At 35.5% G+C, this 65571-nt stretch overlaps 1 protein-coding gene and 1 long non-coding RNA gene across 2 annotated transcripts in view; one reads left to right on the top strand and one right to left on the bottom strand.

Annotated features, from left to right (window-relative positions):
- Positions 1-8513, bottom strand: part of LOC108446300 — an 11416-nt gene extending 2903 nt beyond the window's left edge. The window contains exon 1 of the long non-coding RNA XR_001861447.1: positions 8419-8513. This is a non-coding gene — a long non-coding RNA (uncharacterized LOC108446300). The remainder of the gene's footprint in view (positions 1-8418) is intronic.
- A 28325-nt stretch (positions 8514-36838) lies between these two features.
- On the top strand, positions 36839-49192 carry SLITRK6 (SLIT and NTRK like family member 6). The gene is made up of 2 exons (XM_008632408.2): positions 36839-37478; positions 40729-49192. Exon 2 carries the CDS (start codon positions 40744-40746, stop codon positions 43264-43266), a length of 2523 nt encoding a protein of 840 aa, XP_008630630.1. The 5' UTR covers positions 36839-37478; positions 40729-40743; the 3' UTR covers positions 43267-49192.
- The last annotated feature ends 16379 nt before the right edge of the window (positions 49193-65571 follow it).

Genomic DNA, 65571 nt, shown 5'->3' on the forward strand with positions numbered 1-65571 from the left:
TCCCTGAAGGCCTTGTGTTAGACAAGTATAGTTTGTCCCAAATCTTTCAGAAAAATGAGTTTATTACTGTTGGAGGTTTTTAAGAGGGTGATGACTCCTGCAATGTATATTTGCTTGGGATTTTAGAATGACAAAGCTTCTGAGAGTATTTCATGTTGTTGTTTTGTCACTTCTATTAGTTGCATTAATAAAGGTTTTCCCCTTGTCATTCTCCAGCACTTTCACTAACTATTCTTCTCATTTAGAAAACTCTAGTGTATTCCACATTTGATGTCACAATCTTGTTCAAGACCATTTTATATTGCTTGAGTATAGGCAACATAGCAGTGATGTTGTAAATGTATCTGACAATCTGTAACTGTGGAAATACACCAATGCTGGTGTGATGGAAGTCACTGAGAACAACGTCCAAGTCAGAATCAAATGAAATCAGGGAAGATATATACTTGGGCCAAACAAGCTCACCACTTTATGGCTGGATGCAGAGCCATATTGAAAGAAGTGAGAAGCACATATTGTTCTTTCCATGCTATGCAGAATAAAAATTTGAAAAAAAACCCCTAAATTGTAAGGAGTTAAGGTGATTAGAGATTGTGTCTCCATTGTTCTTTTCAAAATGCTTCCTAGGGCAACACTCAGAAGAAACTCTGCAGGTACTCTGTTAAAGAGCTGGAAAAAATAGACAATGAGCCTTATAGGATAAAACAATATTAATCATAAATGCTTTGCCTGAATTACTATCAGTCCTTTGACTTCTTCTTCTTGAAATCTTACTAAAAATATTCTTGTATCTATTGAAAGCAGATACACATTTTCAAATTAATGACTTTCTAGTTTTCCTTAAAGGAAAACCTCAACCTCTCTGTTCTCCACCTAAAGCCACAAGGATCACTAATGCATTCAGAAAATTCCTATCAGTGTCTGACATAACTTTCCATACCCTTTTTTCTACTAGAGCCCACTGAATGCAACTTGATTAAAATCAGTCTGTAAGGACTTCTGTTCTTATCTGCCTGCAGGATTTTCATTAAAGATAGTGATAATTAGGCTGTCTAATGAAAAAGAAATATTTCAGAGTTATGATCTCATGTCTGTTCAGGGCATATGTGTTCTAGTCTTTACTCCAGGCATTCTGCCCATTCTTCTAGTTCATGCATGTACTGGGTAAATCCAAAGACTTGTAAGATTAGTGAAGATTTATGACATGATAGAAATTATCTAACATGCTCACAGGTTCTCATGGAAATATGATCATGTGGAAATTTTATTCCACAACACAAAGAAATTACCTAGTTTAAAATCATATGCAACAAATTAGTTAGATTAGAGCATTCAAAGTATCTTAGTAAAACATTTAGAAAATGTGAATGATTGAAGTTTTACATTTTGTGATTTAGCAAAGAATGTTTTAGTGGAAACAATGTTCTAGTACTGGCAAATCAGCAATGTGGTAAGATATTAATAACGGTCCTTGTGCTTCAAAAACTTTTCATAAATTTCCTTTGAAGACATTCACTCATTTACCTGTAAAAAACCCACATTAAATTGTACGTAAATATAAACAGACATGCACACAAAACTGAACTGTCTTAACAATAGTTTGATTCGCACATTCTAACTAGCTTTTGAAAATACTGTTTTCTTTTTTGCTCCCAGCTTGATGGTTATTTCTGCAAAAGTAGTATTTTTTAGAGCTTCTGAAATGGAAAATCAACACTGTAAGGTTGTGAAGAGTTCCCTGTTGCCCTGGTGATTTACCATTGCATGCAATTTCAACCTGGTTTTTATACAGTGGTATATTAATACTTGTATATGAGCTATAGGGGAAAAAATATTATTTGCAGTGTGATTGAACCAAGAAGTGTATAACAAAGTGCCACATGGAGTGCTGAAGATGTCATAGTTGATGTTCATTCACAAAACTTGCTAACTTTAAAGCTCATAATATTCTTTGAAACGCAAAGTGGGTGTACAGGTCAATTGAACTGTCTGCCTTCCTTCTGTTGAGGTGAAAAAAAAAAAAGGGGTAAAGAAATCCTGTTCAGTTTTCCTTTATCCTGATAATTTTCATAAATATGGTCCTCAAATAGTCTCGATCTCTATGCAAGTGTATTATCAATTCACATGACCCAGCATGCCATTACATGTGTCCAAAATGCAGTACAGCCAGTAAATTGTTATGAATGGATGATGTGGGTTTAAATCAGTCTCTGCCTTTTGCCCAGGCCTCTGGCAGCAGGCAGTCATGTTATTGAGGTGTCCAGCACCCCAAAACCCCACTCTTATTCACAAGTTCTTTAATAATGGCTGATTTGGTCTATTATAAAATGGATTATTTATTAATAGACACAAAATTAACAGACATAAGACTTAAAACAGACTATTACTACACAGGGATAAGACACAAAGGGAATACTAGTATTACAGATGGAGTTAAAGGTACCATTAAATTTACAGCTAGCCAAGAAATAGTGTAACTTAGGATTCAGTGTTTCTTACTGCCAGTCCTTGACGGGCTAGACATCGAATTCCTTTCTCTCAAAAACCCACATCTGGACTTAAGGGGAGAAATCTCCCTGCATGATCTCAAAGAGTGTGTAAGAGACTTCTGCCCCTGTGATAATTTGTGTGGGCTTTTATAGACTGTCTTTTGGTCACCAATGTTTATTTTCTTTTATCTCCTTCCACATTTTCTCTCATACCAAGATGTGTACTGGAGCTTGTGCTCAGAATTTCAGGAGCCTGGAGGTGCTGGACTCTCTTGACTCCTCACTGGGCTGTTAATCTGGCCTGAGTTATCTCTTCCAAATCCCCCAGCCATGAGAGAGAGGGGATGTCCTGCTACATAAACCCACACTAATATTTAAAGGCATAGATTTTTATAGGTCATTATGTAGCTATGTCAAGTCTCACACAGTGGACACAAAACTTGCATTTCACTGATGGGAAGCCTCCTCAGTATGGTTCCATTGCAGCTCTCTCCACATGTTCTGCAGAAGCTTTTTTACATGCAGGAAAGTCTGACATTCCTTGTACTAGAGGAGAGGGATACTGTGTGACACTTGAGAGCTTCTTTCCTTGTTGCCATGTCAGCTTGTGTACTTTTCATGAAGCAGTTGCAAGATGAAATTTACATGAAAATCCATAAGACTTGGGACCAGAACCCACATGAGTGTTTTAAGAAAAGAGTCTGTAGCTACTCCAGACCATGTTTCTTTCAATTTTATGTTTCAAAGGAATAACAAAACCACAGATTCTTCTAGTAGTCACATCTATAGCTATATCAGGGTCTTGACCTGAGCCAAACTTTGTCCCTTATGCTTTGAACTGAAGCCTCTGACTTTCACCCACTTTGCAAGTATTTCTTACTGGCTACCTGTTATCAGCTGTATTCTGCTGCTTTGGTATTTCAGCCTCTGACAAAGTGTTCCTTCTAAACATTATTATTTATAATTCTTTCCACACACCACATAGGGAACAAAGGTATATCTATTATGAATCTTTTATTTTCTAAATATAGGCTAAGAACTCCACAATAATTTTTGGGTATTAAGTAAGCAGATAATTAAAGCAATAAATATATGAATGTGCTTAAAATAAAAATACTAATATATTTTCTTGCTGATCTTGAAAAATGTGTTAAAAATCAATCCAAAATATTTTTGAATTGTTTTTATTGTTTGATCCACATTTTAGAAGCAAAAATTCATAAAATATTAATATAAAACTATAACACTGCTTCCATCTGAATTGAAGCTGTTCATTCCATATGTTCTTTGTAATTAATGGAGGGAAAGAAGAATCCTAGGTCTGGATGCAGTAAGTTACACCTCGGTGTGCCTGGTTTCCCTCTATTGACAAGAGAGTGTACAAAGAGAGACTGAAGCATATGACATATGTTCTGTATGTAGACAGGTTAATACAGCCTTCTATATCCTCTATGGGAATATACCCTATCCCCAGATGGTAATAGATACAGGATAAAACATGTGAAAAGCAAATGTTGTTTTGATCCATTGAGATTAAAACCATGCCATGGTTTTCATTTCTAGATCCTTGTTTGCCCAATAACAGTGTACAAAGAATTTCATTCTTGTAATAATAAGTAGATTATTTTTCATGATTTTGATAATGCTTAGAGTATCTGGAAGACCAGGATCTACAGCTTTATGTATATACAAGCTAAAAATGTTTGGTCAAAATCTTTCAAAATTTACCTAACAATAATTCAAATCTGTCATTAAATGCAGGTTTTTATATGAGATTTAGTAATCAAAGATCACAGAGCATCCTTCCTGTATTTGGAAAAAGAAAAGATAAAAAAGAATAATAACCAACATTTTGAATATTTTCTTCTTATTAATGCATGCATATAAATCTTCTGAGGATAGACGGGCAATTGAAAGATAGAAAGGTGGAGTGAAAAGCAAATAATTGGAATTGGAAATGTATGTATATGTTCTCATCACTAGTTCACACATTTCAGTAATATTGACACTCAAGATTTCAAGACACATTGAAGAAAGGCCAAGCTGGTTGAAACACGCAGATGACATTTCTCTCTGATGTTTTGTATTCTGTGTTAGTGAAGTTATAAAGGCAAAGGTATTAGTTAAATTATTTTGTGCCTGAACATAATATCTCCAAGGTGTATTTTTTTTGCAGAGAATGAGATTGTTATGGCATAGAGAAATACTAAAAGAAACATCTATAGTCAACCAAAAAAAAAAAGTATAGTGGTGCTTAATAAAAATCATACAGAACCAGAAAAAGAAAGCAAGCTCCAAAATAAGCAGTTTTTTATATGTTACTTTAAGAGTGATATTCGGCTAGAAATTTTGTAAAAGACTTCAAAAAATCTTTTAGTTTATTTTTCTTTAAAAAAATAGTGGAACATAACAATAGTAATTGCATAAAAACTTTTATTTAGTCTTTAGGTTTAGTCTAAGACATATAGGAAAAACCTCCAACAAGACACATTAATGATATTTATCTAGTATGATACAGGTATCATGGTATGTAAGGGTTTGTTCTTTTCTTTTCTCATTGGTTCCGTATGAGTCATTGTAGAATAGGACATTTGTTTTTATGAACTTTACTACTATTGTTTGCTTTAAAGAAAAATAGTGCCACCAGTGTCTGCAGAAGAAAGTCATAGAGTTGTATGCTTGGAGCATAAGTGCTTAGAGACTAAAAGGAAGAGGAAGAGGGCAAGGAACAGTAACTTTTTTTTTTTTAACTTTTGAGAAACTCACTGGCAAAAGGGATTAGATACCGTAGGACAAGCTAGAAATGACATATCTTCTTAGGGTGACGTGATTGAGAGGATTATACTATTTCTCAAGACACCATAATGTCTGGAGAGAGAGCACTCTGCTCCCCAAAGCAAACAGTATGGTTGTCTCCTTAAAGTAACTTGGCAGTTACAGACTCTTTTCATTAAAGCCATTGTTGCTGGCACTAAAAGTACTTCCAAAGCAGTTAACAATGGCTAGAAAATGGAGTCAGCCTGGAAAGGTAGAAGGTGGAAGCTGTCACCTGCAGTACAGAGTTACAATGTAAGGGGGAACTCTGAGGTCAGACTAAAATGCCAATCCTTTCACTGTGTAATTGGTAAGACCTGCAGTAATCACTTTGAAACAGCTTTAGCAGTTATACTAATGTAAGCAAAACATATGGCCCTGAAAAACACATTAGGTTGCAGCCATAAAGATTACAAGAGGCCTATGATTTGGAAGTATACATTTGATTTTAGCTTCTACTCCCTCCACACCAATTACTTTTCTTTCTGTTTAACCAGGGATCCTCATTCATGAAAGAAGAGATCATTCACTTATCTAAGCTCCATAGATAAGGCAAGATAAACACAAAATATTCAGACCATAAAAGACCTCTCTTGTACAGATCAATCTCTCCTGCATCTCTTTTTCTCATCAAAAAGACCTTTTGTCAGGACTGCACTTTTGGTTTAAAGCAGGAAAGCTGATGAAAAAATCAGACAATTGAAAGAATAAAGGGAATAAAGAACAGCAGAAAGTATTGAAAATCATTTTGAATGCTCACTTCGTAAACAAAGCTACAAATGCTCCTCTCTGGTCGATGACTTCAGGGGTTTCTAGCACAAAGAACAACAAATTCAGATGACTTGTTATGCTTGTAGAACAGTGCCAGAGTCACAGTATAGGTTGGTAGAAGAGGGAGATTGATTGACCTTTAGAGCAGCAAGACACAGGGAAAAACAAATGTTCTGTATTTGCTGTCCTTGACATATTCCAAATCCCCAAAGTTCTGGTTAAGTGAAATTGTGCTAAAATGAGAATGCATCAAATCCTGGCAATTCTTACTATTGCTAAAATAGTTAATATCTCAGTAAGTGACAGAAAACCAAGCTGTTATGGTTAGTGAAAAAGTTGAGGGCATGATGCGCAACTTTAAAGACATTTCCCTTTACTTCACACATATATATATATATATATATATATACACACACATACATACATTACATACATACATACTATGCTACTTGATAATGTCTTATGCCCATGTACACTGCTCCTCATTTATGACTGTCAGAAAACATTATTTCATTTTGCAAGGAGATTTAAAGGAAAAAAAAAAGAAAAGAAAGCTCTTTCCAAACTTTCTTTGAAGAAGCGGTAGTAAAAGAGAGTGCTTGGACAAAAATGGGAAAAAAAAATGCTGCAACCACTCTTACTCAGAGACTCCTGATTTTTGAGGTAAAAAAGATAAAGAATTCCTCTGTGATATTCCATGGGAATTTTCTTCTCGTACTTGGTTCTTGAGAAACAAGGTCAGTCTTTCCATATCTCTTTCTAAATGAAAGAGATCTTTTGCTCATCTACCCAACATTATAGAGCTCCTGAGACCACTGCATTATTGATGAAGAGGTTGCAGACCTGCACCACAGCTTTGCCCTGTTCTTCAGAATGATTTCAAAGCAATCTGTCCTTTGAGTCTAACTGTTCTTTCAGTTCAACTACTTCTTTCTATAAGTCCTCAGAAATCTCAAGATTGTTTTCTATTACATGGGAAAACATATTAAAAAGAAAAAAAAGAAAATCAACCAACTAAAAAAAACCCCAAACCACAAACCAAACAAAATTCTTACACAGTGAGAGATAAACTAATGTCTTCTTCAGATAGACATCTCAGAAATATGATCAAGCTTTCAAGGAGAAAGTATAAATTCCTGCATAAATCTGGATTTTGGAAAATTTGCAAGGCATTATTCTAAGCTACTGATAAAATGACATAACTTTAAGGCTCTCTGAAAAATAAAAAACCCTGAAACTTCTCATAGGTCAATTTTTTCTCTTCAGCATCAAGTTTTTTTAAGCACAATTGATTTTTTTTGTGTGTGTCCATGAACTAGTAACCACTGAAGTACCAGCCATGAGAAAAAGGATAAGGTTTACACAGAAGTTTTCTCAGATAATGACCTATGGGTTGTGAAATTGACTTTCAAAGCAATGACCACTCATCCTCACCACTTTACAAGACTGTTTTAAAGCTTTCAAGGTTTCCATTTTTTCTTAACATCAAATCGACATGCATTGCAAGTCATCTGGAAGAAAGAGAAAATTTTTAGAATCAATGTATCTATGTGCCACCATGACAAAATCCTTGTAAATATCTTTAGTAAACATATAAATGGAAAAAAAAATAAAATTAAGATATTTTTATGCAAGTGATCCCTTATTTCAGGAACAAGCCTCTCTCCAAGGAGATTTTGTACTTATTTTCGATGAAAAACAGCAGTCAATATTTTATGGCAAGGCTAAATGTCTGTCTTCAGGTGGATGTTTTAAGGGCTCCAGGCAGAAAGGATATACTCCATCTTGGGAAGCATTTTTGGCTGGTTGCATATCTGAATAAAATATGGGATTAGAAATAGCCTTGTATTTTTTTTTTTCCCCACCATTAGCATCTTCCTGCTATGACTACATGGATCTTTTTTTATTTTTTTATTTTAGACTTTATATTCCCATAGTCTTTCTCCTAATTTTTATATATTCCTGCTTCTGCTGAGATGATAGAAGAATAACATGCCAGTAAAGTAACCAACTCAATTCTTTTTTTCACAAAATAACTGAAAAATGAAGGAAATTATGACAGTACTTATGATGTGTTAGTATAATGAAAAGAATATATAAACAAACAACTCCCACACACTAGTATGAGGATGACTCAAATCATGCAGATAAGAGTTTGCATGTTAAGATAAACTATTTTAAATAAAAAGCATATAATTTATCTATTAACCTGAAATTATAAATTTACAAATATCTGTCTATACACAAAACACCTAATAGAGTTGTGTTTAAGACAGTGAGTGAAATGAGAGCTAGGAAATCAGGAAACTTATTCTTAATGCATTTGTTAACTTATTCCACTCACCTTTCATATGCGGAGATGGTTGGAATTCTTATCTGAGTGCTGGTTTTTGTGCTCTCTTGAGCGTCTTCTCAGAGAGCAACTTATTAACTGTTACGATAAACACCCTAGGAAGATTGACAGAAAATTTACAAAATACCATTGAGAAAAAATGATTTTTGTACATCTTCTAAAACTTCCTGTTCTGTACCTCCATCTACTGGAGAATTCTTTACAAATAACAGACTCTGAAGGTTTTTCTAATTCTTCCTCAATGCATCTGTTATTTTCAAGGAAAGCTAAACCCCCGTTCAGGATAAAAAAATACTTCAGGCTATCTCCCTTGAAAATAACAGTTTAAGCATAATCATTAACTCAATCATCTCTGTTTCAATATAACCCTTCTTATAAACATTTAAATTTGCAAAAAATATAGTGATCTAAACTAATTAGTAATATTTTTTTTTTTCAAAAAAGCCAAACAAAAAGCAAGACAAACAATGAAACAAAACCCCACAGCAACACCTCTTAGACAATAAAGATTCCCTAGATACCTTCATCAGAATTGGTAAAATTCCCTGCACTCCAAGACTTCTGTAAATGTGAGGGTCCATCTATATTAGTAGCAAATTCAATTCAATAAAGAGTACAGCAAAAACAAATAGTGCTGAGGACCTTGGCATACACACTGCAAGCATTTTCCAGTATTTTACCCTGACCTGGTCACAGGCTGATCCTGTGTACTGAAAACCTATCAGCAGATGAAATGACTTAGCTTTTTCTGGTAAGGTGTGATTGGAAAGATGTCCATTGTGTACATTTTGAGAATCCAACATGGAGAGCACCTTAGCACAGAGAGTACAAATGAGCAATTTACTCAAAAACAGACAAACAAGAAAAACCACCCTTCTGGTCTGAACCATAATGCAGCCATGCTGAGAGATACCACTACACAAGCAAAGCTAAGCATCTCACAACGCATCTTTTGCCTAGTGTCATTTGAAATTCAGGTTTTGTTTCCAAAGAGGTCCAATCAAGTCAGAATGTTTGCAACTCTCTCCCTTAACAAAGCCCAGCAACATCCCTTTCAGAATAAAACACAGCATTCACCACCACTTTGATTTAATACTGTTGTTGGAAAAGTTGAAACTATACCATCGTAGTATTTTGGGCAGAGTGGGACACCTGTATTACAGGTCTTCCTAAAGTTCAGACTATAAGCCTATACCCTCTGTTTTCTGAGTAAGGCCTCCTAGATGACCACGACACAAGTACTTTGGATAAAGAAGGGGTGATATGCTGATTACCCCACCCCAATTATTATTATCCCAATTATGACTATCTCCTATTGAAAGTGAATCACTTTTGCAGAAAGGAAACCCAGGCTCAGAAAATTAGAAAGAAACAGGAAAAAAGAAAGGGAAAAGAGAGAAGTTGAGAGTGTCTGTAAAAAAATGAATAAGGGTTTTGCTTTTAAGACCCATGAAATAAGTAACTTCTATAGTGAGGCACATGAAAGCAAGCAAAAAAAAATTGTCATTTTTCTTTGAAGAAAAAACAATGTCAGTAATTTAGCTGAGATTATTTCATTATAAAACATAGGAAACACATCTTTTACTGCAAAACCCTAACAAATAACCGCTAAATGATTATTGATGCTGCCTATAGTTTACATTTTTGCTTACAAAAAACATTTGAAAGGAATACAAGTCTATGAAATTAAATAGGAAATACAAGCATATTATCCAGGTCACATTCTAATTATTCAGGGGCTACTTAATTCACAGAACCTTATGGAACTGTCAGCATGTAGAAAAATTATGTTCTAATTAAAGAGCTAATGGAAGAATCTAGGAAAAATTGTCATGTAGAAGTATCAAAATAATGTGTGCATTATTTCAAAGTATTTTTTTTTCTGTTAAAGTAACTTACCAACTATAGGTTACTCCACTGCATATCCTAGAGGCCTGAACCGCCAAATTTCCAAACCAAGTACTTATTCTTAGAACTGGGAACTACTGATTGCCCTAATTTCCAAAATCCAGTTTGTAAAGGAAGGTGAGAGACCTGGTGTGCTCTGAAATTCCTCTAAGATATTGATTTAAGATATTGTCAGAATATATCCACTTGATATCCACTTGGGGCTTAGCAGTCACTCAAGCTTGCGAAGTGGAGCTATCGCTTATCACTACGTCCATTAGAAAATTTGGGTTTTGTCACTGTTGTTATGGTTAGTCACATCATAGAAGCAGTTAAAGATGTGGAGTATGTCCTAGTATTCATCACCCATTTTTTTTCCTATTCTTTGTAGAAAAGCAAGTTTTCACAAGAGCCATTTGAGTACAGGAATATCGGTCCTCCAAAGGGAGTGTCAGAGATGTCAAATGCACCTGCAACAGGCAGTAACAGCCACAATTTACTCCTATCCTTTTGTCTGCAGCTGCTGTTTCCTTATATTAGGAAATACTGCAAATCACTGTGGTCATGTATTGACTCATACTCCTCTAAACCTACAGACACTGCCATCAAGTGTACAAAGGCAGAGCGAAGAAAACATCATCAAACTATAAAAATGTGAGAACAGAGGCTATCCTGTTCTTCGCCTCTTCTTCCAAACCCTCAGTTCTGATTTTAACCTGAAAGCTATTTAGAAGAAAACATAACTTTTTTTCCTCCTTGACAGGCTAGAAGGTATTTTGTCTGATTCATGACTTTTTGGGTGACAAGACACTTTTGAAATGTTTCTGAAGAGCTGATTAATATAATTGGAGATTTCCCTCTTGGTATAAGTGGCTGAGGAAGTTTAAACTAGATTTATGTTGCTGCTTGAAGGTAGTGTGTGAGCTTACTTCCCCTCTCTTTCTTCTTTATTGTTCCACTTAAATGGAAATGCTGAGAAAACAAGACCATAATTCAGCAATTCACAAGTCATGGCATACAAATATACTGTGTTCTGTCTTACCAACTATATTGAGGACTTAGGAGTTCAATAGGAGGGATCCAATATCATCAACCGTATCATGCATTTCCATGAATCTGAAAATATTTGGTTCTTACATCAGATGTTATTGTGTTTATTCTATCAAATGAAAAAAAAATAACTAACCAAACAAAAAACTCCAACCAACTAATCCAAACAAAACAAAACAAAAAAAAAAAAATCATAGCAAAAAACAACAGTAAAACTTTAATTAATCTGCAGCAAAGGTGAAAGCTAAAAGACATTTTTATAATTATGCCAATTAAAGAATTATATGTCAATTAATTAAAATATGCTTAAATAGTCCTATATGGCTATTTAGGGATATGAGAACATTAGAGACCAGAAAGAAATATTTCTGCTAGCAGACAAGACCTGAGAATCTACACTTTAGATTTCATTTAAACAAAAAAGTTCTTCCAAGAGCCTAACTTCTACGCTGTAGTGAGGTTATTTAATTATTTGGTTTACCAGTTCAGAAGAATAGTAACATTTTTTTTCTTTCTTACTGTCCCTCATTCCCTTTTTAATTGTCACCATAATTTAACAAGATGCTATGCTGTCAGAATTTAATTAAGCCTCTCAACAATGCCATCTGGTGGCATTAAAACTAAATTATTTAGAGCTCATACCTTTTCATCTGAGCTCCCACCTTACACTGTACATGTATGGAGGCAGTATGAGGAACAAACAGGAGAAACTGGAGATACGTGTGCAGTCATAGGGCTTTGATCTCATTGTGATTATGGAGATGTGGTGGGATAGCTTGCCTGACTGGAATGTTTTAAATGTCTCTTGGTTTGAAGTGATGGTTTCAGTCTTGGCCTGTTATGGGTGGGGAAAGCCATGAAACACAAAGTTAATATATATTCAGGTTCAGGTGAGAACACCCAGGTACCTCCCCTGATGGGGGCAGCCCGACCTAACACTGTGGATCATATGCTGTCCTCTGGCAAAAGGCCCCACAAATGAGTCTGGGGCACTTTGTGGGTCTTTGATGGTTTGTGACACCTTAACACATGGCATCTGCCTCTCACATCAGTGTAGATGAGCCAGTCATGCCCCACCAGAAGGAATGAACACCGTCAGACCTATGTGTGGGTGCCCCAATACCTCCCCCAAGCGGGGAGGTGTTTTATACCTGAGCAAGTTGTGTAAGGGAGGACATTGGCATGATAAAAAGCATCATCTCACCTCACAGGATCTGCTTATGGGTCTGCACCCTGGCTGAAAACCCCTGCTTGTTGCTAAACAAAGCTCAGTTTGTCATGGTCATTCCCCAGTGGTTGGTGCTTACCCCTGTGCTGTTTTTATTGAGTTGAGAGGTTTTTCTGTCACACACCCAAATTTTTCTGCCTCCCCTTCAGTTGCAGGAGTGCAAACCTGGCCTTAGTAAAGTACCCTGCTGCTTTTTCAAATGGCTGATTGAGTCATTAACCTTCATTATTTCTTACAAGGTGATAGAGTACCTCATTCTGGAGGCCATGTTTATCCTCATGGATGACAAGAAGGAGATAAGGAGTGGTCAGCATGGATTCACTAAAGGTAAATCGTACTTGACAAACATGATTGCCTTCTCTGATGAAACAACTGCCTTAGTGAGAAGAGAGCAAGTGGATACTGTCTACCTCAACTTCAGCAAGGCTTTTAACACTGTCTCTCACAACATCCTCATAGGCAAACCTTGGAGTGTGGATTGGATGAGTGGACAGTGAGATGGATTGAGAAGTGGCTGAACAGCAGATCCCAGAGTGTTGTAATCATTGGCACAGGGTCTAATTGGAAGCCTTGTGATGTCCCCCAGGGTTCAATACTGGGCCCAGTATTGTTCAACTTATTCATTAATGACTTGGATTAAGGCATAGAGGCCCCCTCAGCACATTCACTGACAACATAAAGCTGGGAGGAGAGCCAAATACCCCAGAGGGCTGGGCAGCCCAGCAGAAAGACCTCAAAGGAGAGAGAAATGGGCAGAGAAGAATTGTCTGAAATTCAACAAAGGCAAATGCAAGGTCCTGCACCTGAGGAGGAATAAAGACCTTCACCAGTACAGGGTGAGGTCCAACCTGGAAAGCTGCTCTGCAGAGAAAGACCTGGGGCTCCTGGTGGTCAACAAGCTGTCCATGAGCCAGCACTGTGCCCTTGGGGACAAGATGGCTGATGGTATCCTGGGATGCATTAGAAAGAGCTTTTCCCGCAGGATGACAGAGGTGATCCTGCACCTCTACTCAACCCTACTGAGACTTTGTCCACTTCTGGTGTCCTCAGTGCAAGAGAGGCATGGGGCTTCTGGAGCAGGTCCAGCAGAGGGTGACAAAGATGATTAAGGTACTGGAGCATCTCTCTTATGAGGAAAGGGTGAGGGAACTGGATCCGGTCAGACTCCAGAAGAGACAACTGAGAGGGCACCTCATCAATGTCTGTAAGTATCTGAAGACAGAGTGTGTAGAGAATTGAGTCAGCCTCTTCTCAGAGGTGCTGAGCAATAGAACAAGAGGAAATGAGCAGAAACTGGAGTACAAGAAGCTCCACATGAATATGAGGATAAACTTCTTTACTGTGTGGGTGGCTGTTGCCCAGAGAGGTTGCGAAGCCTCTCTCACTGAAGATATTCAAGAGCTGTCTGGACACATTTGTGTGCAATGTGCTCTAGGATGACAGCTTGAGCAGAGAGGTTGGACCACTGTGGTCCTGGCCAACCTTGCCCATTCTGTGATTCTGAGATTCTGTGATACTCCTCTGACAACAGAGAAGAATTATTCTTGGCAACCTCTTTCAAGGAAAAGCAAAACAAATAAGGAAATTTCATTTAGTCAGCTTCACTAGTTTGGAAGTAATATTTACCAAAGTGAGATATGCTAAAATTTACAGCGCTCAGGCTATCTAAACCAGAGTTGGTTTTATGTTTGACCAGCAACAAGATGGACTATTTCGGTTATCATTACCTTCCTACAGAATGACATCATATCCTGTACTTAGAACTGAAGACACTTATATGTCCCTTCTCCATATTCATATCTACAGGATTTTTGATATTTATGTGAGGGATGTATTGGATTATTTTAAAGACCATATCAGTGCAGCAATATACCTGATTAACTTCACAGTTCTGTGGGTGTTGTGGGCTCTTGAAAACTCACACAATACCTGTTTTCATTTCTCAATGGCTCCCCTTTGAACAAATGAAGTAGCACTCTCCAAGCAATATTTCAGGAACTGCTTCCTAAGAGCTTAATCCAGAAAAGCTATCACAATCGGCTGCTCTATTCCATATAGATCTCCAGCACTGTTTTGAAGACCTTACACTTCAGACAGTCCTAGTTAGCCTTAATGTATTAATTAACCCTGTTAATGCCTCTCGCATTAACATACACCCTTAGGCTCCCACTATTTAAGCACTTTTTTTCAGGGCTGTGATGCTGCTTTCATACCATTTACACTTTTTGCACTATTGTGCCACACCAAACCAAGTGAGACTAATACATTATTGTAAATTCCACAGATATACCATGAAGGATCAAAAGAAAATATACGCCAAGTGACACAGGCAGTCCATCCCAAAAACAGTAGTTATTTAGAAGTGTAGAAGCAAACCATCTAGAATAATTGGCAGATAAAAAGAGGTTCTACGGAGGAAGAAAATTAAGTAACTTATCAAAGCACAGAATTACAGAATCAAATGCAGTTTGTCTCATTTCACAGCTACTGAGGGACATGAGGGCACCACCTTCAACTATAAAATACTTTTATATTTTTCATTTGTACTGGTCTTAGAAGAAATAGAAAAACACAATTTCATCAAGAATGTCATAAGATATGGATACAAAGAAGCCTTTAGGGACAGTTCTTCAAGCTTTGAATCTTGCAGAAGAGCAAGAGTGAATAATTAAGATGACTAAGCATGTGTTAACATCCACACTCCTCTCTGGTCCATATGCATATGAAAAGTAGTTTGAGATTAAATTTACATAAACTGAAGTCTTTTAAGAAAACAACATATTAAAACTCCATTTCTATTATCCCTTTATTGTCTCTTGCATCAAATTCCTGAGAGGAACCTTGGGTCACTTAAGACAGCTGAAAAACAGAGAGGAAGGGCATAAGTGATATGATTTAGAGTGCATACAAAAGCCAGTGCTTCACTGCATTCCTGTATTAGTAATAAAAATGTGAAGAATTAAAAATAGTTAAATATTACATATTTAAATCAACAGTAAGTAACTGCTGACAGTGTTCCAGAAGGGCTGCAGTAGTCTTTGGGTACACCACTGTTTCACTACTCTGCCTTAATTAGTTATATGAGAGGACACGGTTTCCTAGCGCTAGGTTGCAGGCAATATTGGACTCCACCCTGGGACTGGGCTGGGAGGATTGTGACCACCTTCTCTGTACTAGTGAGAGAACAAGGAATGGCGGTTACCAACTGGAAGGAGAAAACACAGTAGTAACAGTGTATGCAAGAGCTAAACATGAAAAGGTGTGTAGAGCTGCAAACCTAGGAGCCATGTATGTTCCAGGAATGCGGACCAGCCAGCCATGAGAAAAACAGTCTGAAAGTAATCTGATATTGTCTAAAAAAACCAGCATGCTGATCATGGAAATTACCAAAAAGCAGAGCAGACCATCAAAAACTCTTACTTTCAAATATGAAGGAGATGCTAAAATTTACATATAAAATGAATAGACATGCCACATGGGAATGTCCGGATTCCCTCAGGGAAGGTCTCCTAAAATGTAGACATGACAGAAACTGATTGAGGAGTACAGATAAAGCTGACTTCTGCTATTGAAACTAATATAAAATGCTAAGAGAATTATGGTACTGTTGTAACTGCTTGACTCTGCCTAGCAGGCTGCAGCTCCCTGTGAGCACAGCAGGGGTTACCTTGGACTGGGCGATCAGTCACATCCCGGAGTCCATTTTGGACAGCCCCTCGATCTGGCTCCGGCAGCCAGCAGCTTTACAATGCAGTGGTGATAAAAGAGGTAGAGAAGGGTCTCCCATGAGGGTGGTAAGATGGCTTTAGTCACATCTTGTCCCAGCACCCTCAGAGGCAGAGAGAGAAACCTCGTGGTCTGGGTGTGGGGTGGTTTTGTCAGGGGCCCAGGGGTGGTCCCTGGGCGTGGTTGTGGTACAGGAGCCAATAGGGAGAAACCGAGGGAGTGGCCAAGGCTGGGGCAGGGAACAGGGGGAACATGGCATCACAGAATCAGGGGGTTAACAGGCTACCGCATGGTACAAAACCTAACTTGAGGAGCAATTAGAAGATATCTATCAAAAATGTTTTGCCATTATTTTGGTAAGCACAGTCAAAAAAAAAAGTGTTTTTTCAATATAATTATATTTTAATATACGGTAGGACATGTAACTTTAAAAAGTAAACTCAGAGGAGATAAGAATAAAGCAAAAAGGCCTCTTGTGTCCTTGCAGACTGGTCTTTTGTTCCTAGCTTGATTTCAGCCTGGAAATTCAGTTCCTTTTTTCCTCTGTTTGGTTTTAGGTAATCCTTTGGTTCCTAGGTATTCTTTCTTTATTACACTTTGATGTTTATTTTCAACAGCATTTTTGTAGACTTTGTTTTGCTGCACACCTGGCAGATTTCTTGTCTGTCGCCTTTTTAGAGTAATATCATATACATAGTGTCATACAAATAAAACACCACAGGTTGCAAGAAGTTGAAGTGACTGTTGCAAAATAGAGTGGTTTTGTCCTTTCACTTTCCTCAGCTGCATCATACTGAGAAAGCCAAACAGGGCTAGCAAAAAGGAACTGTACAGTTTGCACAATGACTATTCAGAGAGATAGGCTTCTGCATCATCTATTTGCTTTTCCCTTATTAAGGAGGACCTACACCTTCAAGTTCTTTCTGCATGGAGAGCTATTACACAACCATGGAGTGTTTCTTTAACTTTTTCTAGGAATGACAGCAACCATGGGCAGCAGAAAGGGGATTTGACGGTCATCTTGTGAGGGCAGCAGTCCTGAAGACACTGCTTGAGACAGACTGGGATTGCCAAGTTTGGTACAACCATAGCAGTAATGCACCACAGGACACAGTCCTGGCTAGCATTGACCAGTGGACTTCAATGGCAGATTAGAAGGCTTTACTCTACTGAGTCCTGTGAGAGGACAGTTTCCCAGTGCTAGGTTGCAAGTAATGATGGACACCTTCCCAGGACTGAGATGGGCTAGTTGTGCACCCCCTTCATCATGCAGGTAAACTCTGTTTAGGCACTGAGTCACATACTGACAGGGCTGCAGTAAGGAATGGATAATCTTCAAAACATCAGAGCAGGACTCAGCAGCAAGAAGATTGACGAGTTTTTCATAGAGGCCCTGGAAGTTCAACAGCCTCAGCCCTGCTTTGTTAAGAGAGGAGAACTAAGACTGCTTGAATCAATAAAGCTCAGAGGCTACAAGGTTGGGGCAGGCTGAAAGACTGGATTTTCAGGCAACAGGAAAAAAGCTTTTCTCCTCTTGCAGACATGGTCATACAGAAAATGAACTAAGACCTGGTAACGGATGAGTAGGAACAACTTCCACAAGGAAAGACATATCAGGAAACCAAGTATGATATGACACCTTTGTGACAGGGCAGTCCGTGATGCTGTTGAGAAACTTCTTTCGGCACGGTGAGGGTGGGATAACAGTGAAGGCACCATTTGCTCACTATCTGAGCTGTCTGAGAGGTTTTGCTGTTTGTAAGGGTCTTGCAACCAGGATGTGTGGAGAAATTACTGAGGCCTTCAACAAGCATTTCTTGCTGCTCATCCATGTGAGCAGTAATAATTACCACCAAAGTAAATGCTGAGCATACCAAGGATGAGCATAGGGTTCTGAATGTAAGGAGCAGTGCCATAGTTGTTCATGTGGGGATGTCCTTGCTTCTGCCAGACAATGGAAAAGAAACAAGTAGGTGCCGGTGAAGTCTGCCAGTAAGAGAATCACACAGAATCACAGAACCATCAGGGTTAGAAGAGACCTTCAAGGTCATCCAACCATCATCCTGTCACCACCATAACCACCCCTAAACCATATAGCCAAGTGCCACTTTCAGATGCTTCTTAAACTACTGGAGATGGTAACTCCACTATCTCCCTGGGCAAATTATTCCAATGCCTAACAAACCTTTCAGTGAATTTTTTTTTCCTAATCTCTAATGTGAACCTCCCCAGGTGCAATTTGAGGCCATTTCCTCTTGTCCTTTCACCTGAAACATGGCAGAAGAGGCTGACCCCACGCACTACCATCTCCTTTTAGGTAATTGTACAGAGCAATGAGGTTCCACCTGGGCTTCCTCTTCTCCAGACAAAACAATCCCAGTTTCCTTAGTCACTCCCCATAAGACATTTTCTTTGACCCTTCATTGCTTTTGTTGCCCTTCTCTGGTCATGGTCCAGCACGTCAATGTTCTTTCTGAAGTGACTGCCCCAAAACCAAACACAGCACTCAATGTGTCGCCTCACCAGTGCTGAGTACTGTGGGACAATCACTGCTCTGGTCCTGCTGGCCACACTAACCTTGATACAGACCAGGATGCCATTGGCCTTCTTCATCAACTGAGCACACACTGCCTCATGTTCAACTGGCTGTCAACCAGCATCCCCAAGTCCCTTTCTGCTGACCAGCTCTCAAGGCATTCTTCCTCAGTGTCACAGACTGCATGATGTTGTTGTGACCCAGGTGCAGGACCCATCATTTTACGTTTTCGGACCTCATGCAGCTGTCCTTGCCTTGGCCCATCAATCCAGTCTGTCAAGATCCCTCTGCAGAGCCTTCCTACCCTAAAGAAAATCAACACTCCCATCTAACCCAGTGTCACCTGTGAACTGACCAAGGATACACTCAATCCCCTCATCCAAATCATCACTAAAGATGTTATATAGGACAGGCACCAATACTGAGCCCTGGGGAACACCACTGGTGACAAGTCATCAACTGATTGAGGAGCTGGTGTCACGTGCCAGTCTTTTTGGTCTCAGGACTCCTCCAGAGTATTAAGTGATAGGACAAGAAGAAAAAGCAAAAAGTCTTTTCAATGAGAGTGATCAAACACTGGAACAGACTGCCTAGAGAGGCTGTGAAGTCTTCATCCCTGAAGATTTTGAGAGGGTGAAAGGACAAATCCCTCATGAACAACATTCAGGTTTGAAATATATCCTGCTTTTACTGATCTAGGACTGATGTCTCTAGAGCTCCCTTTGAACTGGAGTTATAATTCTGTGCTCCTCCAAAGAGCACAGGAAAGTCAGGTGAAACTTGCCAAATGGAGGAGGCTACCCCTATGTACTGAGGGCCACTGAACTTGAAGAGAAGGCTCAAGAAGAGCAAACAGTCCGGAGCAGACAGAATTAACAGACATGAAGCAGATGAGGCTTCCACCTGCACCTCTGTTGAGATGTTGAGAAGATTAACAAACTGTCAGACAGGTCTCAGTGGTGTGGAAAAGGAAAACTTCCTAGGGCCAAAAGAGGATTTTTAGAGTTGGCTGCCAGGCAGGAAGTGGCTCTTTTCCTTGACATCAAGCCTAGAAGCAAAATTCTATCATTGTAGGTAGGGAAGAATCTCAGTAATGTTAAGCTCATGTCTTCGAATTGTTTTCTTCTAAGGAACAAATTATACTGGCTTATCTTTTAAAACAGAGATATAAGATTTATTATAATAAAAAAATCACTATAGCAAAATGTTTTGGTTTTGTGCTGATTTTTTAAAATTCCTTTTTTTTTTTTTTTTTTCCTTTCTTCTTTTTTACAATTTCTTTTAAAAAAAAAAAAAAAAAAAAAAATTTGGATTTCAAACAAATTGCCCTGAATGAGTTTGGGTATGATTTCCCACGTTGCAGTGCTTCAAAACTAAAAATTTCTTAAATGGATTCAGTGAAACTGCAGTGCAACATAATTAAAAAACTACTTTATATCATACTGGACATGGAAAAATTACCTTATTTGCTTGTTTTCAAGGTATTTGGTTTTTATTTTGAAAGCATAGAAGCATGAATCTAAAGGAATTGTACAAAGCCATTTTCTACAGAAAAGTTGACTGAATTTTGTAAACTGGGATGAAATAAGCTAAAATCAATAAGCATTTTATTTCTTAGGTGTTTTGTTCTTTTCCTCTTAAGAGATGATTGAGGAATGACATGACCACTAGAGGGCAGAGACAGATAACTTTTTAAATACATCAAGCGTAATTCCTAGAAATACTATTTTTGTGACAAGTTAGTAATTTTGGACTGCTAATGAATTCCTGAGATAGCTATTGACTAGAAAGGAATGAAAGAAAGATTCAAATTCAAACATTCATTTGAATACCATTAATTAAGGTATGTGAGTCAAAATAATTAGAAAAATTACTAGGGACATAATTTAAGATAATTGCAAAATTACTGATGAAACATGCAATCAGTAATGGAATAAGATGATCGAAAATATATGAGCATGATAAAGCAATTGTGAAAGGAAAAAGTGATGCTAGCTGGGGAAAAGAGAAAGTAGTATTTCCATATGTCCTGGGGGAGGGTAGGGAAATAAAAATTGATACAGATTGTTATGCTTACTGAAATAAAATACAGTATTGAATATTTTATATATTACTTATTTCATAGCTTTTTAGCTGAATATATTCATACTAAATGATTTTATATAACATATAATTCCAAATAACTTTTATACATATAAATATAGAATTAAATGTGTAAATGCTTAATATTGGGTCTTGTTGACTTCATAAAATTTTCTCACATGCTACATTGGAAAGAATGTAACCTTTTAATCACATTTAAACATGCACTTAATTATCTTATATTAGCTTATTGATGTCTTTATAAAATGTCTATAAAAACTAATGTGACAATGTTAAAATGCATTTTGTAATTGTAATAGGAAATAGTTATAGTAAAAGTGTGTATTTTCTGTATTGCCATAATACTCAGTCATACACAGCTAAGTGGCCTTTTTCTGGCTGAAATTTGGCTCAGGGTTTAAAACATTAAAATGTATTTTCTTGACCCATTTCCATAGTCAGTGGAGAGCTGGGATTGAATTTAGTTACCTGAACACAAACTGTTAATGTTTTATGAGACATACTAGCCTGTCAGAATAATTCAGATGGGTTTTACAGCTGTGATGGTCAAATTGTAGGAGAGTTGCAACTTTTGGAAAGCATCTGGAGCCCACGAAGGATATGCTGGTTAAACGTGCATTTATGCAAGCAACAGGACCAGCTCTGGTGTTACACTCAAAATCTGATTTATAGAGAAAGAGGAAGCACACCTTTCAGATATGGAAAATCAAGAATTTATTGTTACTGTAAATAAGATTTTAAGAGTCTAATCAGTTTTAGTCCACATCTAATTGTTTTGGAAGAATAAGAAAAAATAATGCAGTTAAACTCTTGTACACACACTTCTTTTATACCCCTCTTCCTGCTGTTATGCTCACCCTTCCTGGGCTCCTGAAAATCCTAAGGCTGGTGGCTTCATTTAGGTTGCATTTGGGAGGACATTGCCATTTTCAGCCTCTGAAGTTCTTTGTCAAGAAAAATATGGCCTTCATGTTGATGGTTCCTTGATTAGTTTCTAGCAAATATAAGAAAACATACACAACAGTCATCTAAAAAAAAGGAAAAAGGAAGGAATATTATTGTTGAATTACCCTGAATTCAGATTATTCATTATCTTGGATAATATGTGAGTATAATAGGATATTTAAAATAAAGCAGTAACATTTAAACTATAATTAACATACTGTAGTCTACGCTTGTATTTACTTGGTACTGTTATTTATTACAGTAAAGAGAAGCGCTAGCAGGTCATCAAAGGCTAATAACTCAATGAAGTTTTGAATCATTTAAAATATAATGAAATAGAAACAGTTTGAAAACCATTAAATAATGGACAACATAAGACAAGCTTGTATTTCACAATGTCTTTCTTACTGGAGGGTAAAAACAACATAATTGAAAGATTATAACTCTTGACTTTAAACAACCAAGTTGTATTTTATCATTTATTTTGTTGCAATATTACAGCATGTAATTTGCCAGATTTTCACAACATTTCAATGATTTAAGACTTCATGGTACTTAAAAGTAGATAATGATAATTCATCTTTCAAGGCCAGGTTGCATGGGGCATTAAGTAACCTGTTCAAGTGGATGGTGTCCCTACTCATGGCAGGGGATGGAACTAGATGATCCTTAAAGTCCCTTCCAACCCAAGCCATTCTATGATTCTATGAGGCTTTCCCCTAACCAGTTGTTTACCATGTTTCATAGATTATCCTTATATTGGAAGTATGAAATACGTTCATTTGTGGGATATTGTGGTTTAGGATGAAACGGTGTTTAAAGATGTAAACTTCCCACTCTTAAGGTAGGTTAACCTTGTAAATCAATAAAAACCCAATTAGTTTGTTTTTTTTCATTGAAGTATGTAGGAGTTTCACCAGAAATTTCATGGGGTCTTTGTCTACAAAAAATGACTTTATTAAAAAGTACAGAGCCAGAAAAGACACCTGTTTGTCCTTGTCTATCTTCTGTTATTTTTAATGAAAATCAAACTCACTATATAATCAGTAATTTACAGTAGCTATCCTTTTCTTCAATGCTGGAAACCTCCTTTATAGTGCAAGAACTTGAAGGTTCTTAGATGAAAGACAGGGGAAAAAGGAAAGCAAAAGATATGTTGGTGTATCACTAGGAACAAAGAACTGCAAACCCAGATGCAAGTCTTTCTTTAAAATAAGAGTGTTATTTTAAAATCAAAGTTTAAGAAAAAAAGTAATTGTGCATGGTGTCCTTAATGCTTACTAGGAGTAACATCCTCCTTTTATAACCTGATATCCTAATTCATATACATGACGTGCTTTGTGTTAAAGCAACTACCACCTTGTAGATAATCTTACTCCCTAATAAGCCAACAAGCCTAAGAGATGCAAGAAGAAAACTTTTTGATTGAGGTACACAAAACCTTCATGAATTCAAGCAATTTGGATTTTACTGTATCTGATCAGAAAAACTATAAATTGGTAGTTTAACAAAATTTAGAGGGAAGGTTTCATTCTAAGGCTACAGGGAATGCAGAAAATAAATTCATTGTCTTGTTTAAAACTTTTTTCAGATTAGTCAAATGGTCTTATTTGTAAATTATCTTATTTATATGATCATTTATGTCTTTGGGTAACCAACTTTTGAGAACACAATTAACTATTGATAATATGAGTCCATATTTCCCACTCCACTATTGATGTACAAGGCAAAACCACACTTCCATACTGTTGTTTGCTTAGTGTAAAAATAAATACAGAGAGTAATCAGAGATATTGATTTAATTTAATCAACTCCAATTTTCATCATCATCACACTCATTTCTAGGTGAGTGGGTTTTAATATTTTGGTTTGGCTCTTTAATCTGCATGAATAAAAGTTAAAAAAAAAACCAACCAAACCCCCCCCCCCCAAAAAAAAAAAAACAAAAAAACAAAAACAAAAAAAAACCAAAAAAACCAAAAAAAAAACAAAAAAAAAAAACAAACCCAGACAAAAACCAAACAAAAAAATAATACTTCATAATTGGGTCAAGTATTTATAGCAAACAGTGGCAGACAACTACATCATTGTGTTACTGTAGCTATTCCCAAATATAAAAGTAAAAACTAAAATTATGAACGTGAATAAGATCACTAAAATTCAGATATGGAAGAGATAAGCAGAAGCCTGCATGTTTATATTTGCCAAATGAAACTGCTGATTCAGTGAAGTGAATGGCAGAATTTTCTATTATGTCATTAGAGCCAAAATGTGAAAATGTTCTAATCTGTGCTAGCTAGCTCCATAGTGATATGTGTATATTTATCAACAAATACATTTTTTGATGAAATAAAATTATAATTTGAACTGTAGAGAGAATGACAATAACTTCTGATGCTAATACCAAGCTCAAGTTTGGTCAAAGGCTTGTCATTTGGTTGCTTTGAAAATGATGTTGAGCCCTGAAAACAAATTCATGCCAGGGGTCATCAATTTTCAATTTACACACTGACATGCTTATTATTTTTGGGATTGCAAATAATTAAGATATTAATAGGAATTGATTCCAGATGACCTTTACGACATCTTTTCTCTTGTTTTCTTTTTTATTTTTTTATGACAGGATAGACTACTGCTTTTACAGTAGCAATACACTTCTTCAGATAGCTGTTGAAATTTTGACAAAGACTTGGTCCGTATTTGAAACTGATTTTGATAGGAAACATATAAATTCAAAAGAAGCTGTTCAAAAGAGCTTGCAGATAAATAGAAGGAAGAAAAAGCTGTTATAGCTCAGCAATGTATAAAACAAATAGGTAAGCTCAATACGTTCCTTACTTATTGATCTTTCCAGTATTTCAAGTGGTATTTTCTTCGGTTTTTCATATTTGAACTGTAATAAATTTATGATTTTTTTAAATGATACTTTCTCCCTAAATTTTGTTAATCCTAGATTAATCATTACAGGGAACAAATAACAATTTTCTAAGTGATTAAAATATAGGTGTTAACTACACATGGGCTGTGAACAGTCTGAAGGCTGGAGGTTTGTACATACTTTTAAATTAATCTAAAATAAAATACCTTTATATTCATGGTGGTAAAACTAGAAAACCAGTAAACCCAGAAGATTTTGCTTTAGTGGATTACAGTTCTCAGCACAAAGAAAAAAATTTCTTCTTCTCCAGTAAGTTAGGAATACTATTTGAATTAGTAAAAGTGATGTCCATATTTTAAAATCAATACAAAAATGTTTCTCAAATTTTCAGAACTGACAGTATTTCAGTTGGGAGGTGCTGCCAGGAGAGGGTGGTGTTGAGCTGTAAATCTAAGGCAATCTTTCCTGCCTTCCCTGAAAGTTCAGTTTTCACTTGAATCTAGGTACATTATTTTGCATAAGAAAGACTGTGAAACTTTCCATTTTGACAATTACTTAGTTCAAAGAAGACCAAGGCATTGTACCGCTTTCAAATATACTCTATGTAAATTTTCAGAATGAATAGAGAATGAAAATGTTTCTCTGTTGAATTTCCACCCTTCCAACCCCAAAGACAAACATTTGAAAATGAGTCATAATAATGTGATTGCATATTATCAATATGTATGTATATTAAAAAAAGGAAATATAATGAGTACCATGGTTTAAAAAGAATTAATCTAAGTTCTTTTTATAATCTTTTTTTCTTTTCCTGTTGAATCATTTTCTTTTCATGTAAATTCTTATTCAAAGGAATTACAGATTATGAATGACAAGTGCTATTTGCTGTGGTGGTGTGAAAAATATGATGCAAAATTAATGATAGCAGATTTTTCATATAAAATCAAAAAAAAAAAAAGAAAGCAGTATTACTACTGTAGTTTCTATCAGCTCATCACTCTTTACTTGATAAAACATTCTGTAACATGGAATCCTGTTTATAACCAGGAGACACCTTTACTCTGTGCCACCACCTGACTCTCAAGTCAACCGTACTGCAACTTAGATCCAGCAGCTTCATTCTGAGGATCTGCCATCAGACTGCTGCAGCTTGATAAGTGTCCCTTCTACTAATGAACAGATTTTTGCACGATTCCCATTGTATCTCACTGATCTGTACTTAGAAACTGCTCCTCCATATGTTATCTCTGTGACGCAGGGTAATAACCAGAAGTGGATGAAGAAAACAAGTTTTACATACTATGAACATCTCTTAACATTTAGAACATTGAGTATCAATGTTTTTCTGGTTTTTTTTTTCTTCCTTTGTGGATTAAGAGTCAGAGAATAAATGGTGAAAAAGAAATCAAAATTTCAAGTTAGTACTGGAAAAGATGTGAGCATGTTTAATGGTAGCATATTACTTAACATTATTTGGTCAATTGCTTGTTTATAAACTAGTAATCATTAAAACAATTCCAATAAATGGATTTATTTACAGTAACTTTGTAGGGTCAGCAAAAGCTTTGGTAGAAATCAATGGGTGTTTTTCCTGTTTACTTCAGCGTTAGTCTTAATGAGGTTACAGCAGTTAAATCTCAATCAACATCACCTGGGAAAAAGTGACAGAACTGGACAGCAGCAAGATAACACAGAGTCAACACACTCTGTATCTTTGCACTCATATGGACATATCTATGTAGACAATACTCTCTTTATATATATATATATAAAATTTTAATTACCCACATTGCATTATTTTGATCTGCAGTCAAAAGTTCAAATTCAGACATTTATTGTTATTTATTATAATTTATTTTCTGTCTGCATAAATCAATGGATGTGTGCATTAATATTAAAGCTCTTGAACAGTTGATACTTCCACAATTAAAAAAAGATGAAGTTAAAAGCTTGCAGCTATGAAATTCAAATAATATTTATAGGAAATTAAATAATTAGCATAATGCTGACAGTGTCAAAAGAATAAAAAAAGTTAACTGAAACATTGAAATGGTTAATGTAGAAGTTTGAAAACAAAATGTGGCAGCGTTGCTAGGATGGAAAAATACACTGTATTTTTTCCTACTTGCATCCACTGAGCCAATAGAGATTCACTTGATTCTAACTGTGTTGTTTTAATAGACTAGTGTAGTGCATTTTGATTGAAGTATATTTTTTTGAGCTTCATATTAGTTATTAACTAAGGAATATATGTGTTTATGCTGACTGGTTGTAAAAGTTGATTGATACTTTGATAATCAATGTACTAGCATCAGTCCCTTGAATTTCAATGCTTGCTTGTTTTGTGTTTTAGACAATACAATTACTTGAGTATTTTATAGTGACAACTGAATTCTAGGCAGAACACCTGTGATCTTCAAATTAGGGTCTATAAAGGTTTATTCTTTGGTCCATGTTTTTGCTAGAAGTTCACTCAAAGTGTCCAGTGCTTTGAAAGTTACTTCCTTTGATATGTGAAATATTTTCTTTAAAATAGCCTTAATAATAAAGTGCATTTCCAAAATGATATACTAAATGTCACAGAAGTGCAGGCAGTTTTTTTTAAAGAGCATAAACTGATGTCTCAGTGGATTCAATTATCTGTTCTACACACTTGTTTTACTGGTTTTGAAAGGGAGAGAATTTTCTTCACAGTATCTAGTACAGGACTGTGTTTTGGATTTGTGCTGAGAACAGTGCTGATAACACAGGGATGTTTTCATTATTGCTGAGTGGTGCTTACACAGAGCCAAGGCCTTTTCTGCTTCTCACATCACTCCAACAGCAGGGGTCTGGGGGTGCGCAAGAAGCTGGGAGGGACCACAGCCGGGAAAGCTGACCCAAACTGTCCAAAGGCATATTCCATAACATACAGTGCCATGATGGAAGATATAACTAAGGGCAAGGTTGGCCAGGGGGACCACTGCTCAGAGGCCAGCTGGGCATCAGCTGGTTGGCGGTGAGCCGTTGTTTTCATCAGTATCACTTGTCTTCCTTGAGGTTTACTTGTTTCCCTTTTTTATTTTTTGTTTTCATTAAAATGCACTATTGTTATCATTATCATCATCATTATCATTATTATTGTTGTTCTTCTTATTATTCTTATTATATTTTCTTTAATTTCAATAATTAAACTGTTCTCTCAATCCACAATTTTTCTCACTTTTACCTTTCCAATTCTCTTCCCCCCATCCTGCTGGATGGGGAACGGGCAAGGGGCTGTCTGGTGCTTAGTTGCTGGCTGAAATTAAACCACAAGAGATTGGAACAAGAAATACCAAAGGTATTTCAAAAGGTATCTTTCAAAACTGGATTAGGTCATTATTTTAAATTGTGACAGAATCACTGTTTTGCTCCAGACAATAAATAAATATTAAAAATTAATCAAAGATTTATCAAGGGGCCTGTAAAATTGAATTATAATACTTTTTAAAAGAGCATGTAGTTATAATAGTTGTCATTAAATGAGCTTCTTAATATATTGGGATTTCTTTAAGCTTGTTTAGTATGAACTGTGTTCCTTTAACATGGTATTTAAGAGTTTTTACACTAAATTTAAAGATCATTAAAGTATTATTTACATTTCTCTCCATGGTAAAAAACAATACAACAATACATGACTTTGAATAAGACCAACAGAATGCTAATTATTATGTTTTGAGATATACTAATCCACTTCTGAGAACCATTTTAAGGTGATGTGCCTTAAAATTCTGAACCCAACAGATTTTGGATTCCCAAAGCATTTCACAGAATCACAGAACCACTGAAGCTGGAAGGGATCTGCTTAGATAACCTAGTCCACCCTCTGTGTCTCAGGCAGGGTCAGCTACAGCAGTGTGACCAGGAACAGATCCAATCAGGATTTGTGTATCTCTAAAGATGGAGAGCCTACAACCTCTCTCTGCAACCTGCTTCATGGTTGGAAGTCATTGCAACATCAAGATGTCAGTTTTGTGTGTAGTAGGCCTCTGAAAGATGTAAAATGTCAATGAAAAATATAAGTTCAGTTTTGGCAAAAATATGGCCATCATTTACATAAAAAAAACCTCCAAAAAAGGAAAAATATTTTCAGTACTAAAGATAGATATTTATTTTTCTAATTAAGACAGATTATATGCAATAAAGAACAGTGCTCTCTAAATTGAAAAATTTGGTTCGTTCTGAAACCCTTTTTCTTATTGTTTCAAAACAAATCCAACTACAACCTGAAAACAGAGGGGGAGAAATAATTAATATTTATTCAGTCAGGTTACACTGCACACTGTAATAATTCACTATTTATATTCTTAGTTATTAGTTGGACTGAGATAGTGACTACCATGCTGTAAGTGATGGGGATGAAAAAATCTATCCCTGATATCATGTAGAATACCAGTCCTAGCTACTGACTCAGTAGCTGTCCTACAGAGAAGCTCACACCTGCTGATGGTCTGTGACTCAGTGAAATCCATATGGCTTTTCACAGGTGCCAGTAGATGGTCAGTTGTGGTTACATCTTTAAGTCAGATAACTCTTATGGAAAAGTCAGAAAATTAATTTGGAAGTTGTCCTTACTATGGGTTCTAGAAAAAGCTGCTTTGTCTATAAAATTCCATATAAAAATGAGGCCAATTTGTTGCAAAGGTTAAGTGCTCAGAAAATATTTTATTCATAGGAAAGGTACATAGCAGGTAGAGTGTAGGGCAATAGATTTTTGGAAGCATAAATAATGTATATATTCCTGCCTTTTGTGTGTGTTAATGTCACTGAGGAAAAGTAAAGGTGTGTGACAACATGATCACAGCTGGTGAGATGAACTCTCTCGATACAGTCACTACTTTACCCTATTCTCATCTTCTTTAATAGAAGAAAGAACAGAAAGTTCACTCTTCCTGACCTACTTTCTGCATCTTTTTTCAGTGGAAATATTCCTGCTCCTGTCCTTATCCCTCACCCCTGAGGAGAAAAAATTGAATTTTTCTTTCTACAGCCTAAAGAGGATTTTCTTCCCTTTTACAGAAGAAAAATGTTTCATTCTGCTTTACTAATGTTCTTCCTGGTCCATGTAAGAAATCCCAATATCTGAACCTCAACTAACAGTCCAAGGTAACATCCAGTACTATATGAATAAAAATTTCTATTCTTACCTCAAAAGTGAAAACAAAGGTTCATTTGGTCTGCATTATCAGACTGCATAAAAGCAAAGTAAGAGTCCACATCTGCCTAATAAAAAAGTAATACTAAATAAAGTTGTATAAGCCCACTCCTCTTTTGGAAATAGAACCATGTGAGTCTGAAGTCATGCCATCAAAATTACAAGGTAGGCTATCAGTATAACATGCTGAAGTGATTAAAAAACACCTCTCACTGCATTTCAACTTTCTTTTGTATCTCAGGTATACATTTTTTAAAGAGAAATCTGACATATCTTCTGAAAAAAATGAGCTTAGATGTAACTATACACTTTATTCAATAAAGGGAAATTCACTGTAAATTCCTTTTTTTTTTTTTTTTTAATTTAGGAAATCATATACTCCTTACTCTGTTGATTGTACTTTTTTTTCTACATAATGTGTTTATTTTTACAGTGACTAACATGAACCTTACATTTTTTAAAGTTGCTTTCTAAAAATAAATGTCTGTTTGAGAATAGAAGCCAAAAATGAGATCATTGGCAGATGTAGGTTTGTGTCTTCCTCCCACTTTGACAGAAAGGCTGAAGTGGGTTCTATATCTCATAGGTTGAATTTCTTTAATGTGCTCTCTTTGCTCTGTGATAATAGTGTGAGTGGAGACAAGGACTATGGCTATGTGGCAGAATACTCGGCTAAGAAAATACACTCAAGGAGGTAACTGCATGTAACAGCACATCTGTCACACTTTTCCTGAGTTGTACCTGTGGTCAGGTGCATTCAGATTTTTACAGCTTCTGTACCTCCAGTTAGAGCCCAATACTCTTGCAGTCTTTACTCATCCGTGCAGCAGCTTCACCAGGGAACAGTGAATTTACTTACAGACTTTTGAGAAATAAAGTCAAAATAAGGAGTTGGGTTGGTTTTTTTTTTTCCAGTTCTATCACTTCCTGAATAGTCTGACTACATGGATATTGTGCAAAAGAGGAACATGGGCATGATGAATTTAGAGACAGGGAGCTTTAATGTACCTCTGTATTGTGGGTTAGCCACCTAAGCAGTTTAGCACCACACAGCCACTTGCTCACTTCCAATCCCCAGTGGGATGGGGAAGAGAACAGAAAGAGCAGCAGAGAAGAAAGCACATGGGTTGAGACACTCACAGTTCAATAAATGAAGGAAAGAGGAAAAAAAATACGTAAAGGTGATCACTCGTCACCTCACATGAGTAGGCCAATGCCCATTTTGTCTCTGAGCAACAAGTACTTTCCCAGATATGGCCCTCCCCTCACTTTTTGCTGAGCATTGCACTGTAGGGTACAGTGTATCCTTTCGGTCAGTTTGGGTCAGCTGCCTTGGTTGTGTCCCTTCTCCATTTCTTGCCTACTCCCAACCTACCCATGGTGGGGCAGAGTTGGAAAAACAGGAAGCCTTTACATGGTACAAGTACTTCTCAGAAGTAGTAAAAACACTGTTGTGTTATCAGCTCTGGTTTAGTCACAAATCTACAACATAGCACTGTACACACTGCTGTGAAGATTCAACTCCACCCCTGACAGATCCAGCATACGCTGGTACCTGCCAATTTATGATAGTTAAGTTCTAGATATCACAGCGAATTACAGTGGCTTCCAGAGTGGTGCATTACAAAGACTGGCATTTTAAGGTGGACAAATTAACCCAGATATGCCCACACATTAAAAAAACAGGCCAATAGATTGATGAACTTGGACTTAATTAATGAACTTTTAGATTGAAAATTAGCTCACGTCAATCCTGTATTGGGAAGTCAGAGAGGTGAGAAGCATGTTACCAGCCACCAAGATCTACAACTCTCTTGAGCACTACCTATTACTTTACAGATCCAAAGAGTGTGCTTTGACATGTGTGCTCACTTGCTTCAGTTCCTGTATTATGTATTCAAAGCTGGAGTTCGGAACACAGTGGCTTTCTAAAGGGTATACATTCTCAGAAAGAAGAGAAAATCTTTTTCAAAGCAGAGCTTAAATACTAATTCACTACTTCATTAGACTGGTGGTGGGTCTGTGAATTTTACTGAGTGTGTATATAGTACCCTCAAGAGAAAGAAATTGAATGCTATGGCTATTTGCAATCTAGCAAAATACCAAACTTGATTGACTGCTGCAGACTTTACTCTTCAGGTGTTTTTAAAAGTTGCCTGGTATAATCTATTTTAGCTGGATTTTGTGGAATAGCAGTAGCATGTAATGTACAATTAGGTTAGGCACAGGCACACATCATCATGAATAAGCTTAGGCACAGTCAGCATGTAGAAACTCATTTGTGTTTAACAGGATACTAATGTTAAATATCAATGCATTATTCATAGACAAAAGGAAAGAAAATCGTATTACACAGCAGATTCATGTTTTCATGTTTTTCTTATTCATGCTTATTGAAAAAGAATAAGAATAGTAATTTTGTAACACCAAAAAAATAAATGTAAACATATGCAAATCATGTAATATCTTCTGTTCTGATTATTGATTACTGCACACCCAATGGTTATTTCTACTCCTTTTGCAGTACAGGAGAAAAAAATATGCCATTAATAATTTCAAAAGATTTACACAATTCTTATAACTTTGGGCTGCATCGACAATTGGTACTGAAGTGATATTTTTTTAAGTTTTATGAGAGAAAGGCAGTCAGCTGCTCTCAGCCATAAAAGTCAGGAAATCTGCCGGTACCTCAATTGGAATATTTGTAAGTATAATGTGAAGCTGACTACTCAGAGGTGCAGTTGGTCATTAATTGGCTGACTCTAACATATGGTTTAAAAAAAAAAAAAGGTAAGTAAAACATAACTAGCATATATATAAACTTACAAGTATTTTTTAAATGGATACTGACTAGAAGCCCAAAGTAATCAGAAAAGAAGTCAAAGTCCATAGAAGTCCACGCAAATTCTATTCGTTTCACACTAGGTTTTATCTTCACATGGACAAAACGCACTTTATCCCATTCAGCTTCAAAGAAAGTTTTGAATGGCTAGGTGGTAGTGGAGAGGATGACTTCAGTATAAACCTACAGTAATTGAGATCAATGGATAATATAATGTTTGGGTAGCAAAAATTGCTAAGAAAAGGGAGTACAAATTGATTAGTAGAGAACTTTTTGCGCTGTTAGCATGCTGCACAATGCCAAACCATGACCCAATCTTTTTGTGTGTATGTTCTTGGGTCATTGGCAAGCAAAATACATTTTGAAAAATATGCAACTGATTCATCATAACTGAAGATTGCAAGAACTCAGTTGACTTTTGTTCTTTACAGACCAGTCACCTCTAGGCATTTTTCTTTAATTGACACTCAAATATTGCCAAGTTCAGGAGGAGAGGCAAGGAGGATCTGTCTGTTCCAAGAGGTTGATTCAGATCAAGAAATATTTCTCACTCCAATACCAAAATTTATGAGCAAGATGAACAATCTAAGAAAAGCATAGGAAATGTTAACTTTGATAGTAAACTCTTCTTATATTATGTAGAACTGGAAGTTCTCTGTCAAGGGGTTAAACAACAACAAAACAAACAAACAAACAAACCAAAAACTAAAAATGAACTAAAGAAGATTCGAGACCTATTGCACAGATACTAAAGGAGGAAACAGTGCAAATTTCAGAAATGTTAAAATTTTTCTGCGAGCTGACTAATACAACAAAACAGGATTATTAAGAAGAAGTATGCAAGGGAAAATACCTTCGTTTCATCTGTTCCCGTTGCATCATATTTCATTAAATGACTGAGAATCCAGTATTTTGTGAGGAGCCATGCTCTTAGGTTTAGTAGGATAAAATGTATTTTAAGTCAAGGAGAACATTTAAAGGACCATATGACTTTTTAACTTGAAAAATGAAATATAAAGGATATTGACTTCAATATGTCTTTCTTTGAAATAATTGATTTCAGGGAATGGGATTTTTGCATGATGGTAATTTCCAATGCATACAATATCACATATATGCAGGTGCAGCCTAGAAAATGAACCATATCCTCGGCTGCATCAGATGCGTGGCCAGCAAGATAAGGGAAGTGATTCTCTAGATGATCTTTAAGGTTTCTTCCAACATAAACCATTCTATTATTCTATAATTTTGTGATCTGTATACTTACATATTAGGTATACAAATATGAGTCTAAATTAATTTAGTTAGAAAATGCAACAGGGTAATAGAAATTTTTTCCTTTAACCTGATTGTTTTCATACAAATTGAATATCTTTTCCAGCAGATATTTCAGAGAATTGCCTCTCAGAAAGGGTAATATAAAAATTAAATTTTATGCTTAGACAATAAGTGCTAGGTCTGTATATCACTTTTAGAGGAGAATCCTGGCCTTTATTTACCCAATTGCAATGTGTTCATGACTGCAAAAAGCCACACAAACAGTGTGGTCAGAGCAGAAGAAGGTTTTGAGTAGGATCTATCCCAATACATAAAAAGGGGCAATAGTTCTGTGAAGGAAATAGGTGTTCTGTATCTGAAATAAATAATATAGTAGGCTCTGGTAGCTTCCATAATTATAGCTATGTAACATTATGGGGTTTATTGGTTTGGTTTGGTTTGATTTTGTGTGTGTATGTACATATGCCATGTTTTCTGATACTACTTAGTTAAGTCTTAGCCTTGGTGACAGTCGTTCCATATACAATTTTAATTTATAATATATGTATGAGTTTTGGTTCCTCAGCAAGCTCTCTTGTGTGAATATTCAGATGCTACTTAGTGGTTCCAGGAAAATGCTTCCTTTCAATATGGTATATTAAGCTGTCAGACCCATACTCATACAGAGTTCAAAGGGTTCATGTTGCAAGAAATATAGGTGAAGAGTTGTTGATACAGACTTGAAGCCCCTCACAGGCAGGGATGGATATATTATTTATTGCCTACATCTTGTGTGGAATCAATGGATCCTTGTGTACATTCTGAGAAGTGGTGGTGAGTTGTGAATGATGGGAAAAAATATTTTCTATCCACTGAAATAGCAAATGCAGATGCTTATTCCTCCTGTTATTTTTAAACAATGGAATTACAAATAAACAAGTCACCATGAAGATTAACATTTTGAAGACTGATCTGTAAACCATACGCCTGCAGTACACAAAAGCCTGACAGTTTTAGATTTTATTTATACAAGGTCCACACAATTTAAAATTGTCAGAGCAATTGATGAAGATGATTATTTGAAGTGTAGGGTACAAACCCTGTGTCAGTTCAACCGACATGCAGATGAACTTGCGGAATCACATTCTCTATAATAATTTGCTTAATGATTCATAGAATTATGGTGGAAAAACAATCATTAACCGTTTTTAAAAACTTGTTAAAGATGCAGTTTTTGAATTACGAATATTATAGATAAATAATGTGGATTTTTTGTGGATGTCAATTCAAAAGCAAAGAATGATGTTGTTTTCACTTTTAGTGTGAATATCTATATTTAGAGATAGTCTCTATCTCAAACAGCTAACCACAAGTGTTAATACTTGAAAACTGTTCAGTAAAAAATAGAAATAATATGACTTAAAATTCATAAATTCAAAATTAATAAAGAAAATAATGATTTATTTGGCTGGTCATAGATAACTGAGAACGTTAGTCTTAATAGTAAAATGTCTGCAAGTTTAGATTGAGAGACAAGGTTCATTAAAAGTAGCAAACTGCAAAAAAAATAAGTGATGTGTTGAAAAGAATGGCAATCAAATTGCTGCTATTCCTTAGGAATGTTTTCTTGGTTTTTTATTCTTCTAAATTGTATTTTTTATTTTTAGAAAATTAAGCGCTGCAGAGCTCATTCTAATAAAACAAGATATAAATACATATGATTATATATAAAAGTTTATGTATATGTGTGTGAGTATAAATATAGGACAAGATCTTGATAGCCTTCATCACATGGAACAGTGCATTGCAATAGCCCTTCAAAGGTCAAGGAGGCCACCTAGAGAGCTATCAGTGCACAAGAAGTTTCTGGAATCTGACTGGTTGGAGGCTGTAGTAAACTGTCTGTATCATAATCCAAGGCACAATAATAACAAAACAGAAATGTTACTCTCTAGAGGGCAAATATGCTGGAGCACCACATCTGTTGTTGCTTACCAAAAGGTTTTGTGGCTCTGTGGCAGTGGGATGAATGAGGAAGTAGCATTTTCAGCTTATAAAACCATCCCATGCAGTGCAGGAGGAATAAGGAACATCCTCCTTGCACAGAATAAACATCTTCCTGTAGCTGTACTGTATCTGCTAATTACTTGTTTATGAGCACAAAGGAGATAATACCTTAAGCATGATACATGTCTTTAAAAATGCCCTTCCCCCAACCAGACCGTTTTTTGTCAAAACAATGTTTCATGCAAATCCAATGCAATCTCACATGGACAGATACCAACACTGTGCTAACATCTGTAAAACAGGCAATTACAGTCAACCCAGTCTTCCTACAAAACAAGATGGACAGTTTTAAAAAGGGCTGACGGCAGTCATTTTGCAAGCATGAGCTCTAATATTCCATAATTTTTTTCAGATATAAAGTATTTACAACTGTGCATATTCACCCCTACCCCAATCACACGGAGTGGACTGGATTGAGGGATTTACAGTCTCATCTATATATTTGAATAATTCTGCACTTCAACGTGATAGACATATTTTCCAGAGGACAAAGTTTCCCTTGTGGTGTGTTTTGTGGCGTCTAATTGGGCTGGAATGCTTTCAGGTTTCTAAAGCAAGCATTTGCAGATACAAACTAAATGCAAGGTCTACCCAAGAGAACAAACTGCAAGAGCTGCAGTGGATGTTTACTGTTTTGCAAAATCAGGCATTAACAGCCCTTAAGCAATCTAGAAGATATTTAGCTGAATTTTACTTTCTGAGGCTCACTTAGATAAGGGAGAAAGGACGTGAGAGAAATTGCAGGAGGAGGAGCTGATCTGTCTCAAGGTGGAGCTGTATCTTGTATTAAATGACAGTGGCAGATTAAAGCTCTCTGGTGGGGAAGGGCTTAAAGGCTGAGTCAAAAGCCAAGAAGTCTCTTTATTTACGCCTACCTCCCAGCCCCTGGCAATCTGACTAATAACAAACTGAGCTAACAAGAAAGACTAGAAAGAACAGAGAAAACACAGGAGCAGCTTGCATCTAAAAATCTGACAAACCAAGTGATCAAGTCAAGCTCTGCTGACCATCTTGTTTGTTTACTGCATCCAAATGCTTGCAAACAGTTAACTATATGCAGAAAAGTCAGCCTAGCTGTGAAGTATGCTGTGAATTTTAATTGAGGAAAAAGGACAACTGCTTACAGGATGGTCTGATGTGCACGGCTGCCTGGAAGATTTTTTCAATCGAATGCTTTGTACTTTGTCTTCTGAACAAGGATTTTAACTTTGTGGAGCTGTAGTATTACCAGAGCTTGCAGCAAAGGGAAACTCAGAAGAAAGTGTGCATTTTTCAGAGGGAAAAATTACTTTGCGTGGAAACAGCTGCTCCAACTGTGCATTACTGAGTGTATCGGGGAGTGCTGCTGCTGTACAGGTAAGAAAGACTCCAGTTAGTTAATTAGCTAAGCACATGAGAATTTCATTTCTCAGTACAAGTTGCATTTATTTTTCTGCATGACTTTGTATAACTTTTATATTAAACTATGGCAGTTTATACTGTATTTTAAACAGTTTGCAGGCACATTTATTCAAACTGATTACTGTGTAGAATATGTGTATTAAGGGAATGCTGTATTCAAATCCCTTGAGGGGAGACGAACGGGTGTTTGGTTTTATTTCCTCAAGTACAAAAGTGGTCTTAAATGCGTCATCTGACTGTGATTCCCTTAAGAATTTAATAAAAAATCCCGAAGGCATTTAGAAATTGCTAATTCTTAGCTTGGGGCTTTGAAAATCCTCGACATAATTTTTTTAAAAATAGCTGAATTAAAGCAACTAAACAAATAAACCCCCAAGCATAATGAAACAAGCTATTTCAATGTTTTAAAACCAAATAAGTTATTATTTAGGAAGCATGCGATGTCTTTGCTGTAAGGTGACTACTTCTGGAAGTATTCAACTTTGCCTCATAGAAAGAACTATGACATTTTTTAGTCTTTTAGAATTCCTACAGGGCTTAGTTACAGTATGCAGTCAGCAGTGACTTACATGAAAGCAGATAAAATGAAAAAAACCTTAAGTTACCATGTGGAATTTGCTGAAAAACCTCACCACATGAAAAGGTTAGTTTTTCAAGTCTTTAAAATTACATTTTGCTGCATTGTGAATTCTTTCAGTTAAATGTTAGTCATCTGTTACATGAGAGCAGTTTTTATTTTACAATAGTAGCCCACTGAGAACTTCATTACATATTTCTGAGTGTTTGGAAAAAGAAAAAAAAACTGCAAAAAGAATACAAATCTCCTATTAATTTTTTGTGTGTGTGTATATATATGTGTGTGAGAGAGTTCTGGCAGTGCTGCTTACAGAAGTATGACGATGATTAAAATGTGAATGTTTTCAAATTGGTTACGAATGTTGTAACTTTCATCTCTGAGAGGAGGGCTTTCATTTTTATAACGTAATTTCTCAATATGCAATAGAATGCAACATGCCTTACAGATTTTTTTTTTCATTTAATTTTTGCTCAGGGACTTTATAAGTGCTGCTTGAATTTGATACAGATTGACGCTGGAATTTCTAATGAGAAAAAGTGTACAGAAATAAAGTTGAATTAGTCATAGAGTAGGTTTGAAGCCAGCAACCGTGTCAAGAGCTTGAATTTTTTTACCTTGGGTCACTGGAGAGGATAGTGATGCATGTAAAGCAAGAATAAGTCTCCAGCATAATATGACCCTAGAATTATTCTGCATACTTCAAAATAACATCTTGACATGGTGTGTCTTATCCAACACTTCTTGGTAAAACAGACTTAAAGGCATATATATTAGCCTTAGGCAGCTGGAGTTCAAGGAGGGTTATATGAGACAACAGAATTATTTGCTCTGCTAAAACAAAGATAAAAGCTCATATTTTTAAGGATACCTTTTCTCACACTGCGAATTGCACTTGCAACTTCTAAACTCATACTTCTACTTGCATTTATGAGGAGCTACTAATGGAGAAAACCAATGCTCCTTTTGTATATGTGTGTGTGTAATACTCATACCACAGCATTTAAGTGCCTGCATGTGTAAATCTTTGCAATCTGTTCTAAGGGAAGCTTTGAGAAATAGTGTTTCTAGTAACCAAGGTGCATTATATTTAAAATATTCATTGATGAGATGCCAGATCATATGGCCACACTGTAAAAATATTCATTCATATACTTGAATTGATCCTTGTAAAAGGTTCTAATCTTTCAGAAACTAACACAGCTGGTTGTATAGTGACATTCTGTATTTCACGTTTCAATAACTTAGTTTGAAAGACTGTAACCTTTATTAGATGGATTACTTAAGAATCTTGCTTAGTTCAGTCCTCAAATAAATAGCACACCCCATAAACATTACTGGTTTTTAAATCACCCATTGCATTTTAAGGGTTTTTTTGGTTATTGTTTACTTTTTTGGAAATGTGGAAATACTTAATTAAAGATTATAAGCAGTGATTTCACTCTACATTGTATATCAAGAGTTACCATTGGTCTTGCCAATTAGGCAGCCTTGACAGAAAGAAACAGAGAATCTTCAAATAGGCTGTAGGACAAATTAATTCAAACTAATAATAAATTACTGATTTAAACATCTAAATTTTGCTTGAGACTCCATAGCTGTATTGTAATGATGCATTTATCAAGTGTTTCAAAGTTTAAGATCAGCTTGTTTAAAGGTGATAATTATATTACATAACATATGGTTGATACTAGTGATAATTTTTAATTTGTAATAAACGGTCTGTTCCATATACACTCCACTGTGGAAATTGAGGATTATAATCATTGGAGGGAGTCTAAAATTAATCTTAAAAAAAGTTTGCCCTTGCTTGCTTGTTTCTTCTGACATGTACTGCATTGTCAGTTCTCTTTTACTTTAACTGTGTGTACAAATTTTTTATATGTATAATATATGCAAACTTTACGCTACTGTGTGCTGTGGTCCCACTTTCACTAAATATCCACACAAATTACAATATATGTGTTAGAATTTAAGAAAGATAATTATTTTTTCTACTTCCTTTTCAGTTTGTGGGTACAAGGATTTCAGAGGAAATACCTTTTGATTTCCATACATAATGCAGAACCAAAGAAAGATTCCCTGTATCCTGACAAAATGGGCTTTTGCTCATAACACATTGTTGATCCAAACCAAATCTTGTTTCTTCTCTTCAGCAGCTGGATAACATTAAGTTAATTTTAGCAAGGTACTCTTAAAATCTGCAGTGCTATGTAGTGACACAAAGGAATGATTCAAAATATTATATTATCTTTGATATAAGTTGCTTGGGACAGTAACTTATTGCTGCTGTCCACTGGCAGTCTATACAGCATATAAATAAAACCAACACACACCTGATTATTTCCTACTTTGGGTATCAGCATGAAAGTACTGAAGATTTTCCCTTATGACTCTATTCATTCAGTACATGAAACTAAATATATATTCTCTAATCAGAAAATAATTCAAGTGTTTTGCATGATATGATATTGTTTGGAAGGTGAAGCAGCTCAATGACCAGCATTAGGACTATTTTTTCTTGCTGTAGCCCCGGGGGAAAAAAAATCCATAAAAACTACTCAAACCCTGTGAAATCATGACTATTATTTTTCTTTTTCTTTTTTTTTCCTTTTTTTTTTTTTTAAATAGAATCTGCTGGACAAGATGAAGCTTTGGATTTTTATTCTATGCTCAGTTGTGGTTGCATCTGATCCTTTCCAGTCACAGCCTTCTTTTTCTTCAGCCAGAGGATCTTGTCAGAGTCTGTGTTCCTGTGAAGAAAAGGATGATACCATGATTATCAACTGTGACAAAAGAGACATCAAGATGATATCAGAAATAAATGTCCCACCATCACGGCCTTTCCATCTTAATCTGTTAAACAATGGCCTGAGTATGTTACACGTGAATGATTTTGCTGGCCTTGTTAATGCTATTTCTTTACATCTTGGTTTTAACAATATTGCAGATATTGAGCCTGGGGCTTTCAATGGTCTTAGCCTTCTTAAGCAACTTCATATCAATCACAATTCTTTGGAAACACTTAAAGAAGATACGTTTAATGGATTGGAAAATTTGGAGTTCCTTCAAGCAGACAACAATTTCATCACAGTGATTGATGCAAGTGCCTTTAGCAAGCTCAACAGGCTTAAAGTGCTTATTTTGAATGATAATGCCATTGAGTATCTTCCTCCAAACATATTTCGTTTCGTGCCGTTGACCCATTTAGATCTGCGTGGAAACCAGTTACAGACACTGCCCTATGTTGGCTTTTTGGAACACATTGGAAGAATACTAGACCTTCAGCTGGAAGACAATAAGTGGGCCTGTAACTGTGATTTGTTGCAGCTGAAGATATGGCTAGAAAACATGCCTCCTCAGTCCATAATAGGTGATGTTGTATGCAATAGTCCTTCAGTTATCAAAGGCAGCATATTAAGCCGGTTGAAAAAAGAATCACTTTGTCCCACCCATCCTGTTAATGAACTTGAAGATCCTTCAGGATCACTGCCCTTGGTTGTAACCACCTCTATCAGTGATAGTCACCTGTCAACTAAGGTGATTCCTCTCCTGAAAGCTCCTACTAAAGAACCAAGTTTAGTGCTTCATACTTCCAAGCCTACTACGTTTCCAGGAATCTCTTGTCCCGTCCCTTGTCACTGCACCAGCCATATGCTCTCAGGAGTTCTTATGCACTGCCAGGAGCGAAATATTGAAAGCTTGTCTGATTTAGGACCCCCTCCTCCAAATCCTAAAAAGCTTATCCTAGCTGGAAACATTATTCAGACGTTATTGAAATCAGATCTTGTGGACTATTCCAGCCTGGAAATGCTTCACCTGGGGAACAATCGCATTGAGATCCTTGAGGAAGGTTCCTTTATGAATCTGACTAGACTACAGAAATTATATCTCAATGGCAATCATCTTACAAAGCTAAGTCAGAATCTCTTCCTTGGCCTTCAGCACCTTGAGTACTTGTACCTTGAATATAATGCCATCAAAGAAGTTTTGCCAGGGACATTTAATGTAATGCCAAAACTGAAAGTCCTCTACCTAAATAACAACCTTCTGCAGGCTTTGCCACCCCATATCTTTTCAGGTGTTCCCCTCACCAGATTAAATCTGAAAACAAACCAATTTTCTCATTTACCTGTGAGCAATGTATTGGATGAACTGGATATGCTGGTACAAATTGAACTTGAAGACAATCCTTGGGACTGTACTTGTGATTCAGTTGGACTGCAAAAATGGATACAAAAATTGAGTAAGAATACCATGATGGGTGATATTTTTTGTAAATCTCCAGGACACTTAGCAAAAAAGGAATTGAAATCCCTAAACAGTGAAGTCTTGTGTCCAGGTTTAATAAACAGCCCTGCCCTACCAACTCATGCCAGTTTTGTAGTGGTGACAACTTCTTCTCCTACTGCCAACACCGCAGACACCATCCTGCGGTCCCTTACAGATGCTGTCCCACTTTCTGTTCTAATATTAGGACTGCTCATTGTGTTTATAACTATTGTATTTTGTGCGGCAGGAATAGTTGTTCTTGTTCTGCATCGGCGCCGAAGATCCAAAAAGAAACAAGTGGATGAACAAGTGAGGGACAGCAGCCCAGTTCACCTTCAGTACAGCATGTACGGGCATAAGACAACACACCACACCACGGAACACCCAGCTGCGACTCTCTATGAGCAACGAATAGTTACCCCCATGGTTCAGGTGTACCACAGCCCGTCCTTCAGCCCCAAACATACGGAGCAGCAACAGGAGGAGGGAAGTGCGAAGGAAGCTAATGATTGCAAATATCTTCGCCGAAGTCTCCTGGAAAGAGAGAACAGTTCACCACTTACAGGTCCAAATGTCAAATACAAGGCTACAGATCAATCTGCTGAATTTCTGTCTTTTCAGGATGCTAGCTGCTTGTATAGAAACATTCTTGAAAAAGAGAGAGAACTTCAGCAACTAGGGATCACAGAGTACCTACGAAAAAATATTGTCCAGCTCCAGCCTGACATGGAAGTTCGTTATCCTGGAACACATGAAGAGCTGAAGCTAATGGAGACACTCATGTACTCCAGGCCAAGAAAGGTTTTTCTAGAACAAACTAAAAATGAGTATTTTGAACTCAAGGCTAATTTACATGCTGAGCCTGACTATCTGGAAGTCCTGGAGCAGCAAACATGAAGCAGTAACACATTGGGCTGGGGCCGAATTTCTGTAATTTTATTTTAAGGTGGAACCATTGTAAATAAAAGTGCCTTATAATAACATGTCAACAGTCAGAACTTAAGCACAGCAGTAATCCTAGCAAAGAAAAACTCAGGGATCACTGTGGGAAGCCATGGGGTTGTGGGCAGGCAATATGTCACACCCCAAGTTTAACAAGAAATTTGTGTGATTGAACTGTGGGAGGAAGATTGCTTATTGCACTACTCCTCATCATTTCAAAAAAAGGTGTGTATGGAACTCTCCGTTCTGTTCTCTGTTTTCCAATCAATGGAAAAAATGTTCATTACCCTTACACCTTCTTTTTCCCCTCCATTTATTTAGATTCCTTAAAAAAAAAAAAAACCTTACAAGAAAACTCCAACACCTGTGTTTGTATTTATAACATTAGAGTGTATTTGTTAGGTTAGTACATGCACTGCATACATGACCACTGTCTAGAACTACACCTGACATACCTTTATAATAAATATGAAAAGAGTTGAAATGTTGTCATACTAAATGTCAGTTAAAAAAAAAAAAAAGATAAAATATTTTTGTGTATTCACCCAGAGCCTGCAAATATTTAAATATTTTACACCGAACTTCATGTGCATTCTGTATCAGTATGTGGAAGGAAAAATATGTAACTATGTTTACCCAACATCTTCAACAAAGAAAACTGCAAGCCTTTTGCTACTTTCCCTATCTGATAGCTTTACCTAAGTTTGGACAATCTTTTCTTGAGCTGCTGCTATAAAATATTGTGCATCACTGGTGTTTCAACTCATAATCCTGGGCAATTTGAAAAGCTACTGAGAATCAGCTGTAAATATGTTACTGTGTTTAAACAGTTTGATTTTTAGATATATATATATATATATATATACATATGTATATAAATAACTTCTGTGCTGGCTTTAAATATTCTTGAAGGAAATGAGTTTGCTGTGGCTAGGAATTTCCAAGGGCAAATAAAGGTCCTTTCCCACCCTACCAAAAACAATGCTCAGACAGAATAACTACAACAATACACACATGAGGAAGAATAATAGTATTTAGTTATTTGTACAAAAATATATTTTCTGAAATTAGAAGAAAATAAATTGTTGTGGGAAAAATAGGTTAGAAAAACGTAGAACACTGCAGGATTATTTTTGCAATGAATTCTCACTAGATTTATATTTACTATTTATTCTGTATAATTTTGTATTTTTTTTTTTTCTCCAACTCACAAGAAAAGAAAAAGCTTATTCCTGGCTGATTTTCAAGCTAATCAAGGAACTGCTCTCTATTAATGAAAAAGAAATAAAGACTTTTTAAAATGTCTTTTTCTTAAAGGTTACTTTTTAAAGAAGGCAGCAACTTCTATATGCACAAGTTTAAAACTATTTGGGAATTAAACACAATGGTTCTCACTCCTGTCATGGGGACAGAAGCATCTTATCCTGAGTGCAGTAAGGCCATCCAATTTCTGTGCATGACTGACATGGTGCCAAAACAAAATTTCTGACCTGTATTTATCTTCCTCTAAGCAAATCTTTTGTAAACTGACTATGCATGAGGGTTTTTTTTCTAATTCCTATTTGTAAAGTGAAAAATCAGCTTAATTACTACATGTATACATATGTATGCTAAATTTAGCATTGAAGTCTTGATAAACTCAAAGTAAAAAGATATATTCTTTAGTTCAAAATATGGTTCATGTCTTACCTATTTGTATTTACAAATGAGAATTCTTCATATTCTGCTACATAAGTTTCTGACAGAAAAAATTACTGTATTACATATGAAAGTCAGATTCTCAGTTCTTTCAAATTTGCATAGACCTAACAACTTTTATGGTGCTATACTAATTTCTGTATTTTGAGGATCTGACCACACTTTGTCTCTGTTAACAAATCAATTTCCATATTAATATTTTTGAGGTGTTATCAGTTTGTAATGGAAGTAAAACTTGTTGGCTTACAAAAATCAAAATTTCAGTTATTAGAGAATAAGTATTATTTTCTCTTTCTATATCTGAGAATAATTTATCCAGAAAACCTGTCTATTTTGGAAGATTATGAAGAGTAAATGTGGTGACAACATATTTGTTTCATTGCTATTTTTATTCCAGACAAGGAAAGAAAATATTAAGTGTTGCTTGCGTATGTAAGAGTGAGACAAAAGGGAAAATGCAGCTGCAATAACTTTGAATTAAATTAGTTGTATAATGTTATTTTAGATATACTTGCATATTCAAGCACATGTGAATGTGCTTCATGGACATTCCATAGAACCTATGGAAACCCATGCATGGATGTGGAGGAGCAACTGGAGGGCAGGTGAGATGGCTGAGGGCATCAAAATGACACTAGATGTCTTCATTTAAAGAATTTAGTTTCACACAGGAAAAAAATTCAAATAAATTAATTTTATAAAATAATCAAATGCAGTTAAAATTTGGATTTATTCGATGGAAAGAGCACTAGAATGCTTTGAATACTGAATCAGACCCATTGAATTGTTCTTTTTCAAATACTCAGAGATCTCAAATTAGTGTAGAGAAAAGAATTGGAATAAAAATGTAAATGGTACTCAATAGCAGAGTTTATTATTTCAGTGTCTTTGATTTCAGTAGTTATTTCCAAATAAAAAATGTGTGTAAAAATAACACCCTGCAATTGGCAAGATACAGGGAAATGATGATTCAAGCCCTCAGGTTTAGATTTAAGAGAAACAGTTTCAGACTAAAGACAATTGCCACATGCACAGATGTCGCTTTGGTAAGCTGCTAACAGTTACTTGGCAGAATGCTGAGGACAACTGTGTGGCAAACATTCTTCTCTGTTGCAGTCTCAAAGCATCAGAAAGAAGACTGAGCTAAATTAATGTCAAAGCAAGTCAGATACAGCTGTATCATCAGGATTAAAGAGACCTTTACCATTTAGCTTTCCTTCAGAAGGGAGATTCATGCCTTTCGCTTTATAATGACAACTGTGCTCTGTGGCAGTCTTAACACCGCAAGTGGCTTGGCAGTATCCAGGAATCACTAGGATGTGGCTCGCTGTCCACTTTCCTATCATCACGTTGCCTGCTGGACTGCCATGTAGTGAGAGTTTGTATAATGAGAAGAGAGGGGTCTGCCTATTGCCTTACATTCAGATAGTGATTTTTCCATCTATGAGGAAACGTTACACTGCTGTAACAAAAAGGGACAAAAGTATGACCTTATATGATTATTCTTCAGCTGAAGAAAGCCATTGTCAGCTGATAAAGATAAAACTGTGACATAAGAAAGGCATCACATAAGAAAGAAGGATGTGATATCTATTTCTAAGGTTCCTTGGAATATTATAACTACTGGAAATGTGTTGTTAGTATTATTGATGTTTGCAGAAAGTTGGGAAGGGTATTCATAAATTTTCTTGTTAAAACCCTAGTGTCATTTTTTTTTTTTCAGTGACAGGCACAGTTAAGTGGTTTGATACATTTTTACTTAGCTAGAATAATGGAGGTTGGAAGGCAAAGCATGTTTGACAGTGTGCAACAAAGTGGATCCATTTTTCTTCTGTCAGCATGATAGTTTAATTGAGTGCGAGAACAGTGCTTCATCAAGCACACTGATGTAAGTGGCAGTTATGTTATTGTTGCTAGGGTACCTCAAGGTAACCAATACTACCATTTTTTGCCTCACATTTGAGTGAAGAAAATATATTAAATAACACTACAGACCCATTCGCTAAATAAACATATTAAAACAATTCATTGCACTTTTTTATTTTAAACTGTTCTTATCTTTTCAACTTTATAAAAGGCAAGTGTATTTCTCTTTCTTATTCTTCCTGCTACAGGTCATTTTCACAAAGACTTTTAGTACTGGTACTTGATAAAATTGCTTTCAGTGAAGCCTCTCCAAGTTTTTAAAAAGAAATAAAACCCAACGTCACACTTAAAAAACCCTATCAAACAAAGACTGTAAATTTACACATCAATTAGGGTGTTTGCCTATTCACAAAATGGCCTAAATTTTTTTTACATTGTTTTCCATTTAAATGACAGATCAACCTTCCCATCATCTATTCCACACTGAAAGTTAGTTTGTACTTATTTTCAGTGATGTGTCAAACCTATTGGATTTGAATACAATCCATTTTAATTTGTAGTCATTGTTTCTCTGATTGAAATCTAAGGATCAGGTTTCAGCCCCTCTTTGCATGACAAAAATGTTCCCTATATGACTCCAAATGGAAGTTGTTTACAATGTACCACTTACTACCTACAAAGAGGTTACTAATTGTATAGTATGCTAAACTGAAGAAATAACTTTGACCAGAGTGGGAAACCACACCACCTTAGAAAGATTCATTTCTTGTCTGTTAAAGAAAAAATGGTATTTACCACAGATAAGACATTATTTCACAGGATAAAGTAATAGTGGCAAGGGGAAAATGGAGACTGAATCTCAGTCATCACCAGAAGGAATACTGGATTATCATTCTGAGGATGCCAATGTCTACAGCAATATATTTTATCAGTCACACCAAAACAATCTGCAAATTTCATGTAGATGTACTGAAATCATCATGACATTAAAGGCCAGTCAAACACTTAATTCAAAAGATCAGAAAGTTTCATAACTTTCCCTAACACAGAATACCAGCATTTCCATTAATGAGTTTCACACTTAGCCATAGACTCACCTCTGGCATTACAATCTGTTGCAATAGAAATCTACTCCTCGGAGAGATTTTTCAGTGTATATAATGCCTTCAGTGGTGAGTTCCTCTGGGACCTGATGATTGGTGCACCACTGGGGATTTGAGACAGGGAAGATAATTTTGTATTGTAAGTCAAAAGCTGTCTTTTTTTTCAAATTTCTGAAGTTTATGATATTTTTGATGTCGTTTGAGGAGCTGGTATCAAATAATTTTGTTTCTTAAAACAGAAGGGAGCTGTAGCTGGAATCAATATGGTGAAGTTAATCTCCATACTGAAAAGATAAAGCATGGTGTTTTCTTTCCTGCACATCTCCTAACAGTCAGCCTTGGCTTTTTGACACGAGAGAACAAATTCTAAAGAGCCACAGTCTAATGGAAAGCAGCCAACCTTGAGGAAGAACATTAAAGGCCAGATGCTGTTCAGCTCTATGAAAGCAAGATGCGATGAAGATTTTTTTATTTTATTTATTCAGCTTCACCAAGATGGAGTGCAAGTACATGCGCACAGCACATTTCATAAAACATTTACCAAAGTTTCATGTTCTAAGACATTAACTTCAAAACATTCACAGTATGTGAATATTACTACTGGAAGGACTACTTCTACTTGATTTTTACTTATAATTTATGGAATGGGATGTTGGAATACAGAAAAGAAGAAACAATATGGTTTCTTGTTTCAAGGAGAAATGTTATTTATTGTAACTTCAGCTGTTTGTTTTTGTAGAAAAATTCATCCAGATTATTTGTTCAGATAATTTTTTAACAAGTTGAGAATTTTTTTAAGTTCTTCTAGTTGTAATTATTTACCAAATAAACTACAGAAGAGTAGATAAGTAGTTTCTTAAATAGAAAGAAATCTGAAGCCTTTTATGTACAAAGAAATCCTATAGAATGCTATCATAAACCTGCTTTTTAAAAGAAATGATGAAATTTATTTTGTCAGGTCATAAAATTTAGTATTATTTTTAGTTTCATGTTAAGAGACAGCTCAGAGTTTTTCCATTTTTCAAAATTCAAAGCCAACATAACACTTTCATAATGACACGTATTTGGGTTAAATGCATATTAAAAAGTTCCATTCTAAGACATATTAACAAAAAACCCACTTTCAAATATAATCTGCTACTTCCTCTCATTTTCCGTACTGAAATGATGTCATGTACTGTGCAAAAAAAAAAAAAAAAAGTACATTTCCTGGGCAAAGAGACCAAACTAGAAAAATTCTCTTGTATCTTTGTTTCATATGCTTTTTGCAGAGTCGAGTATCATGGATTCCCATCCCTACAGCACAGTATATTTACATGGTTCATATGGCATGCAAAATGGAAGGATTTGGCCTAACTAGTAGACTATGCAAACATGCTCTTTTGTAAGTTGAAGGCTGTTGCCACTGCACTTTTAAAAAGATCTTGTGTGTCAAATACCTTTTAGATATATCTGTTAGATCAGACCCCGCAGTTATCAGATATTTACGAAACTTGGTAAGATGCAAGATTCCAGGCTGCCAGTTCTGGCCTAGTTTATGGGAATCCAGACACCCTGGAATTTTTGGTATTTGGAGGACAGTGACAAACGTCCATCATTTTTTACAGAGGAAAGGTTCTTGAGCAACTGTTAAAGACTTTGATTGCTTTTCTCATCTTGCTTGAGGTGTTCAATGTTCCTCAGTGTGGTATCGTATGACTTACATATGAACATAAAACATCACTAAATCAGAAATCTACCACTTTGATGCCATTATTCCCAAAAGGTAAATGTTTCCATGAGGTAATAATGAAATGAAGATTAATATTTCGAGATTTTAATTGCCTCGTGTTAAGCAAGTGTCATTAAGTAATATATCACTTCAGGAGAGTTGGGGGGGAGGTGGCGTTGCTGTCTATTGACCACTCACTCACTTGGATTCCCTGAAGGGAGATGTTGTGCTGAGGATAGCTATCTTCATGCTGCCATACATGATATTATGAAGGCTGAATCATATTCTATAGATTTTGAAGTTGTTGTTTATTATATGCTCTAAGGACTGAAGTTGGACTTCTTGCAGGCTCAGATTCCATGATTATTTTTATTCATAAAAATGACTACAGAATATAGAGAATATAGCTTTATCATTTTCCCATGTAAAAGCAATCATGTAAAGAAAATAATTCCCTCTGAATTTTTGATTAATGCCCTGATCCAAGGGCCATTAAAGGTAAGGAATTATTTTTTTTGGATATAGAATGATGCAGAAGCATCTTAGAAGTCTAGGGTTTTGTCGCACAGATACATATAGAAAAACAGTACTTACAAAAGCATCAGGGTGTTGTTGCACCCAACCATTTCCCAAACAGCATAAGCTGGAACTAGACAAGACCAGAGCCTGTTCTTAACTATAAGATCTGACCATATCTTAAAAAATATCTCACAAAATTATGCTGAAGACTCCCATGACATGGTCTCCTGAAAAAGTAAAAGGTTTGTGTCTGTTTCTTCCTGTCATTTTTTCTAACACCTAAGTATGCTAAGAAGATCACAATGTGGGTTGTAAAGGTAAATCTGAATAGTAAACACCTAAAAGACATTTGGATAATAAGAAAACCTTCTTCACTAGTGCAGCAGGTAGATAACAGTACCTAAAGTAGCCATGGAACCTCAGGCCCTTGAAGCAGGAGGCTGGACTAGACAGCCCCCAGAAGTTCCTTCTAGGGACAATATCTGTGGTTCTAATATTATTCTGCTAAAGATTTTTTAGGGCAAAATAGTCTACAGTCTTTCTTTTCTATACACAGAATATGAAGTTAAGGAAAAAGGCAATAATCACCAAACACTGTCACAAAATAAAAGATTTCACCTAACTCTTGTAAGATACAGAGATGCAGTAATAAGAAAGCTGCATCAAATTAAACAGTACTTCTCTGATAGTGGTATGATGGTGATGGTGAACTGTGGCTACCTAAGTTTATTACTAAAACCACTTTTTTTCCAGAATAGATGACTTCAAATGCCTAAATAAAATGCTCAAATTTCTATACTAGTTGAATTAATGATTCTTGTTTTCTTGATATACTGCTGATCAATATATCATGCATTTCAAGGGTAACAATCTTAGTTTTTCAAATGTTCTTCCAGGTTTTAAAAATACTTAATATACTCTTTTGATTGTCAAAAGGACAAATTATTAAACAGTGTATCAGTAATGTTTGTTTTAAATAAAAATATTTTTACATAAAATTTTACTTTGAATCTTTCAAATTATGAAGCAGCACTTGGAACAAGACTCTTTGGTCTAAGTGCAGTGCTTCATGCTAATTAGTAATCAGCCTTTTCAAAATCCTTCTCTGGTACGTTATCTGTTACCTGAAACCCAATACTTCCATACAGATTTAGAGCAAAAATTTACACAACTATATTTCCATGTTTCTTATAGTCTTTAGGTATATAATTTAGCTATTTTTGAAGACTGGATACTAAATTGATCTTTGATTTGTCCTAGAATGGCTGTTAGTTAGTTCATAATATGTACTTGTATACATATAACATACTTGTATATGTTTGTGGAAACCAAATTTCTCAGACCTATCTAGACCTATATCTGGGAGTGGTTTCCTAAATTTTTGCTAGTAGAGTCTTATTTAATAGAAAAGCCTATAATTTGTACTCTTTTGATAGGTCTGTTATATATTAATCTTGTAAATTAAACCTCTGAAAGGTAGTACAAACATGGATGTGTTGTTACCAGACCAATTATTTACCCACCTGTGGAGGAAATGAAGGATTGCAATAATCACAGATAGTCATCCATACAAATTCAATGGAAAAATTGCAGCTGGAGATTAAACACAAACATAAGAGTTCAAAAGTTTTTTAGAAATAGACACAAAAATGATTCTTATTCCTGCAATTTAAAAGCAGAAGATTAGACACAAATCATGTAATTCTTTGACAATGGACATAAATTAAAAATATGGTTGTTTTCTACCTAAATATGAAAATACACTGCCACAAAAATGTGAACATTTTATTCCTACATAAAATGCTTTTTCAGACAAGAAATACCCAAAAAGTCTACGGAAAATCGTTGGTTTAATACACAGTTGTATTCTCTTGGTACTACAGTGAATCCTCAGTCTCATTTCTAAAAGGTAGATCCAAGAGAGAACTGAAAAACATAAATGGTGTTTTAACTAAAAACAAAAACAAAAACAAAAACAAACTGTAAAAAACCCCACAAGAAAACACAAAAATAAAAGGTCCTTAATAAAAAAAAAGGATAACAAAAAATCATTAAAATATTTCAAGTATTTATCCATCGTTCTCTGCATAACCTATCATATATTTTTCTTTATCATCTCTTCTTTATTTTCTTTTTTACTTTTTTCCCACTTTCTTTTTTTCATGTATGTAAAATTTTGTAGCCTGGATAAATTTATGTTGTGGTGTTTTAGGTAGCAACTGTCTAAGTGTTTGTTGTTCACCACTGGGCAATGGTCTCCATAGTGGGCTTTTAAAACAACACAGACACGTAAGGTCCTAATAAACTGACTAGTGTATAACTAATTATTTTGGTTCCTTTCTCTTTTGGGGTAAAAATATCATAATGCAAACAAGCAAAGAAATATTTATATGAGGAGGGGAAGAAAAAGAATTACATCTTAAGGTGACTGGGGATTTTCCATCAAAGTACAGCTTGATGGAAAAAATATGCAATCAAAACCCTCAGTATTTCACACAGGAAGACTTTTTTTCCAAAACTAACACTTACTTTTTCAGTCGAACACAGTTGTCAATAATTAAATATTTCAGTTTGTCCGAGTGTTATGTTTTGACATTACTGACTTCTAATCTTTCCTAGAACCCTATAGAAATTTTAAGAGGTAAGCCTGTGATTTTATTGTTTTCTCCTTGAAAAAGTTTATTCAACACCTTCCACTATATCTTTAAAATTTTCCATCTAGCTTGATTGCTGGAAGGCCTGGTTACATAGAAGTTATAAGAGAATGAGAAATTTATATTGCAAGATAGCAGATTATTATGCATGTTCTGATACGAGTTTCAATATCTGTTACAGAATAAATTTGGTTAGGCAAAATTAAGTGGAATGTTTTGCTTTAGGAATGATATGCTTTTTCATTCCTTAAAGCTGAACATATTTATGAGAAACTTTTAATAAATATTTTGCTGTTTTACTTCCTGTTTTCATACAATCCTTAGCAAATTTGAAGTTCACTTTTTTATTCGACCTAATGTGTGTAAAATACAACAGCTTATTTGTGTAACATACTAAGATTATCAGTGCTCATTAACCTAGTATAAGAACACAAGTTGCTAGGTTTGTGTGCCAGACTCTTAAAATGCTTTTCTAGCTAGAATCTCTTCTACCAACTGACTGCCACCCCTGCAAGCCTCTGTGAGAGCTGCTTTTGGATTTGTTGTTGATGATTACTCCAACTTACTAAAGGAGATTGTGAAGAAGATAAATTGCACCATGTATTTAATGTTCACATGGTAGATGAAAGAGCTAAGGAACTTATTACCACAGCTTGGAACAGCTTCTAATGGTGGATCAAAATCTCTTACTGTAATTCCCTTCTAACTAGTTTAGAGACATGAGATGGTAACTACTGAGAAATATCTTTTTTTTGTTATTAATCTATTTAGGAAAATATAAAGTCATCCTCTGTGTAAGATCTTGTCCTATTTCCTCAGGTTTTAATGGGTTTGATTTTTTGCTCTTCAATTTTTAATTTTCTTTTCTTCTTTCTAGGTATCTAAGTCATAAAAACCACTTAATTTTCCTTGATGTGCAGGAATAAGTATATTTTTTTTTTAAGATGAACTCCTGTGGAGCAAGAGAAAGCTGTGTAATATATTAATGTTACATAATTATTTCTTCTCTTCTATTTAACCATCATCCTCTGACCGAGTCTTCAGCTTTACCTGTGAGACTTTTCCTTAAGAGAATATTTTTCCTGTTTCTGCCAGCAAAACAGGAACAAAAGTTTGAGAGGAAAAGAAAAGGTGCACTGCTAACATATATCTACGGCAGAGGTTTGTGTGTTTTTCTACCCTTTTGCCTACTAATCTTTGTTAAGCTCTGGGTGTAGTGAAGCATCTGTTTTTCTACTTCAGCAGCCCTTACATGTGTTTGTCATTCCTATTAAATATGCATTGGAATATACAACTTGGCTGGCCCATCAACAGGTTAAGCTTCAAATTCAGGAAGTTCAATAAGCAATTCCATCTTTGGTAAAAGGTTTGAATTGTTTGCATGAAAGAAATGTGACATATCAAATATTTCCTTTTGTAGTGCATATTAGGTGTATTATCAAAGAGGAAATCCCAGCACTACAAAAAATAATTAGAGTGTCCAATGGACCCTCACTAGATGCAGACAGCTATGGTCCCTTCAAACTACTGATGCTGAGACCTCTACTTGGTTTGAAAATAAACCTACGTTATTAGCAAGGATTTTCTGTTGAAATCCTTTAGTTGATTTGGACAGCTCAAAATATTAATTGAAATAACAATAAATTCTCAGCTCTGTGCTTATGATGTGCTTCTTTTTACCTATAAAAAAATGTGAGTTGTCACTTTCACAAAACCTTCTGGTGAAGTAGACAGACAGGTATGGCATCAATAGATTTGAGCAATACATATAAGGCAGAAAAAAAGGATAAGGTTTAAGCACTGAGACAATATTTAGACAGACTGATTTTATATTATACCTTTAACAACTGCTCATCAGCAAAAGTGAATGAAGATCAAACACATCATATTCTGCACCATTTTAATTCAAAAAGCACAATTTACAATAATCTTCCTGAAAGAAAATTAGTTCATAAGGCATACAGCTTTTTTTTTTTTTTTTTTTTTTTTGCATTTTCATTAATTATTTCATTTAGTTTAAAGAGTGGGTTTTCTATGGTGGTATTTCTTGGTGAATCAGAAATTAATGGTTTCCAATTTTTTTCCAGAGCAAGAATATTTTCCCTATTACACATCCTGCTTTTTAAATTATCAAGGTTAGTTTTTAAGAAATAAAACATCTGTATTTCCCTATAGTTCTGTTTATCTAGATTTGCTCCTAGAACTGTATTTTCCAAACAAGACTTGCCTTTGTGTTATTCAAATGAAGAGCTACTTCTTTCTCTATATGTGGGATGGAGTATAGTGGAAAGATAGGTAATTTTTCTAAGTGGAAGCTGTGCAAGTGTTAAAACACAAGAAAGAAAAAAAATTACCTTAGGGACCTCTGTTCTGAAAATTTAAACTTCTAAACAGTTTTAACACAAGCTAAACATTTAATAAGGTACAGACCTGGAGAAAGTGCAGGACCAGGGCAGATAATTTTTTATAATAAAGAAAGTATTAAAGATTTGCTATTTCTGAACTATTAATTGAGAGTTTAAGTAGTAAATTTAATAAATTTCCATAATTATTAATATTTAGCACTAAAACTAGTCATATTCATACTGCCAAAGGCATTGTAGAGACTGGATAGCCCGCAAATAAATATTTTATCAAAGATTGACTTCATGTAAAATGGGCTTTTTAAAATACATGGAATAAAATAGTCCCTGAAAAGATAGGATAAATCTATCTTATGTTTACCTTCACCTCTGTATAGCGGTTATGTCCACGTGAACATGGTAGTGAGAAATAAAAAAATGGTATTTATCTTTGGTGCTTGTCCCTTTTGACTTGCAGAGCTGAATAGCACAAGAAAAAAAGCAGCTATAAACTTATATTGGGTTCTTCTTTATTTTCCAAGGTCCTTTGATAAAACTTACTTAAATGACCAAAGCTGCAAATGCAAAATTGATTCATTTTTCTAAATGTCTCCAGAGAGATTTCCTTTTAATTTATATCTTAACTGTCATTCTTGTTAGGTTATTGTGGGATCTAACAGTGAATGACATTTTCTCTGGCTCATGGAAAAAATCCCATTGTGAGGTTTGAATTCAGAGTCCTAATAACAAGAATTTAACTCAGTCTCCCAGAGCCATGTCAGCTGTGCAGTTTCCATTAAAAAACTGTAGCTTCATGGTCTTCAGAAGTAATACATTTTTATCACTATTGCAGAAGGAGAAAATTCAGCAGACTTTTGGACACTGGACATTTGGACATTTCAGGACATTGTTGACTCTTTGAGTCACTTCCAAAAGCATGAGATAAAATTAATTGGGATGTGTTTCTTATTCCATTTAACATTGTATTTTCATGGAATTGTTAACTTGTTCAGTGCTAGCTGTAGGGTTTTAATAAGGTTCAGATACTGACAAACAAGATGTTGGAGCTAGAACCTGTGCTGCTTAGAAATGTGTACCTGTACATAAAAACATGTTTCTACTATAATTACCATCTCTTCTGCAGAAATATATCTGCTTCAGAAGTTGTCTTTTTATATATGATGACATTGCCTTTCCACCTCTACTCAGAGGAGCACACACTAATTTCTTTTCAGATCAGGCATCATGTTAATTTGTGATTCATAAAGAATTCATTGAAATAATCTATTATGGAAATGGAAATATCAAGGGTAAATACGAAAAGGTCTAAATCCATTAGAAAAAGTAACTGAAATGTCTTTATTTGACATCTTTTTGACTACTGGGACTTATCCTTTGGGTATGTAAGTTCTTTTTTTACTTCAGTCATAGTTATTCCTTGACTGTTTTTAAAAGAGAAATTTTAGAAACCACAACTGTCAAGCTCAAATTGTTCCGTACTCATTTTTCTGACACTGAGTTTATAAAGTTTGTGGTATTTGACTGTAATCATTAGATACTTGTGTCATCATATTAAAAGTTTTCCTGGAAATTTACATTTATGTAAATGGTTTGGTTTCTGTTGCATAAAAACATAAAGAAGTGGTTTATCACCATTAAGACTTTGTCTCATTAACATATTCTTCTCCTTTTAAAGGAAATATATTTTAAAGTGATGGATGCTGCAGGTTATGTATTCAGCTTAGGATAAATTTTGTGATAATCAGCATTATTTTGTCCCCAAAAAAACCCCCTTGTACAGACCATATTTATTGGAATGGAAATATAAAGCTTTGATGTAAGTTTCTTTAGAAAGTGAAAAAGAAGCTAAACCAGACACGGTGGTTTGTAAAGACTATGTGTTTCCAAATCTTTTTGACATGCTGTCCAGAAGAATCAACCAGACTACCAAGGGGCTTGAAAGGAGACTTCCTAAGTGATTTTAAAAAGTAATACAGTTTCTTAATTCATCAACTGTTATTAAATTAGTGTGCTCCCTTAACTGTCACCTCAGGTTTCATCCAAACACAATTCTACAGTCATGTCTAACCACAGGGCATGTATTCACAAAACCATTTAAAATGCATCTTTTTTTTACAGATGTTCTCTGTGTATTGTTCCACATTATAATTTCGTCGTAATGATTGCAGAATAGCAATATTGTTAAGAAGATAAAGTTTAATAACATGTCACATCTTCAGCTTAGAAATAATTTAGTGTATCAAATAGATAGGTGTCTTTCTCCTTCAAAGCAAGTGCTGTTGTAAAACCTCTCCTCTGAATGAAAATGAGTGAACAGTGCATTTAAAGAAATTGTGTGTGCATAAAATGTGTAAAGTATGCACAAATATTCATGTGTACATCTATACATTTCCACCCACTGTTTTGTCCCTGCTGCTTTTTTAAAGAAAAAACATTCATAATGCAGTCCCCATCTCTGTTCTTCAGGTCACATATGAAAATCCACTTTCCATTATGCCTCAAAAAGATTTTAAACCTTTTGTTTCTGTATGTGGTGAATAAGCAACCCATTTTTTTGGGATTAAACATTTCAAAATAATTTGATCAACATAGAGGCCAGTGGACAAACAAGGCTCTTTCTCTCCCTGTTTTTCACTCTCAATAAGCCACTTCACCTGCTCACTGTCAAGAGCAGACTGATATTCACTAGTGCTCACACATTCATTCACACACCTACACTCACTCCAGTTCCTGGCACCACAAGACACCAATCTTTATAGAACTGGCATCATCTGGAAAAGAACTCGTTGTTCAGTAAAAAATAAAATAGCCATGCAGACAATAGAGAAGCTCAGGTTTGTGACCACCTGTGGGACCTGTCCATACATAAGTCTATGGTACCTGATGAGATGCATCCCAGAGTCCTGAGGGAATTAGCTGATGTAGTTGCCAAGCCACTCTCCATCATACTTTAAAAAGTTGTGGCAGTCAGGTGAGGTTCCTGCTAATTGGAAAAAGGGAAACAATGCACCTGTTTTTAAAAGTGGTAGAAAAGAGAAGATCATGGAACAGACCCTCTTAGAAGCTATGCTAAGGTAAATGAAGGACAGGGAAGTGATTTGAAACAGGCAGCATGGCTTCACAAAGGGCAAGTGCTGCTTGACCTAACCGGTTGCTTATGATGGAATGACTACATCAGTGGACAAGGGAAGTGCTATGGATGCCATCTATCTCGACTTCTGTCAGGCTTTTGACATGGTCCCCCACAACATCCTTCCCTCTAAAATTGGAGAGAGATGGCTTTCATGGGTCGACTCTTTGGTGGATGAGGAGTTGGTTGGATCCAGAAGGCAGTGGTCAATGGCTCAATGTTCAGATGCAGATCAGTGACAGGTGGTGTCCCTCAGGGGTCCATAGCTGGATCAGTATTGTTCAATGTCTTCATCATTGACACAGACAGTGGGATCAAGTGTACCCTCAGCCAGTTTGCAGATGACATCAAGTTTAGTGGTTCAGATGACACACCTGAAGGAGGGGATGCCATTCTAGAGGGTACAAGTGGGCTCAGGTGAATCACAGGATGCAAGGTGCTGCACTTCAGTCAGAACAACCCGCAGTTTCAATACAAGCTTGGGGTTGAAGAGGCTAGGAACAGCCCTGCTGAGAAGGACTTGAGGAGGCTGGTAAATGGAAATTGGTCAGAAAGCTGAGAGAACCCGTGGCCAGCAGGTTGATGGAGGTGATTCTCCTCCTCTACTCTCATCTTTTGAGACACCACCTGTACTGGATCCAGCTCTGGGTTCCTCAGCACAGGAAAGAGGTGGACCTGTTGGAGTGAGTCCAGAGGAGAGCAACAGCAATGATCAGAGGGCTGGAGCACCACTCCTATGAGGAAAGTCTGCGATGGTTTGGGTTGATCAGCCAAGGCTGACTCCAGGAAGACCTCATTGTGGCCTTGCAGTACATAAAGGGAACTTGTAAGAAATGTGGGGAAAAACCTCTTAGTAGGACCTGTTGAGAAACAGCAAGGGGTAATGGGTTTTAATTAAAAGAGGGTAGATTTAGGCTAGGTATGTGGAAGAATTTTTTTACGAGGGTGGTGGAACACAAAAAGAACATCCCATCCCAAGAAAGATGCAAAGTCAGTTTGGATGTGACTCTGAGCAACCTAATCTAGTTGAAGATGTCCCTGCTTATCACAGGAAGGTTGGACTAGATATTCGTTGAAGTCCCTTCTACCCCAAACTATTCTATGATTCTGTGATCTTGAGAACTTTACTATTCCTAACATACGTTTCACAACAAGTAGTAAATGTCGTCTTGGACATGATCCCTTAGCAGGGTAAACTGCAGAATTCCAGCATATTTATTTATTTTGCTTCCTAGAAATATTGGTGGTTTGCAGGGAATATAAATTTCAATGAAAGAGCACTGTGACTTATTTCTCAGAAGAAAGAAGCTTCTTGTAACTTGGGTTATGCAATACTGTATTTGTTTTTACACATAAATCCATCCATGTTATAAACCATGGGGAGAAATACAGTGCTCAAATAAACTTTTTGTCTCCTAGTAGCAATACAGAGACTAAATTCCAGTACCTTTTACAAAGTAAAAATATTCATGCTTGTAGTCTTTTGGTGAAAATACATAAAATGAAGGAAGGAAGAAAGAACATGATATTCTGATAGTAAACATAAAGCCTATATTGACATGACTTGAAAAAAATGGAATAGACAAAATTATATTTCAAGATGTGAAGAACTTCAAAACTGTGTTTTAATACCTCAAACATAAGTCAACAGTTCTAGGTTAAAGTTGTATCATATATTGCATGTTGCTGACACTGCAAATTCAAAATGGAAATAATATTTTTTAAAAAGTAGCAGTATTGCTGTTCAAGCTTGCTTTTTTATGCTTCCAGTCTTATTTTTTTCTGACCCCATGATATACTTGTAAAATCTTGGGGTTTCTTATGCATTTTTGCAAATGGTGTGTCATCTGCAACAGTATCATGACGTTGAAACCACAAGTCTTAATCTTGTATATTTATTTTAAATTTATTTTTAGAAGAACAAGAACAGATCTGACCTCAGGACACACTTATTTTTGAGACTGAGTTTCAGGTTCCTTTTATTTATGCTCCTAAAAATCTGGCATTTCTATCTGTCCTTTGATCTATGTAAGTCATTGTGTCATTTGTCACTCATTAGTGGGTTGATATATCAGAATTATTGGTTGAAAATTGGATCTATCAATTCTATTTCAACATCCAGAGTTTCATATTTATCTATAAACCCAGTGCAATTCACAGATTTAAAACTCATTATTCTTCAGAGGAGAAAGGCAGGACTGCATCTTCATTTTACAATTTTCAAAAGAAAGACATGTAAAATGGGATTCATCCCAGGGTCTTTTTTTGTGGCTGAGAGAAAGATAAATTGTCTCTTCACAGTGTAGATACTTAAAGTAAATCAAATAAATCTGCTCTAAAAAAATGTTTTTCTCTACCGATTATAATGGGTGACCAGGTGATGTACACACCTCTATCATAGATCCCTAAAGCTGTATGAGACAGAATCCTCACAAAGAGCTGTCAGGACGTTTCCAGGTTCAGAGGAAATGTCTTGCAAAGGCAATTCAGTGCAGGTCCCTTGGGTCTCATTTGTTGAAATTCTTTCCTGACTAAAAGAATTGTACTGACAGTCTATAAATATAGCATTTATGTGGTTTGGAGGAGAATTACTGATGGTGTATTGCTGGGAGGTAAAAAGGCTTTCTATGATTTTATGGTCACTTCAATTTAATTATTTCCCTCATGTAATTCTTTTCATACCTCTGATTAAGTCATTGGTTTCGCTATTACCTGATCAAATTAATTTCCATACTAACTATCTATAATTTTTACCAGTTACTTAAGCAATTTCCATTTACTATGTTTCTAAACAACACTGTATGTGAGTATCTCTGGTAAGTCTGCATTTGCCTCTCATCCTTTTAATGCAAATAGAAGAAAATAAGTTATCAAAATACAAGTGTTAGCTTGGCTTAATTCTGTAGAGATTTTTGATCAAGTGTAATTATTCTTAAGTATGTACACAGAGTTGAAAATAATTCTAAACAAATATTTAACATCCAATTTGAATGACTGCCCAATGGCCTGGCAAACAAAGAATTAAGACTGTGATTTTGTGAGATGCCTCTTCAAATACAAGGCATTTTGGATGACTGATATTTCATATTACAGGGTGTTTGTTTTTCTTTATAGTACTTCATGTGCTGAACCAAAACTTTAAATATTGAGTATAATACATTACAACTTTTGAAGAATAAATTCTGGCAAAATACCTTTTGAGAACGCACTACAGCATATATTGCTTCAGTATTATAATCTGAGTTAAACAGTTAAAGCTGGCTAGATGTATAAAGCTCAACTATATTGAGCCTGTCTCAAGTCATGAGACTATTAAGGGTAATGACACCCAATACTTTGTATTAAAACTTTAAGTGTCTTCATATCTTCATCCAAAGCTGACTACATCTTTGCAGGGAAGGAACATATATATATATTTCTATACACTCACACGCACACACAAATATATTTATATATGTATGTATGTATGAATAAAAATTTACATATCTCCAAGTTTTATAGATATATATTATAAGTATATCCAAATTTATCTTCTGTCTCTTTATATGCTACATCACTGCATTTCATGTAGCTGTATAATAGGCAATATTTGATTTTAATTTAAGCGTTATAAAAAATAGAAAATAGAAAACAGACATTTCTGTTGGAAAAAAAAATCAATGACAAGGAAAAAAAACCTGTGGGGCAGAAACAGGTTAAATAATAGCCATGCTACTAAAAAGACCTGGAGCCTAGGAGCATATATTTAAATGAATTTGCCGTACCAGGAGCACATAAATAGTAAATTATTAGAACATATATATTTATTAGAAATGCTGTACTGTTTTCTCCTTTTCACATATTGTTATTGAAACTACCTTTGCAGTGAATATATAATCTATCTCATTTTCCTAACAGGCAAATAATACATTTATACTTACAAATTTATAATTGTTTTGACTAATTCAGGCAAGATTAAGAAGCAAAATCACACACAGAAATAAGGCAAGGCCACACAGAGAGGAAAAGTGCAGGAGTACATTTCTGACTTTTCAGAACAGTTCCCTGGCAAAGGGCAGGTGAGGAAAAGGGAGCCAAAAGCTGAAAGGAACAAACTACACCAAATGGATGTACATGCTCTTAAAGGCATGCCTGATCCATGGGCAAATCATCACATAGTAATTGATACATGAAGCTTTATACATTTCTATTAAATTATCTGCAATTCTCCTCTAAGTGAAAACACACATCAAAACCTAGGATTTGTGAGCCAATAACCACAAAGTTACTAATGCTTCGGTGGCTGAAGGTGGGCTGCAGTGCCCAACACAGGGATGTTCACACCTTATGTCAGAGCACTGTGTATGCTTCAGTAGGCAGCACATGTGTAACTTTGAAAAGCAGTTTGAGATGTTTTACAGTATTATGCAATGTTATTTGATCTATATGCATTCAGCTTAAAATCTTTCATTGTTTTTGCTTTTCTCATATCTATCAAAATTCCCAGATCTTTCTTCCACTTATAGAAACAAAATCTTTTTTTTTATACAAAAGAAAAAATCGTAATAAGGTGTATTTATTTTATCTTTCTATCCAAATCATATTACTTGAAAGTCAGAATAAGGTCAATGGACATCAACAATAATAGGCCTATAAAATATTTGTAAAAAAAACCTCTTTATACAAGCACTAGATATATCTATTACTCACAATAAAAACTTTGACCAAAAAAACTCCAGTCTTAACTTTTTTGATTCTGTACAAGTGTGTCAGTTTACAAATGAAATATTTATTTTTTAATCTGGAGGAATTTCCAAATACATTCAGTTCTGAATATGTTGCAACATAGTGACAGTGGATATGACTTAAAACTTTGAAAAAAACATGTATGATATTCCATTCTATGGACACACACTCCCACTATATACACACAGAGTCACACATGCAGAGTGGTATTCCTGGTAAATTCACTTGGGATTGATGCTACTAACAAGGGAAATACTGCAATAACTCTCTACAATAACATGTATGTTGAATATTCAGATGCAGCATGTATGTTTTGTTCTTAAATTTTCTGTAATTTAAAAATTGTAGAACTATGGAAAACTCTTAATGCATTCATGATCACAGAGTATTCTAAAAAAATAATTTTAGGAGGATGTTTCTCCTTCATCTGTTTCTCTTCTCTAGTTCCACATGGTTTAATAATTATTAAATTTTTTAAAACTTTTTTTATAATCAATGAAAATTAATGCAGCGTTAGACTAGAGGGACACTAATTAAAGTGTCTAAATGTAGTTGTCTAACCGTCCATCAAGGTCAGTGAAGAGCTAGGTAAGAAAGCCCTTGGAGCCCAGAGACTAGTCTGTTGATCAAATGTAGGTGCTTGCCTTAACGTGATACTTCCCTCCAGCCTCTCTTGCCTGAATTGTCTCATTATCCCCTGACCGTAAGGTAGCCTTTGACAGCTCTCAAGGTTGCACATCTTCACTGCACAGACTTCCTCTAAAACCTGGTACAAAGGATTTCAACTTCTCTTCTGCCCATAAAACAAGCTCAGCAACAAGTGTGGAGAATCCCACTGCTGTGAATTTTTTATGATAAAGCTCACAAAATGTACACAGTTCTTCAGGAAAGACAAAGAATAATTGCAAAAAACCTAAAGAACTGGTCCAGAAAGAAAGATGCAATGACTTGGGATTGTTTAGACTGAAGATCAGTATGTCCTCCAGGCTGTTGTGGAGAAAGCAGGAAAGAATTGGGGTGAAGCAAGAATGACCAGTTCACCTTTAAACTATTTCTCTGGTCAGTGGCTTGAATGGCTTGAATTTAAGCTTAGTATTACATGTCTTTTGAATCAGCTGAATTTTTTTGGATGGGTTGAGTTTTAGTCTCTTCATTGATTATACTTATCTGTTTTAATGACAATATGTTCTTCAAACAATATTATATTTTCATCAACATTTAAAAACTAACTAAGATGGGTATAAATGATGAACTACATCTGCTGCTTTCTCTCTGTCTGTATGCTTCATCCTTCCTATATTCACAACCTCTGTAACAGGATATTCTATTCAATGTGGTTCCCAATGCAGTCAGAACAAATATCTTCCCACAGAATATGGGAATATATGCTAGGATCTTACCTGCTTGTATTGATGTATTCTGGTTCATCACATGCTTTACATGTTGTTCTGCCTGTACAGAGACAATCTGTCTCTTGAATTATATAATTTAGAAACAGTTGTTCCATTATTTCAGAGACATTAGTATTGCTAAATAGGTTTTGTCATCTTATTTAAATCATTTTATATAAGCATTTGCTGTCAAATGCATGCTTACGATTTTCTGAATGATTCTAGCCTACAGAACAACTGTCAGTATCACCAAAGTTATCTGTCCTAAGACACAGATGCCCATATTAAAAGTAAATGTCTTTCTTATTCTGTGGAATATACAAAAAAATTTACCACATGTCCCACCTTATTAACTGATGAAAAGTGATGCATTTTTTGCCCCAAGATTCACTGGAATGCTAGTTCTGGTTCAGAAGTAAAAACTGTATTTTAGTTATGGAAAGAATCTATTTATTACAGTTTTACATGTGCAGGCACAATAATGACATTTGCAATAGTTTTGCCATAGACATTAGGAATCGCTATGGATTTTGTATGATAATACAGTTAACTTACAAGTCTAAATTTTACATAAACGTATAATGTAACATTGAATTAGCATGTATTCCATGATATGTATAAATTAATCTTTTAAACATTATAAGTTTTGTAAGCAGCTATATTTAAAGTTCTGGAATCCTCAGCAAAGTTAGTAGTAAAACTTCCTTTTTGATCAGTGTTGATGTTAAATTTGAAAACAGATTAGAGCAAAAGGAAGATAAATGAGAAAGCTTTCTCATTTTCTTCATTCTGGCTAAAATTACATAAGGCATATTTCAGAAAAAAACCATCTAAATTTAAACTAAAGTTCTGAATATGTACAATAACCTGAATTTGCATTCAGATGACTGAACAAAGATAAAATACATATGGACTATGGTAGTCATGACATTTCACATTGGCAGGGGGGTTGGAACTGGATGACCTTTAAGGTCCCTTCCAATACAAACCATTCTATGTTTCTGTGAAAGTGTTACTACCCTTCCTTTTACCTAACTGACAGCCTCCAATTTAGTGCTTAAGTGACTGTCATGAGGATGAGAAATGTACATTTGCAATGA

The sequence above is a fragment of the Corvus brachyrhynchos genome, unplaced genomic scaffold, assembly GCF_000691975.1.
Source record: "Corvus brachyrhynchos isolate BGI_N302 unplaced genomic scaffold, ASM69197v1 scaffold12, whole genome shotgun sequence".
Taxonomy (NCBI): Eukaryota; Metazoa; Chordata; class Aves; order Passeriformes; family Corvidae; genus Corvus; species Corvus brachyrhynchos.

What these genes read in the sequence shown, in the direction of transcription:
- SLITRK6 (XM_008632408.2), top strand. Translation starts at nt 40,744, where the DNA reads ATGAAGCTTTGGATTTTTATTCTATGCTCAGTTGTGGTTGCATCTGAT.